General features: G+C 35.4%; 8 protein-coding genes, 1 non-coding gene and 8 pseudogenes across 10 annotated transcripts in view; 14 read left to right on the top strand and 3 right to left on the bottom strand.

Moving 5' to 3' along the window:
* The window catches only part of LOC104741754 (pentatricopeptide repeat-containing protein At1g31430-like), a 2,124-nt gene extending 1,343 nt beyond the window's left edge, over positions 1 to 781 (top strand). The window contains exon 1 of the mRNA XM_010462670.2: positions 1 to 781. This exon is cut by the window's left edge and continues 1,343 nt beyond it. Coding sequence (XP_010460972.1) covers positions 1 to 508 — 508 coding nt within the window. The 3' untranslated portion in view covers positions 509 to 781.
* LOC104741753 (LRR receptor-like serine/threonine-protein kinase FEI 1) lies at positions 656 to 4,971 on the bottom strand. Of its 2 annotated transcripts, none has more exons than XM_010462667.2 (14): positions 4,799 to 4,971; positions 4,116 to 4,339; positions 3,879 to 4,014; positions 3,726 to 3,797; positions 3,572 to 3,643; positions 3,399 to 3,470; positions 3,009 to 3,080; positions 2,853 to 2,924; positions 2,568 to 2,656; positions 2,312 to 2,470; positions 1,885 to 2,217; positions 1,559 to 1,807; positions 1,335 to 1,468; positions 656 to 1,245 (listed from the first exon to the last, which is right to left on the bottom strand). In XM_010462667.2, exons 2-14 carry the CDS (start codon positions 4,213 to 4,215, stop codon positions 1,027 to 1,029), a joined length of 1,779 nt encoding a protein of 592 aa, XP_010460969.1. In that variant the 5' UTR covers positions 4,216 to 4,339; positions 4,799 to 4,971; the 3' UTR covers positions 656 to 1,026. The 2 variants fall into 2 exon arrangements, with proteins under 2 accessions (XP_010460969.1, XP_010460971.1); XM_010462669.2 differs by having other exon boundaries at positions 658 to 1,245; positions 1,559 to 1,804.
* Positions 5,245 to 7,820, top strand: LOC104741752. The gene is made up of 7 exons (XM_010462666.1): positions 5,245 to 5,714; positions 5,792 to 5,925; positions 6,019 to 6,267; positions 6,481 to 6,615; positions 6,712 to 6,894; positions 7,030 to 7,191; positions 7,285 to 7,820. Exons 1-7 carry the CDS (start codon positions 5,453 to 5,455, stop codon positions 7,726 to 7,728), a joined length of 1,569 nt encoding a protein of 522 aa, XP_010460968.1. The 5' UTR covers positions 5,245 to 5,452; the 3' UTR covers positions 7,729 to 7,820.
* LOC104743693 lies at positions 13,246 to 14,040 on the top strand. Its single transcript, XM_010464744.1, has one exon. It carries the CDS (start codon positions 13,246 to 13,248, stop codon positions 14,038 to 14,040), a length of 795 nt encoding a protein of 264 aa, XP_010463046.1.
* On the top strand, positions 19,209 to 20,388 carry LOC104743692 (MATH domain and coiled-coil domain-containing protein At1g31390-like). The gene is made up of 4 exons (XM_010464743.1): positions 19,209 to 19,315; positions 19,408 to 19,577; positions 19,724 to 19,950; positions 20,071 to 20,388. The coding sequence occupies exons 1-4, from the start codon at positions 19,209 to 19,211 to the stop codon at positions 20,386 to 20,388; spliced, it is 822 nt and encodes a 273-aa protein (XP_010463045.1).
* LOC104743691 lies at positions 21,844 to 23,101 on the top strand (annotated as a pseudogene).
* LOC104743690 lies at positions 24,272 to 26,990 on the top strand (annotated as a pseudogene).
* On the top strand, positions 29,165 to 30,320 carry LOC104743689 (MATH domain and coiled-coil domain-containing protein At1g31400-like). The gene is made up of 4 exons (XM_019235969.1): positions 29,165 to 29,259; positions 29,303 to 29,469; positions 29,626 to 29,843; positions 30,003 to 30,320. Exons 1-4 carry the CDS (start codon positions 29,165 to 29,167, stop codon positions 30,318 to 30,320), a joined length of 798 nt encoding a protein of 265 aa, XP_019091514.1.
* Positions 31,252 to 31,889, top strand: LOC104743688 (annotated as a pseudogene).
* On the top strand, positions 32,401 to 33,709 carry LOC109128687 (annotated as a pseudogene).
* LOC109128686 lies at positions 34,428 to 36,422 on the bottom strand (annotated as a pseudogene).
* Positions 39,739 to 42,389, top strand: LOC104743687 (annotated as a pseudogene).
* LOC109128685 lies at positions 44,955 to 46,129 on the top strand (annotated as a pseudogene).
* Positions 46,685 to 47,937, top strand: LOC109128684 (annotated as a pseudogene).
* On the bottom strand, positions 48,170 to 53,111 carry LOC104741750 (mediator of RNA polymerase II transcription subunit 34-like). The gene is made up of 20 exons (XM_010462663.2): positions 52,963 to 53,111; positions 52,483 to 52,706; positions 52,253 to 52,399; positions 51,953 to 52,168; positions 51,716 to 51,820; positions 51,479 to 51,583; positions 51,267 to 51,389; positions 51,040 to 51,128; positions 50,844 to 50,880; positions 50,723 to 50,756; positions 50,470 to 50,522; positions 50,317 to 50,394; positions 50,154 to 50,219; positions 49,828 to 49,894; positions 49,675 to 49,728; positions 49,411 to 49,518; positions 49,259 to 49,323; positions 49,059 to 49,137; positions 48,599 to 48,801; positions 48,170 to 48,509 (listed from the first exon to the last, which is right to left on the bottom strand). Exons 1-20 carry the CDS (start codon positions 53,024 to 53,026, stop codon positions 48,306 to 48,308), a joined length of 2,121 nt encoding a protein of 706 aa, XP_010460965.1. The 5' UTR covers positions 53,027 to 53,111; the 3' UTR covers positions 48,170 to 48,305.
* Positions 58,360 to 58,431, top strand: TRNAQ-UUG. The gene has a single exon. It is a non-coding gene; the product is annotated as a tRNA-Gln (tRNA).
* LOC104741749 (F-box/kelch-repeat protein SKIP25) overlaps positions 69,294 to 70,277 on the top strand; it is a 1,557-nt gene continuing 573 nt past the window's right edge. The window contains exon 1 of the mRNA XM_010462662.2: positions 69,294 to 70,277. This exon is cut by the window's right edge and continues 573 nt beyond it. Within this exon, the coding sequence (XP_010460964.1) occupies positions 69,436 to 70,277 (842 nt within the window). The 5' untranslated portion in view covers positions 69,294 to 69,435.

The raw sequence follows: 70,277 nt of genomic DNA, 5'->3' as shown, positions 1-70,277 counted from the left end.
TTTCTATTCCATGAACAAAGTACATAAGATCCAGCCTAAGTCAGAGCACTGCAGCTGTCTAATTGACCTACTCTGCAGAGCTGGATTATTAGATGAAGCAGAGGATTTGATAAGTGAAATGCGAAGTGAAAACGATGAAACTCTAGTTCCTGTGTACTGTTCTTTGCTTAGCGCTGCTCGAAACTATGGGAACGTAGAAATAGCTGAACGGGTAGCGGAAAAGCTAGAGAAAGTTGAAGTAAGTGATTCCAGTGCTCATACTCTGCTGGCAAGTGTATACGCATCTGCTAATAGATGGGAAGATGTGACGAATGTGAGAAGGAAAATGAAAGATATGGGAATCAGAAAGTTTCCTGGTTGCAGCTCCATCAAGATTGAAGGGGTTTCTCATGAATTTATTCTTGGTGATGATCCATCATCTCACCCAAAAATGGATGAGATCAACTCAATGCTGCATCAAACGACTAATCTGATGGTGGGTTTGGGACATGAAGAAATTGAAATTTGAAACTTTCTTGTACATTCTTTAACGAGTGCCCTTAAATCATTATCAATCGTTTCCCTGCTTTTAAGTAATCATGAATATAAGCTAATGAATCGATATGAGTTTGAAATCAGGTTCTTTAACTGAACCAAGATTTTGACTGAGACTGAGGAAGAAGAAACATGGATTATTTCAAAAGAAGAATTTAGAGTTTTTCTACAAAGGTCGCAACTATACAATTCAATTTCATGTTCAAATAAAAGTTTCTTTTTACCAAAAATCTGAACAAAAAAAAAATAAAAAAAAAAAAGGAAGGGGCTGAAAATGAATGGCTCAAATCTTGTAAAACTGGAGGGCAAAAGTAAATGGCAACACAAACACAAAGACTCTGTTCCATTACTGGAGGTTGATGGATCTTCATTGGCATTTGCAGGTTTTCTTGGGGGAGCAAAACTGTAATGGAATAGACACCAGGCATCTGGATATTCCCAACCAGATTCTGTTTACTTTTTCTCAGGTTTTAGTCTGGTGGGTTCATGCAATCAATCGGAGCTGGAATCATAAAATTCGCTGGGGCAAGGAGTCATGACTTCTGATTCAAGTAACTGGACAACCCGATGCATCGTGGGACGCTCTTCTGGACTCGAAGACACACACTGTGTTGCTATTGATAGAAGAGCATCCAGGCTCTCTATCTGCATTCCTTCACAGTTAGGATCAACGATCTCCCTTGGCCGTTTCTCGCTGATTAAGAACTTTAGCTGCAAAAGATCATTAACCAAAAGTTCTTTTACTCAAATTTGTCGGAATCAAAACATCAATATCAAAAAATAGAATTTCATTTGCGTACCCAACCAACAACGTTAAGGCCTTTCTCAATGAAGGAAGCATCGGTGGGTCTCTTCCCACTCAAGATTTCAAGAACCAAAACCCCAAAACTGTATACATCTGTTTTCTCGGTTGCTCTACCGCTTTGCATATATTCTGTTAAGTCAAAGTCAAATGGGAAACTCTCAGCATTTCGAAGATCAAATCTTTATTATGTAAGTGAAGACTCTCAAAAGGCCTCTTTACCTGGAGCTAAGTACCCAAATGTGCCTGCAACAATGGTTGTAATATGGGATTCTTCGTCTTCCAACAACTTGGCTAGACCAAAATCTGATACCCGTGCCTCGAGATTGCCATCAAGCAAAATGTTGCTCGACTTTATATCACGATGTATAATCCTAGGAGAACAATCATGATGCAAATATGATAACCCTTTCGCAGCTCCTATGATGATATTTACACGCGAATCCCAGTCCAGTTGCTCGCCTCTCTCTACTAATTCAAGAACCAAACATTCCCAGTGAAATATTCACAATATTGGAAGAGAGTTGTAAAGAGAAGATTGGTCATACCATGAAGTGCTTCATCGAGGCTACCACCGGGCAAGTAATCATATAACAGTAGCTTTGATGTTGGCGAATTGCAATATCCACGTAGATTCACTAGGTATCGGTGTTTGATGCTGCCAAGAATCTCAAGCTCCCGCTCAAAAAAACGATCAAACCCTTCGTTTAATTTAAGAATTCTCTTCAATGCAAAAACGTTGCCATCATCCATGGCCAGCTTATACACTGTTCCAAAGCCTCCACATCCGATAATGTGCTCTTCATTCAATATTTCCAGCTTCTTAATAATATCTTTGGACGAGTAAGGCAAATCTCCGTGGAACATCACAATAGACGCACCTGAATTGACAAAGTCATAATGAAGCTTTTGGAGATGGAGGGAAATTTGAAATTTTCCAAGATAATTTCTTCTAAAAAATTCAACACGGCTCACCTCCACCAACATCCTTTGCAAGGCTTTTAATCTCGACTTTACCGAGCTTTTTATATAAAAAGCATCCCCAGAAACACATCAGTGCCACTAGAAGCAGCGCACCTACGGTTGCTGATGCACTAATAAGCAGCTTACCCGAGTTTTTCTTTGGATTTTGACCTATAATGTAGAAGACACCAAATATAACTTTAGTGATAGAGCCACAACAAAACCTGTATGTTGACCAGAAAATTGCTAGGATACGTAGTTGCTTTACCTGATTGAGAATTTGAAGAAGGGTTTCGACTATCATCTTGGCACACGACATCAATTTGCTTTCCACACAAGTTAAGGTTTCCAATGAAGCTGTAGGGGTAATGTATCAGTTTGAAAACCATTTTTAAACTTCAGCTACACTGATACAAGCTAGCTAAATATTTACTGTGGTTAAGAAAAAATCATCCCAAATGTAGCCGAAGCTTTGAAAGATCAGCTGTTGAAATGAAGTTTAGAGGCTTTATTTTTCTAACCCTGAAAGAGGAAAGGGATTATGTTTTCTTACGAGTTCTTAGAAAATCCAGGGAGCACCCCGTCAGAAGGTATTTCCCCCACCAGGAAGTTGTTTGAGACATTGCTTCAGAAGACAAAATGAAACAGAAAGATTCACAAAACTGGAATATGTACAATTACAACGGAAGATAGAGATTAAGGTGCTCACAAGTTAGCAAGCTTTTTCAACTGCCCAAGCGAAGCAGGGATAGCTCCACTGAGAGTGTTACTTGACATGTCCCTTGAAGATATGAAAAAAAAAAAAAAAAAAAAAGTTAGTTTTAGTTCGGAGAATATAGCAATCACTATTTGAACTAAGTTGAACGGAAGTAAACAGTATCGTGCTTTTCAAATTACAGTACTTTTACAGGCTCACTAAGAGTAGAGGCATAACCAGTTCTGAATATAATGTAGCATGAAAAGACATTATGCAGTCAACCATAGGTTACCATGATCCTAGATAGTGACAGAAGTAAATAAAACAAACACTAACAGTAATTCCAGAGACCAAAAGACCGACGCATCTGCAAATATATGGAAGAGGAAAAAAAACCCATACAGCTTTTGAAGGCCAGGCAAGTCTCCTATTTCAGCTGGGATTGGTCCAGTGAAGTAGTTACTCTGCAAGTAACTGCAAAAACCAGTTGGAAAATTTTGATGACCATGAACAACTGGAACTGGTCTCTTAGAAAACATGTGGAATCAGCATAAATATCCAGGAAGAGCACTTACATTTCCTCCAATGCGGTGCAATTTCCCAATGCTGTAGGTATTGATCCATATAGGGCATTGTTGTGAAGCATTCTGCAACGACACACAGGTGATCAGCATCAGATTAATTATACTCTTAATTAATAAAATGAATTTAAGGTTAGAGAGTACATACAAAAGCCTTAAATGGTCCAGCTTTCCAATCTCAGGAGGTAAAGGTCCCATTATTTTGTGATAAGTAAGATTCCTGCGAAAGAAGAAACATTAGGGAACAAAAATACTGAAGATAAAACGCTTAAACTAAATCCCAACAAGATTCAAGACTTACAAGGTAATAACTCTCTTCGTTTTTGCATCACATGTCACTCCATTCCATTTACATGGATCTGGATCTTCTGGTCTCCACTGATGGATGAAACTATCTGATCTACTAACTGCATTTCTGAAGCTCAGAAGCGCCTCGCCTGAATGGTGTAACAAGCAAAAAAAGGATTAAAGCTCTATAGAAAGGTCCAGGACGCTATGAATGGTAATGAGTGAACGATTCATATGGCAGTAAGTGTACCGTCAGGACTAATGGCTAGATTTTCGTTTGATAGTGCACAAATCAATGAGATCAAAAGAAGCCATGCCCAGCAGCTTTTCATCTCACAGATGCCCATCATGGCACTGTCCAAGCATAATATAACTACTACCAATCATTTGAGAGAAGAGCCTCGTCCTTGTAACAGATAGTCAGCTATTTGATGATCCCATGGGTCTACTATGTCCAAGTAAGAAACTAGACTCCTGAAAAACGAAGGAAATACTTATATTTTTCAGATTACTAAGGAGCCCTGAAGAGTTCAAGTACACTTAGCAACATAACATAAACATACGCAATTGTACATAATATCATACAGTAGCCCAAAAATCAAACAACAATAACACATCAACTTATGCATGCTCCCATCTACATTTTGAGTACCTAGAACAGTGAAACTGTCCCACAAGAATCCCACCCACTTCCACAATTCCTAAAATTAGAAAAGTGAGAGTGAAAAATTCTGCCAAACAAAATTCCCAAATTCAGCATCATTAACCAAAAGAGCTCAAGCTTCAATAAGATTCAAACAGTTAAAACAATCAAAAACTCAAAATCAGAAAAACAAAAAAAAAACGATTCAGCAAAAGACCCAAAAACCAAACTCTTTCCCCCCCCCCACACAATACCAAAAGGTCAAAACTTTGAAGCAAAAGAATTAGTACCAAGACTACAAAATGGATCGGAGAGGAAGATGAAGAAGAGGAATTGAGAAATTGAGAGACAGAGGAAGAAGACGACTAATTGAGCTGTAAAGCACGAAAATTTATATATTAACTAAACGAGACCCAAAAATAAAAATCACTTTTTTTTTTTTTTGGGGTTGTGTGTGTGATTTATTTTTATGGTAAGAGTGAAGAGAGAGAAAGCTAGAGAGTGTTGTGTTGTGTGTGAGAGAAGAGAAAGAAGAGAGAGAAGAGAAGTGTTTGTGTTTACAAATTTAATTAAGTTTTTGTAAGAGAGTTTGAGAGAAGAGAGAAGATGCTTTCTTCTCCAAAGCATACGACCAATGAGAAGAAACGAAGTGGGTCTCGCACGTGCCGATCTCGACCTCCCGCACGTGCCAACCGACGCTTTCCTATACTGATAGACAAACCCAATTATTATGCCAGCTACACCTTAGCTAGCCTCCTCCTATCTCTCTCTCCCTCGGTCGATACCTTCATTGGGCCCTTTTTAAGGCCCATTATACTAATTGACGAGCCGTTTTGTATATAAGCCCACCCGTTTTAACAAACCGGAATAAACCGGTAGAGATTAGATTTGATCCGCCACTGTTGCTTTGCTGGTTGGTTGTGTCGCATTTTGCGTTTTTTTCGATGGCTACGGCGGCGACTCTTTCCCTGAAACCGCCGGCGAGCTTGTTCTACGGCGGGAACCAACGCGACGGAGGACGGAGAGTCATCGTCGCACGAGTTTCTCGAGGCGAAAGGTTTCATGAGAGTATCGTTCGTCTCTCTGCTTCGACTGTGCTGTTTCTCGGTTTAAGCAGCCTTCGCGTCTGTTCTCCAGCCTCAGCTCGGTTGCTACCTCAGCCGATTGTGGCTAAGGAGAATGAAATCAACACAGAAACTGTATCTGGTGCGTGAAATTTGAACATTTTCGTTACTCTCTTTGGGTTTCAATGGATTTGAATTTTAATGGAATGAGTTTTGCAGGTGAAGAGAATCATGAAGTTGAAGAAGCAAAATTGGAAGCAGACTTCGAAGCTTACAAGTCTAAAGTGTATTCTCTGACTGTGCCGTTAAAACTCGTTGCATTGCGTGGTTCAGTGCCACCATCATGGATCAAGGTTGTCTTAGTTTTTCACTTCTCTGTGTTCCATTTTCTTATTTTGAATCTTAGCTTATTAGCTGAAATTGTATGTTTTTTGGATTGAGTTTAGGAATTTATGAGCTCACAAGGGAAGAGAGTGAGGTTAAAGACTCGGTTCTTAGCAAATCTTGAAGAGATTTTCTTTGATCTATGTAAGCCTAGTAAAAAGGGGAATAAAGGTTCTGCTTCAACTTCTGCAGCTGATATGATCAGTATTGGTGATTCTTGGATTAGTTATGCTATTAAGGAAAAGCTGATTGAGCCAATGAAAGGGATTGAAGATCAGGATTGGTATAAAGGCTTGAGTGAGAAATGGAAGGTGAGAATTTAAATCAGTGGTTTTAGCAATATGAATATATCAGTCGTTATGCAAGGGATGGATTTCTACATTGATCAAATAGATTGAGTTTGTTAGGTTGGTCTGGATTATGTATTGTGATACAAAACACTAACTTGAGAGATTTAGAGGCATAGTCTTACTCTGTAGACTTGGAAATTCTGAGGGTTCATTCCATGACTTAGAAAGTCTCAGATTTATCTCCGCAGGAACTATGCGGGAGAAAAATCTCCTGACGGTGAAACGTGGGCTGTGCCATATCGCTGGGGCACCATGGTAATAGCATACAAAAAGAGCAAATTTCAGAATTACAAATTGGCTCCGATAGAGGTTTGTATAGTTTATATTGAAACGCTATCTTACTGTTTATAGCTTTGTGCCTATTTAAAAGAAGTGAATGTCACTGAACATTTTTTCTGGTTGTAGGACTGGGATGATCTGTGGCGACCCGAGCTTGCAGGGAGGATCGCAATGGTAAATTGTCCTAGAGAGGTTATTGGTGCTGTTCTCAAATACATGGGAGCATCATACAACACGACAGACCTGGATTCACAAGTTGCTGGAGGAAGAATCGCCGTGGAAAAAAATCTAGCATCACTTATGAAACAGGTTTTTGCCTTTTTACTATCTCTCCATACCCTAAAGACTAAAAGAGAGCACATGAGTTTAACATGTTTCAAACATCTATAGTTATTTAGCAAAAATGATAATGGTGGCTGATCTTGTTTCCCATTTTTCTTATAGATTAGACTGTTTGACAGTAACAACTATTTAAAAGCTTTCAATGTCGGAGATGTCTGGGTCACTGTTGGGTGGAGCAGCGATATTATCCCTGTCGCAAAACGTATGTCTAATGTTACAGTGATTGTTCCCAAGTCCGGGGCCACCTTATGGGCTGATCTATGGGTAAGTGACAGTCTTAAAACTTTCTTAATATTCTGAATGCTACCATGTAATATATCTAGTCACTAACCCCTGAAGCATCATCGTTATTCAAAGGCAATCCCGGCTGTTAGTGAGTCTGGTAAAGAAGCAGAAAATATAGGAGGACGAGTCCGAGGCCCATCTCCAATAATCCACCAGTGGATAGAATTCTGCTTGCAACCCGCAAGATCATTACCCTTCACACGGGAAGTGATTCCTGGTGCATCTCCTTCAGCTCTTGAGGGTACTCTGGTTAAACAACCAAAAGAAGCAAAGAAAGACAGATCAAAACTCGACACAAACCTCATCTCAGGTGTTCCTCCTCCAGAGATTTTGTCTAAGTGTGAGTTCTTGGAACCTTTACCAGAGGCTACGCTATTGGAATACCATCTTCTGATTGATACTGTAAAGAAGCAAAACCAAAGACCTGGCCTTATGGAGAAACTACAGGACATTGCTTCGATTCGGGTTCCAGGTTTTAGGACAAAGCTTGACTCCGAGATGAAGAAAAATATTTGAGAGACTGACAAAAAGTGGAAATAGAATTTTTGTATTATTAAATAGAGCAACTTTTTACATTGAAAACAAAAAAAAAAACCCTAAAAAACTTCTCTCGTGCTCTCGTTCTCTCCTAACAAAGTAATGAAGTATCATGTCATGAGGAGCGGAGAGAGATTGCATTTGCTGACGTTATTAGCCATTTGTATCAAAGAGCAAAGATGCCAAAGTAGAAGATAGATTGAGCAAGCAAAAGCAATAACAAAGCAGAAACATTTGTTTAATTTAAACTAAACAAATAGCCAAATACAATAACCAAACATCATTATTCAATTTATGTGATTTAACAGGTAAATTAGTCATTATTCAATTGAATAATGATGTTTGGTAAATTAGTCATTTTCAAAGTAATTAGGCATAGGTCATTTTATTAGACTTGCAGAAAAAAAGGAACAAAATTTGAGGAAAAAGGAAACTCCTCAAATTTGACATTCTCATCATTTAGCCATATAAGCGGTGTTATTTACAAAAACAAAAAATTGATGAAAAATACTTTTGTTCACCTCATCTTTTTTCAGCCAATCAGAATATTCCATCTAATATTTCATTTAAAAAATAAATCAAAATTAAATTAAAAAGCAAAACAAATTAAGAAAACAAATTTTGTATACTTTTGATTAAGGAAAGTTAAATATTGGCTTGATTTATATTTTTAAAATTAGAACAAAATTATATACCGGTTTGGGTTTACAAATGAAGTGGTTAGAGTTTAGATTTTACAATTAAAACAAAATTATATGTCGGTTTGGGTTCACAAATGAGATGGTTAGGGTTTAGATTTTACAATTAGAACGAAATTATATGTCGGTTTGGGTTCACAAATGAGATGGTTAGGGTTTAGATTTTACAAGTAGAACAAAATTATATGTCGGTCTGGGTTTACAAATGAGATATTAGAGTTTAGATTTTACAATTAGAACGAAATTATATGTCAGTTTGGGTTCACAAATGAGATTGTTAGGGTTTAGATTTTACAAGTAGAACAAAATTATATGTCGGTTTGGGTTCACAAATGAGATGGTTAGGGTTTAGATTTTACAAGTAGAACAAAATTATATGTCGGTTTGGTTTATTAAAGAGCAGTTTAAGTTTATAATTTTATAATAATGTATACAGATTTTATTTCTTTATTTTACAATGGGTGAATGAAGAGGTTCACCCCTAGTATTGTTCAAAATTGATCTAGGGAAAGGTTATGTTTTCCTTTGGACCTAAAGCCAAAAAATAATTTTACTCGGTGTTGGTTTAAGTTTGAAGTTAGCTTGAGGGTAAGCTATACTAATCCTATTAGAGTTATGATTTTTAGTGATAATGATCAAATAAGTTTAGGAGTTATCTAAACTTAGGTGTTTCCTACTAGGATTAGGATTGGGGTTTTACTATATATATATAGGTGTCGAGGCATGACATAATTGTGCAGTGGTTTTGAGAGAAAGAGAGATTGAGAGTTTAAGTTTTGAGCAATTCCTTTTCTTAAACTAATTAAAGTGAGTTTATACTTTTAACAATCTTGAGTTCTTTAAAACCATAATCAAATTCTAGACTTGGGACTAGTTCTTAAAACCAAACCAAAATGCATCATAACTAATATACCGTGGTTATTTGTGGCCGCATTAAATATTAGCTATGAGTAGCCGAAGCGTTTCATATTCCTCTACTCAGTTAGTTGCTTTATAAGTCCAGTGACTCTGCGTATTCTCGAATTTGGTTACTTATTAAAAAAAAATATTGGCTGTGTGTGTTGTTTGAACTTTTAAAAGCTTCGAATTCATAGTGTAATCTTACTCTCGTCTCTCTCTCTATCTCTCATTTTGATTCTGTAGTTTAAATTGTTGGTTTTGTTTAGTTAACAAATTTGGTTGTGTGCCACTTGGATTGTATGATTCATTTAACCTATCGATTAATGTTCTGGTAGTTTGATTGCAAGGAGTCTTCTTCATCAAGATCAATGGAGAAGCAATATGAAAAGAAGATCACATGGACGATTAAGAATTTCTCCTCTTTGCAATCTGAGAAAGTTTATTCTGATAATTTCGTAGTTGGTGACTCCAAATGGTATGGAAAGTTGGTTGGTTTTTCTAATGTGTTCGTTCATTTTAGGTTTACGTGATATTGTCCATTCCTTTATTGGTTTTGGTTTTTACTTGCAGGCGTCTACTGGGCTATCCCAAGGGATGTGGTGAAGATAAAAATAAAAGTTTGACTCTGTTTCTTTCTGTTGCTGATTCTGAATCTTTGCCTGATGGTTGGAAAAGACACACAAAATATAGCCTAGCTGTTTTCAATCAAATTTCAGAGGAACTCTGCCAACATAAAGGTTATTGTTTTACAATTATTTTTCTAAGGCTGACAAAGGAAAATTCATATTTTATGGCTTTGCACTTTACGCGTCATGTACTCATGGGACTTGTGTTGCTGCGGGATTCAAATGTATATATGCGCTGTGCAATTCTATCCGTTGACTAAAAAGTTATATGTTTCTTGACTTCACAGCACTAGTAAACTGGTTTGATCAGAAGTCTCCCACCTGGGGTTACAAAGCAGTGCTTCCCCTTACGGAACTTCTTGACATAAATGGTGGGTTTCTGGTGAATGGAGAAGTCAAGATTGTTGCCAAAGTTGGTGTTCTTAAAGTTGTTGGCAAATCAGATGTCGTAGAGGAAACTTTATTAGTAAATGAAAGCGTCGAATGCAATGGGTTTCAAGTTCTTCCTTCACAGGTACGAAAACTACTTGTAAACTATATAATTCACTTTCTTGTACAAGTTGCATATTTGGTTTGTTGGTATGTTTTGAGATCTCGAAAAAAAATGGCATCTGAGATGGTTTTATCACGTACGTGCAGGTAGAAACTGTTAACAATCTGTTCGAAGAGCACCCAGACATTGCATCAAAAATCCGTGTGGAGAACCCACGTCTGAGAACAACATACTTGAACAGCCTGCTAACCTTGTCTGAGATTCAGTGCCAATCCCCTGAGAAACTCTCCAATAATGATCTGGCCAACGCATATTCAACACTATCTTATTTGGGATTGGCTGGAGAAGAAACTGAGAGAGGTTGGTGAGACTCGGGTGAAAGAAATTGAGGAAGAGTTGGAGGCTCTGCTGGAGTTCTTACGTTGATGTTGTTTTATGACTTGAATGTTGTAGGCAGTAGAGAGTTTGGCTCTAATTGGTGTTTTGGAACTTTTCTTGTCAGTAAGGTTTCCTTAAGTTTCTTTTATTGCGGTTTTGTTTCTTGTTGGAAAAGAAATTCAAAAAAGTCTTAGTGTCTCAATTCATGTTGAGGATACATATTATCTAATAACATATGAAGATGACTAGAGTGATGATGCTTGTGCTGATATTAAATCAGTTAATTTCTCATATAAGAATAGTGTAAATTTGGAACCTATCTAACAGAGAAAGAACTAAAAGAACAGCTGCGATGATTGGATAAGAAGATATTTGGTTCATCAAGCTTCTTCTTATATATGTGTCTTTAGCTCTCTTTCTTGATCTGCTTTTACATGTCCCCTTCCTTTGCTGGATCTTCCACAAGTTGCTCAGAGACTGCATTTGTGTCTTTTCACTTCCTCAAGAATCTTGTCTGTCTCCATACTTCTCTGTTTTCAATTTCCCGATAATATTCTCCAACTATAAATCAAAAACCAATAAAGCTTTAAAGCGAGTATTTTATCAGACTTGATGGAAGAAATAAGAGAACAAAATTAGAACATCACTTTGATAATCAACACTTTCTCATTATTGGTCAAAGAAACGGTGTTTAAGAATGTTTTCATTTTTTTTTTTTTTTGGAAGGTCTGTTATTGTTTAAAATTGATTTAGGGAAAGTTAAGTTTTCATGAATATTTTCTTGAGACAGTTTAGGCCGTGGCCCCATTGGCATGTCAATTAAGGTTAACACATGCAGGTTAACTCGATCCCATCATGAAAAACTTTGGGCTCACGCTTAATTATATATATGTTCGGAAGAAAATTGAGTTTTCTGGGGTAAGTCCGTTCGGACTAAATAGTTTTTTTGGATTAGCCCGACTGGACTCGGCCTGCCCAAAATTAAAAGAAAATACATTTTGATTTTCTTGTTAGCATTTTAGTTTGATTAGAAGATTTGATTAATGCTTAATTTTAAATAGATTTGAAAACTCTAACTTTAGTTTTCATATATTTACTTAACGGCTTTATTTGATTGGGTTCGGTTGTTCAACCTTCCACTGAACTTTTACCACCAGAGAATCCTCATGGCCACTGCTCGAGGTTTGGGGACACCTATTCGGGTTGATATGACTATGCTCAATTTTGATAGAGCTTGCTTCGCTCGAGTGTGTGTTGAGGTTGATTTGCGGAGGCCATTGAAGGGTACGGTGCAAGTGAATGGAGAACGATATTTCGTTTCTTACGAAGGTTTGACAAATATTTGCTCTGGTTGTGGTATTTATGGAAATTTGGTGCACGTCTGCCCCCGCCGTGCGATTGTCACAGAGACCGTTACCCCGCCTTTGCGGGAGGAAGGTACCACGTCGGGACGGTGGATAAGGCAGATGATGGGTTTATTGCAGTTCGTAAAGGTGGTCGGAAAGCCAGTTCATCAAAGCGGGTGGTTGCTTTTGCGGCAGGGGGTTCGACGGGGGGAGTTGGGCGTAATTTCCGGGAGATCTTACCAAAAGATATTGTGAATATTACTGTTTCCAATAAATTTGGAGATTTGGAGCAATCATTGATTTTGGTAGATCCTACGCAAGAAAATATTCAGACTGGGTCGAATAAGGAAAATGTGAGGATGGTCCCGATATTGCATGGTGGGAAGCGTGATCCGCAAGATCAAATAAGTAAAGGGAAAAGTTTGGGCCGGAGTGGGCCAACGGATAATAAGTCTCACAAGAATAAGGGGGTTGTAAATGGGCTGAAGGTGAAACCGAGTAGACCAAATAAGCCCGGTAAGGGTTTGATTTTTGGTAATCCGATTGAGCCTTTGTCGTTAACGTCGAATGGGAAACGTCTCCGTGTTGAGCTGGAAAATATGGGGAGATCGGGTGGAGCGTTCAGTTCCGGTGGCTCTGTCACGGCGGTTGAGGTAGTTGGGAGAGAGAGTTCTGAGGAGATCTTGACGGAGAAGTCGGTTCCTCCTGGTAATGGGGGGATTTGTCCAGATGATTTGCGAGATTACTCGTCGGGTATACCGATGGAGTCCTCGGCTACGTAACAGGTTTCCCCGGTGGTTCTGGTGTTTTGCTGTAAATTCGTTATGAATTGTTTATTTTGGAATTGTCGGGGGGTAAATTAACCTCAATTCCGCCGCTCAATTCGTTATTTATTGAAGAAGTTTGCTACAGATCTACTCGTTGTCTTTGAGACTCATGCGGGTGGGGAGAATGCGAGTCGCATATGTCGGGGACTGGGTTGTGATCATTCGTTCCGGGTAGATGCGAATGGGCAGAGCTGTGGCTTATGGTTGTTGTGGAGAAGGGAGATCGGTATGGTGGATATTGTTGAGTCCTCTGACCAATTCATTCATGCCCGTGTAGTGAATGGTGCGGAGGTAGTCCATGTTATTGCAGTATATGCAGCTCCTACTGTGAGTCGAAGGAGCGGGTTATGGACCAAGCTGCATGATACGATGGTTGGAGTTGCAGATCCTTTGATTGTGGGAGGTGATTTTAATACTATCATTCGACTGGATGAGAGATCGGGAGGAAATGGGCTGTTGTCGGCTGATTCTCTTTCGTTTGGTGACTGGATTATTTCTGAGTCATTGATCGACATGGGCTTTCGCGGGAACAAGTTCACCTGGAGAAGAGGGAAGATAGCTCAGCATTTTGTAGCTAAGCGCCTAGATAGGGTTTTGTGCTGTGCACAAGCTAGAATAAAGTGGCAGGAGGCGATTGTTTCTCATTTGCCTTTTCTGGCTTCAGATCATGCCCCGGTTTATGTTCAACTGAGTCCAATGGTGGATAGGGATCCTAGACGACGACCATTTCGCTTCGAAGCAGCTTGGTTAAGTCATGGCAGTTTCAAAGAATTGTTGGAGGCATCTTGGCGACGTGATCTATCTACCATAGAGGCGCTGGATGCCTTGAAGATGGTTTTGAAGAAATGGCACAAAGAGGTCTTCGGGGATGTTCATCAATGTAAAGAGAAGTTGCTGAGGGAGATCAAGGAAGTGCAAGACTCACTGGATGTTATGCAGACGGATGATTTGCTGCATAAGGAGGAGAGGCTTGGTGGTTCCAAGCCTACCGTGGGAGGGTTTTCAGAGACTTACTTGGGATGAGAAGCTCAGTCTGAGTAAACCGATTCTGTCGACTGAGGTGGAAGCGGCTATCGGTAGCATGGGTGCTTACAAAGCTCCGGGACCAGATGGGTTCCAGCCTATCTTTTATCAAAGTTGTTGGACAGTGGTGGGAGAGTCAGTTGTGCGCCTTGTGTTGCAGTTTTTTTCAAACAGGCGAGTTTCCACCAGGACTGAACGATGCGTTAGTATGTTTGATACCAAAGGTTGCTAAGTCGGAACGGGTAACATAGTTCCGCCCTATTAGTTTTTGTAATGTTATTTTCAAAGTCATAACGAAGGTGATGGTGTCGAGGTTGAAGTTGGTGATCTCAAAACTGATAGGGCCTGCTCAGTCGAGTTTTATACCTGGGCGTCTAAGCATCGATAATATTGTTATCGTTCAGGAGGCAGTTCATTCTATGCGGAGGAAGAAGGGTCGCAAAGGTTGGATGTTGCTTAAGCTTGATTTGGAGAAGGCCTATAATCGCGTGAGATGGGACTTTTTAGAGGATACTCTCATTTCTGCAGGTTTGTCAGACTTATGGATTCGCTGGATCATGAAGTGTGTTCAAGATCCTTCAATGAATGTTTTGTGGAATGGTGAAATGACTGAGTCCTTCAAACCTTCATGCGGGGTGCGTCAAGGGGATCCTCTATCCCCTTATTTATTTATGTTGTGTTTGGAAAGACTCTGTCAAATGATCGATAGAGCAATCAGTGGGAAGCAGTGGAAGCCGATACGCCTCTACCAAGGAGGTCATCCCCTTTTGCATATTTGCTTCGCTGATGATTTGATATTGTTTGTAGAAGCTTCGATGGCACAAATTTGGGTTATTCGAGGGATCCTAGAACATTTTTGTTATGCTTCAGGTCAGAAGCTGAGTCTTGAGAAATCCAAGATATATTTCTCTAAGAATGTCTCGAGGGACCTGCAGATGCGCATCTCAGAGGAGAGTGGAATCAAGTCTACAATGGATTTAGGCAAGTACTTGGGAATGCCTGTTCTTCAGAAGATGTTGAATAAAGCAACGTTCGGGAGGTGTTGGAGAGAGTTTCCACTAAGCTTGTTGGTTGGAAAGAACGCTGCTTGAGTCTCGCGGGGCGCCTTACTCTAACGAAAGCAGTCTTAGGAGCCATTCCAATTCATACAATGAGTGTTATTTCGTTGCCAAAATCACTATTGAATGAGCTGGAGAAGGTGTCGAGATCTTTTCTTTGGGGTAGTTCGTTGGTGATCAGGAAACAACATCTGATATCCTGGGATCGGGTGTGTGCTCCTAAGAGGGAAGGGGGTCTCAGTATTAAAAGACTACAGGATATGAATAAGGCCTTACTTGCGAAAGTGAGATGGCGCTTGTTAAATGACCAAGGGAGTTTATGGTCTCGTGTTTTGAGGAGTAAGTATCGGGTGGGGGATGTCCATACAATCACCTGGCTGACTCCTAAGAACACCTGGTCCTCTACATGGCGTAGTGTGGCGACTGGGATCAGGGAAGTGGTGTTACCAGGATATGGATGGATCCCGGGAGATGTTCGACAAATTCGGTTCTGGAAAGATAAATGGTTGATGGATCGTTCACTGTTGGAGTTAAGTCCTGTGGGGGTTCCTGTGAACCGAGTGGATGAGCTAGCTAGTGATTTATGGGAACATGGGAGAGGGTGGTCGCTGAGTAGTATAACGCCATGGATCTCAAAAAATACCAGGCTGCGGTTGGGGTTTGTCGTGTTAGACTCTTTGACTGGAACTAAAGATGTTTTATCTTGGGCAGGGGATGCACAGGGAAAATTCACAGTGCGCTCTACGTATGCCTTGCTTACCGGTGTGAAGGTGGAGGGACCACAACTTGATAAGTTTTGGGATCGAGTTTGGGGGGCCGTGTCACTAGTACGGGTGAAAGTGTTCTTGTGGTTAGTTGGTCATCAAGCTCTCATGACGAATGCAGAACGCTTTCAACGTCATCTTACTGACTCGGCGATTTGTACAGTCTACAAAGGGGAGGGGGAGGGGAAGAGACTATCTTGCATATTCTACGTGATTGTCCTGCAATGTCTGGAGTTTGGAGGTGTTTAGTGCCAACAAGGAAACTAAATAGGTTTTTCTCATTAACTCAGTTGGAATGGTTTTATACTAATCTGTTTATGGAATCAAGTTTAGGGGTAATGGCTTGGCCAACCTTGTTTAGTCTTGCTACTTGGTGGGGTTGGAAATGGAGGTGTGGGAATGTGTTTGGAGTTCAAGGTAAATGTCGGGATCGTGTGAGGTTTTTAAAAGACTTAGCGGTTGAGGTTGGAGCTGCGCATCGAGCACAGAGGCAACGTTTGAAGGTCCCTTTGAGGGAGGAACGTTTGATAAGTTGGTCCTATCCGCCAGTCGGATGGTGGAAGGTGAATACGGATGGGGCATCGAAGGGAAACCCGGGATTGGCCGCTGCAGGGGGTGTATTGCGTAATGCGATGGGGGAGTGACAAGCTGGTTTTTCTTTACACATCGGTATTTGCTCAGCTCTGATGGCTGAACTTTGGGGAGTTTACTATGGCCTGGTTATTGCTTGGGAGAACCGGATGGAACGGCTTGAGTTAGAGGTGGATTCAGAGATTGTGGTGGGTTTTCTCCGGACAGGGATTAGCAAGGCTCATCCGCTGTCTTTCCTGGTACGCTTGTGCCATGGTTTTATTTCTAGGGACTGGGTAGTCCGTATTGTACATGTGCATAGGGAGGCTAATCGTCTTGTTGACGGATTAGCGAACTATGTGTTCTCTTTACAACTAGGTTTGCATTTGTTTGATTCTAGTCCTTTGAGTGTTGCGGCAATTGTGTTGCATGATTCTGTTGGGCATGCGATTTCGAGACATGTTTGTATTTAAGTCTTAATTCATTAATAAAATTGGGAGTCTAACTCCCTCTGTTTTACCCAAAAAAAAAAACTTAACGGCTTTATTTAATACATTTAAAATCTTTATCTATGATATTTTATATGATTTATATATGTCAAAATTCAACAAATTAATGTTTCTTTTTATATGTAGATTGATCTTGATTTTTGGAAAATATCGAAGTCAATTAAAATCTTAATTGTACTACCTACTTTGAAGTATTTTGATTTCATGTTTTATTTGGTATTAGTTCAAACAATTAATATGGTTTAAACTTTTTCTTTTAAATTTAGTTAGTTTTAATAAATTAGGTCTAAGACCCCCACGATGTCGCGGAAAAGCATTTTAAGAAAAATTAAATTAAATTTTAAATTGAGAATTAGACATCATAAAATTATTTGAAAGTAATAATATAGTTTAAAAATATATGCTAAGAATAAAATTAAACATTATCCCAAAAGAAAAAAAATAATAAGTAAGGCTAATAATAATAAAATATTATGATAAAAAAAAAATCAACTCTAAATTAAGAATTATTGAATGAAAAGTCATAATGAATTGAGCGAACCTTGTAAAAAATTTTGTATGTATTATAAGTATAAGATATTTTATGAAAATTATAGTAAAGATTAACAAACATCATAACATTTATTGATATTTATATTAATAATAAACAAATGTAATGACTAAATTATCTTAAGTGAGAATATATCAAACGAAATATTATAAATTTATAATAAGTAAATGCAAGTTTCCGATAAAATAATTTTAAAAATAAAATAAATTTAATGTTGAGTGAAAATTTATCAACCAATAATTATAATAAAAAATCAAAATTTCAAAAATTGTAAGATTAGATAGGTATATCTTAAAAACACATATTTTACGAAGAGTTATGATTAATAAACACAAATATAAGTTACATAATTAAAGTTGATTATTTTTTTATATTACTATATTGATTTCTAAAATCTTTAGTTAGATTATAAATAATGTTGGATATTAGGTTAAAATTCATATTTTTTAGATTCATCATGAAATGAGAAATTTGTGTCAGCGAACAATGATTTGTTGGTTATCGAAGAAGAGACATATATATATATATATACATATATAGTTTCAAAGACATAAAAATTTAGATAAACATAGCTATTGAAAGAAAAGATTGTGAATAAAATATAGTGAAAAGACATAACTCTACAATGAACAGACGCAACTGCATGATTTTTATAACGTAAAAGACAAAACTCTACAATGAAAAGGTTCAACTGTATAATTTTTAAAAAACAAAAAAAATATATAAAATGAAAAGGTACGTTGAAATATCGCAACTGTTGTTGGTATTTATTCATATTGTTATTATTATATATATATATATATTATATATATATATAGTTCAAAAGACAAACATGTAGATAAACATAACTATTGGAACAAAAAGTTGTCTTTTTCACAAGTTGTCTTGTTATATAGTTGCGTCTGTTCATGCAACTGTTCATTGTAGAGTTGTGTCTTTTCAACTGTTGTTGCGTCTGTTATAACTACAATGAATCCCTCTGCTTCATAATATATGATGTTTCAGAAAAGTATTTTTGTTTAATAATATAGAATATTTTCAAGTTTCTATGCAACTTTTAGATTAATTTTATATTTTCTATTATAGAGTCTTTTGTATGATTGGTTGAACTTTTTTAAAGTGGACATTTCTTAATTTGCATGATTTTACTTAAACATTTTAAATATTTTGAAACGGAGAGAGTATAACGAAAATGTACGACGAAAAATCGCAACTGTTATTATTATAGAGATTAATGGTTATTTAACTTTCATTGAATCATTTTATAGAATACTTTTAAATATTGTTTCATGTTTCTAAATTTAATTTTTATTCGTAAAAAAGTTTGGAAAAGCCCAACTTAACCTCGGCCGGACTCTAACATATGTGGGTTTAGGGTCGGGCGAGCGTGATTGCCATATATTAGGCATTAATAAATAGTCCTATCAGACCAACTATGAATGAGGAGCCGGAGCCTTTCTTGCATTCATCTAGTTTCTGTATCCAACACGATTCACATTCAGAGCGAGGTGACCCTGCGTTTTCTCGAACGTTACTTGTAAAAATTGTTTATTTCCAACCTTAACAACACGAGTGTTGTAATCTGCCTCTAGGTTTTGTATTTTGTTGTTTAATTGATTAGAAAAAGTTTGGTTGTGTGCCACTCGGGTTGATCTAGGGTTTTAACTTATCTTCATGTTCTGCTGGTAGTTTTGGTTGTGCCTCATCATCAAGATCAATGGAAAAGCAATATGAAAAGAAGATCACATGGACGATTAAGAATTTCTCCTCTTTGCAGTCTGACAACATTTCTTCCGATAATTTCGTAGTTGGTGACTCCAAATGGTGAGAAAACATGTTCTCTATTGTGTTTCGTTCATTTTAGGTTTATGTGATATTGTATACTTTGCTTTATTGGTTTTCGTTTCTGCTCGCAGGCGTCTTCTGGCTTATCCCAAGGGAGATAGGTCTAGTAATAAGAATTCATATTTGGCTGTCTATCTCATTGTTGCTGATTCAGAAACTTTGCCTTATGGTTGGAAAAGACACATCAAATTTCGCTTAACTGTTGTTAATCAAACGTCAGAGAAACTTTCCCAACAAAATGGTAGGTAGATTGTGTTCCTTAAGGCTGACAAAAGGTCATGTTTTATCTTCTATTTGTCATGGACTTTCTCAGACTTTATGCTGCTGCTAGATTCCTTTTTATGTGTTGTACAGTTCTTCTTTTGACTATGTTTCGTGACTTTATAGTATCACAGCACTGGTTTGAAGAGAAGTCCAAAAGCTGGGGTTTCTTTGAAATGCTTCCCCTTGCCAAACTTGTTAACCAAAATGATGGGTTTTTGATGAATGGAGAAGTCAAGATTGTAGCCGAGGTTGGTGTTCTTGAAGTTTTTGGCAAATCAGATGTGTTAGAGGAAACTTTATTAGTTAATGAAAGCATCAATGTCAATGGGTTTCAAGTTCTTCCTTCACAGGTAAGTTTAAGACTTAAGAGTCATTCACTCACTCCCTAAAGTTCAGTTTCTTGTATATATATCCAAAATTATCTATCTGATCTATGGTTTTACTTTATTACGTCCATGCTTCACTTGCAGGTAGAATCTGTGAACAATCTCTTTAAAACGCACCCAGACATTGCAACAAAACTCCGTCTGGAGAACCCACGCCTCAGAACCGCATACTTGAATAGCCTACTAACCTTGAATCAGATCCTGTGCCAATCCCCTGAGAAACTCTCCAATGCTGATCTCGCCAATGCATATTGTAACATATCTTGTATGACAAAAGCAGGTTTTAAGTTGGATTGGTTGGAGAAGAAACTGAAAGAAGTTGGCAAGGCTCAGCTGCAACAACATGAGCAAGATTTGAAGGAATTAAAGGACTTGAAGCAAGAGTTTATGATGCAGTTCTGACCATGAGGATGTCTTTAGTCGAGTTTAGTCCGTTTAGAGTTTAGTTTGGATCCAAAATTGATGTTCTGGACTGTTATGTTTTTCGGTTTTGTTTTGAGAACAAGGGGCTTAGGTTGTCATTGAGGTTTCCCAATGTTTCTTTTATTGCACTTCGATTCTTGCTGGAAAAAAAAAGAAAGCAAAAAAAAATTGTATTAGTGTCCTTAAAGCCTGAACTGTGACAGTTGGCACACGAAGATAGTCAATTTAAACATGATCAATTCATGTTGATGATGGATTTGTATAGATGATTAGAGATAGTGATGACGGTTCTGCACAGAGATAGTTAGTCATTCTTCTTATCATGAAAACTACAGGACATGTTCGATTTGGGTTGGAGGCTTCACTCAATATGAAGAAAAATAATTGGGAGACTCACAAAAAGTGAAAATTGTGTTATGTTCTGCTTGCAACTTTTCCTTTAGACTGTTTAAAATCTTTCAATGTCGGAGATGTCTGGGTCACTGTTTGGGTGGAGCAGCGATGTTACCCCTGTCGCAAAACGTATGTCTAATGTTACAGTGATTGATTGTTCCCAAGTCTGCTTGGTGCCACCTTATGGGCTGATCTATGATTTACTTACATAGAGCAATTTCACGTGGAAAACAAAGGTGCAAGTTTAACATGAGTTTTATCTCTGTCACTCCTTACAATAAAGTATCAAGTCATGAAGAGCCGAGGCTCATCACATTTGCTCACGTTATTATAGTGGTGCATCAATGTCAAATGTGAAGATAGATTTAGCAAGAAAAGGAGTAATGAAGAAAAAGAATAAAGAAGTTGAAACATTTGTTTTATCAAAACTACACAAATCGCCTACGCACGCAATAACTCTAACAATATCCAAATTTATTGGCCATTAAGTTATTTATGCGATCTACGAGGTAAATTTATCAGGCTTGGTGGAAAAAAATAAAGGAATGAAAATTAGAACATCACTTGATAATCAACACTTTCTCTTATTAGTCAAATAAACGGTGCTAATGAATGTTCTTTTTGTCTTAGGGAAAGGCAAGTCAAGTGTTCTTGAAACTCTTCTTCCTTTCGAAATAAAAGCAACAACATTTTTCTTGGGACTAGTTCCTAAAAAACGAAAAAGGATTATACACATGCCGAAGCGTTTTGCAGTTCTCACGTTTTCGTATTTAACACGAGTCACATTCAAAGCGAGGTGACCTTGCGTTTTCTCGAACTTACTTATAAAATTTGGTGTGTGTGTGTGTGTTTTCCAACCTTTTTAAAGGCTTCGGATCCATAGTGTAATCTGCCTCTCTTTATTTTATAGGTTTGGTCTTAAAATTGTTGATTTCCTTAAAAGAACAAGTTTGGTTGTATGCCACTCGGGTTCTAGGTAGGTTCTAACTAATCTTCATGTTCTGCTGGTAGTTTGGTTGCAAGGAGTCGTCATCAGGATCAATGGAGAAGCAATATGAAAAGAAATTCACATGGACGATAAAAATTTCTCCTATTTGCCACATCAATCTCATATTTCTAATGATTTCCTAGTTGGTGACTCCAAATGGTAAGCAAAATTTTTTTCATTCACTTTAGTTTTTAATGATATTTTGCATTGCTTTATTGGTTTTGCATTTTTCTTGCAAGGCGCCTTAGGATATATCCCAAGGGAAATGGAGTTAATAAATGTTTTTCTCCCTCTCTGGAGGTTGCTGATTCTGATTCTTTGCCTAATGGTTGGAAAAGACACATCAAATTTCGCATAACTGTTGTTAATCAAATGTCGGATAAACTTTCTGAACAGAAAGGTAGAATATATTGTGTTTCTTAATTATGACAGACAAAAGGTCCTGTTTAATGTTCTATTTGTCATAGACTTATCTGATCGGACTTGTGTTGCTGCAAGATTATAGTTATGAGTTGTGCAATTCTTGTTTTGACTTAAGTTCTATGTTTCGTGACTTGACAGTATCGCAAAACTGGTTTCATCGGATGTCTCCTACCTGCTGTTTCGTTGACATGTCTCCCGTTACGATACTAAATGAGAAAATTCATGGGTTTTTGGTGAATGGAGAAGTCAAGATTGTTGCCGAGGTTGGTGTTCTTGAAGTTATTGGCAAATCTGATGTGCTAGAGGAAACTTTATTAGTTCATGAAAGCATCAATGTCAATGGGTTTCAAGTACTTCCTTCGCAGGTAAGCTTTGTACTTTCTTTTTAATATGGTTTTCAGGATTCCAAACACTGCTGTCTGATATGGTTTTACTCTATACACGTCCATGTTTCACTTGCAGGTAGAAGCTGTGAACAGTCTATTTGAAGAGCACCCAAACATTGCATCAAAATTCCGTTCCAAGAACCCACTTCTGAGAACAACATACATGAATGTCCTACTAAACTTGACTGAGATTCTGTGTCAATCCACTGAGGAACTTTCTATTCATGATCTGGCCAAATCATATGCTACACTATCTTATGTGAAAGAATCAGGGTTTGAGGTTGATTGGTTGGAGAAGAAACTTAATGAGGCTGGTAAGACTAGTCTGCAAGAACTTAAGGAAGAGTTGAAAGTCATGAAAAACTTGAAGGAAAAGTTCTGCTGGAGTTCTGACGATAAGGTTGAACATCTCTTTATTCGAGATCCTTACGTCCTCACTGAAATTTCCCTATGTTTCTTTGATTGCACTTTGTTTCTTGATGGAAAAAGAAGGGGAAAATAAAATGAGTGTTATCTTTCTCTCTCATTATAACAAAGAATCAAATCATGAAGAGCTGAGGCTGGTCGCAATTGTTCACGTTATTGCTCGTGCATCCAACTTGTCAAAGTTGAAGAGAGATTAAGCGCGCAAGCAAAAGAGAACTGAACAAAAGATATAAAGAAGTTGAAACTACACAAATCGCCTAATACAATAACTTAACATTATTGATGTGACCTAGTAAGAGATAAATCATTATTTTATCAGATTTAGTAAAAAAAAAATAACAAATCTGAGGAAAAAATAACGAAATAAACTTGATGTTCGAGTACTTTAGTCCGTTTATAGTTTAGTTTGGATCTAAATTGATGTCCTGGACTGTTATGTTTTTCGGTTTTGTTTTGAGAACAAGAGGCTTAAGTTGTCATTGAGGTTTCCCAATGTTTCTTTTATTGCACTTTGATTCTTGCAGGAAAAAAGAAAGCAAAAAAAAAAATTGTATTAGTGTCCTGAACTGTGACAGTTGGTACACAAAGGTAGTCAGTTTAAACATCAATTCATGTTGATGATGATGGATATGATATGATTAGAGATAGTGATGACGGTTATTTAGAGATAATTAGTAATTCTTCTTTTCATGGAAACTTCACTCCAAGATGAAGAAAAACAATTGAAAGACTCACAAAATTATGGAAATTGTAAACCTTGTTATGTTCTTGCAACTTCTCATATAAAAAAATATTGCTTGGGGACTAGTAGTTCTTTAAAGAAAAAAAAGGATTCTTACTTTATTAATTATATGCTATTAAAAAAAAGGATTAGTATATATTGTAGCATATATGTAGCCGCATGAATAACCAACCTAATAAGAGCTGAGAGGAGCCGCAGCGTTTTCACATTCCTCAAGTTCCGTAATCAACACGATTCCCATTCAAAACCTACTAGGTGCGTTTAAAAACGAAGCGTCTTCTCTCGTATGTGGCTACTTAATTTATATAATTGCTGTCTCTGTGTGTGTGTGTTTTGTTCTCACTTCTCATTTTTTTAAAAACTTCGAATTCACATTGAAATCTTTTTTTTTTTGGTTCTGTGTTTAAATTGTTTTTTGATTGTTCGTTCTTAAATAAAAATTTGGTTGTGTATTAGTATCACCACTCAGAGTTCTAGGATTTAACCTAATTTTCATCAAGATCAATGGAGAAGCAATATGAAAAGAAGATCACGTGGACGATTAAGAATTTCTCCTCTTTGCAATCTAAGAAAGTTTGTTCTGATCCATTCGTAGTTGGTGACTCCAAATGGTAAGAAATCTTGGTTCTCTAATGTGTTCGTTCATTTATATTATTGGTTTTGGTTTATAGGTTATGGTTTTTGCATGCAGGCGTCTTACTGCCTATCCCAAGGGATATGGTGATAGTATTAACAAATGTTTCTCTCTGTTTCTGAGTATTGCTGATTCTGAATCTTTGCCTTCTGGTTGGAAAAGACACGCAAAATTTCGCCTAACTGTTGTTAACCAAATTTCTGAGAAACTCTCCCAACAGAGAGGTCAATCTTTCTAAGCCTTACAAATTAAATGTTCCTGCGAGATTCTAGTTAATGTGTTGGGCAATGCTTTGTTTTGTTTAATCACAAGTCTCCCAGCTGGGGTTACGGAGCAATCCTTCCCCTTACCAAACTTGTTTACAACAGTGATGGGTTTTTGGTGAATGGAGAAGTCAAGATTGTAACCGAGGTTTGTGTTCTTGAAGTTGTTGGCAAATCCGATGTGTTAGATGAAACTTTATTAGTTAATGAAAGCGTCGAATGCAATGGGTTTCAAGTTCTTCCTTCACAGGTAAGTAAACTACTTGTAAATACATATGGTAAGAGTCGCCGCTCACTATACTAGCTCCATATATGGTTTGTGGAACTGTTTTTAGATCACCAGAAAAACTCCTATGCTGTTTCACTTGCAGGTAGAATATGTGAACAGTCTGTTTGAAGAGCACCCAGACATTGCATCAAAAATCCGTGTGGAGAACCCACGTCTGAGAACAACATACTTGAATAGCCTGCTAACCTTGTCTGAGATTCTATGCCAATCCCCTGAGAAACTCTCCAATAATGATCTGGCCAACGCATATTCAACACTATCTTATTTGACAAAAACGGGGTTTAAGTTGGATTGGTTGGAGAAGAAACTAAAAGAGGCAGGTGAGACTCGGCTGCAACAACTTGAGGAAGAATTGAAGGACTTTAAGAAAAAGCTTTGCTGGAGTTCTTAGGATGATATCGTTTGATGAGTTGTTGTTATTGGCAGTTAAGAGTTTGGGTCTAGTTGGTGTTCTGGTCTCTTTGTTTTGGTCTTAATTTTGTTGTCATTGAGGTTTCCCTATGATTCTTTTATTGCCCTTTGTTTCTTCATGGAAAAAAAATTTAAAAATGTCTCAGTGAACATGCTGAGAATACATATTAACTAGTAGACCATGCGAAGATGACTAGAGAGACAGTGAGTATGTTACTAATTATATTTTATGATATAAAATCAGTTAATTTCTCACATCATAATAAAGTGTAGATTTGGAACCTTTACAAGAGAAGAACTATTTGGTTCATCAAGCTTCTTATTCATTTACCAAAACAACATTCTTATGTGTCTTTAGCTCTCTTTCTTGATCTGCTTTTACATGTCCCTTTCCTTTACTTTACTGGATCTTCCACGAGTTGCTCAGATACTGCATCTTGTCTTTTCACTTCCTCAAGAATCTTGTCTGTCTCCATACTTCTCTGTTGTTAATTTTCCTATAATATTCTCCAACTGTAAATCAAAACCAATAAAGCTTTAAATGAAGTATTTTTATCAAAAGTGGTGGAAGAAAAAAGAGAACGAAAATTAGAACATCACTTGATAATCAAACACTTTCTCATTTTTGGTCAAATAAACGGTGTTAAATGATAGTAATGATGATTTAGACTTAAAGCAAAAACATACCGCATTAATAAATAGTCCTATCAGCCCACCTATATGAACTATGAGGAGCCGAAGCCTTTCGCATTCCTCAAGTTTTTGTTTCATCTAGTTTTCGTTTGCAACACGATTCACATTCAAAGAGAGGTGATCGTGTGTTTTCTCGACCGTTACTTATAAAAATTGTTGTGTGTGTGTTTCCAACCTTAAAACTCATAGTGTAATCTGCTGGTTTTAGGATTTAACTATTCATATTCTGCTGGTAGTTTGGGTTGTGAAGAGTCTTCAACAAGATTAATGGAAAAGCAATATGAAAAAAAGATTACATGGACGATTAAGAATGTCTTCTCTTTACAATATCGTGAAATTTTTTCTGATAATTTCGTAGTTGGTGACTCCAAATGGTAAGAAATATTGTTCTCTAATAATTCGTTCATTTTAGGTTTTTTTATTTATTGGTTTTGGTTTGTGCATGCAGGCGTCTTCAGGCCTATAATGTGCAAAGAATTAATAGACCTTTCTCTGTGTTTCTCCATGTTGCTGATTCTGAATCTTTGCCGTATGTTTGGTTTGTGGGTATATATGTTTTCATTTCCCTAAAATCTGGATATCTGATAAGGTTTCCCTTGCATGTAGAACTTGTGAAAAAACTCTTTAGAGAGCACCCAGACATTGCATCAAAAATCCGTCTGGAGAACCAGCATCTGGGAACAACATACTTTAATTGCCTACTAAGCGTGACTGAGATTTTATGCCAGTCCCCAGAGAAAGTCTCCAATGATGATCTGACCAAGGCATATTTAACACTATCTTATGTGACAAAGTCAGGTTTTAAATTAGATTGGCTGGAGAAGAAACTGAGAGAAGTTGGTGAGACTCGTGTGCAAGAGATTGAGGAAAGCATTGAAGAACATGAAGCAAAAGTGTTAAGACATGGAGGCTCTGCTGGAGTTCTTACGATGATCTAGTTGTAGGTATATAGTTAAGAGCTTGGATCTAATTTGGTGATTTCGTCTATTTCTTTATGTCTTTACTTTGGAACTGAGTCCTTAATCTTAGGGAAGATCAAGAGACTTGTTTTCATTGAAGTTTCCCTATGTTTATTTATTGCACTTTGTTTCCCTATCATAAATATGAAGATGATTAGAGATAGTAATGACGCTTATGCAGTAGTAATTCTTTGTTTCATGGAAACTACAGTGCATGTAAGATTTGGTTTGGAGGTTTATAAGGGCATTCCCATCAGTCATACTGAGTGAGTGTCTCTTTATTTAAGAAAAAATGAAAAATCAAGAAAAATAGGAGAGACGGTGTGATAGTGTCTCTGCACAAACAAATTAAGACACTCTAAGATCTTTATTTGCCAGATGTCTTATCTTTAGTGGTTGACATTTTTAAAGAAATCAATTGTATTAAAATGTGAATATTATTAAACTTTGACCCCCCATTTAAAGATATTACCAATGGAAAAATGCTCTAAAGCTTCACTTCCAAGATGAAGAAAATCAATTGAGAGACTCACAAACATACTGAAATTGTAAACGATATGATGTTGTTCTTGCATCTTTTTTCTTTGGACTTAAAAAGTAAAAAAAAAAAAAAATACTAGGGAGTAGTTCTTAAAAAAAAGGATTATTATAGATACTATCAGGTCCGGCTCTTAGAGCATTCTCATCGCATATACTATGGGTGTCTTTAGTACTTTTTAAAATATAAATGTAAAACATATGTGAGGAGAGAGAAGAAGAGAATGTCTGCTGCAAGATATCCCGAATATATTAATAGAGAAGTACTCTCACAAAAAAGTTGAAGTGTCGCGCTCACAGAACTCCTGTGCCTTTCTAATAAATGCTCTTAATTCTCATTGTTATTTACATATAAATATGCCACTGAAATAATTATGAGCCAATGTTTTTCATTAATTTTTAAAAATAAAAAAGTTAATCAACTATTAAATCCAAAAATGTATTTAATTATCATTTTTATAACCTATTTACTTATTAAAAATAAATTAAATTTTACAAACAAGAAAAAAAAATATTCATTTATTTATCACTTTTATCATTTTTCTCATTGCATTTTTAAACTTAGGATTAGTTTAAATTAAATCTATTAGTTTAAAAATATTGCTTTATCTATTTAATGGTATTGATATTGATAATAATGTGAAACATAAAATATGTGAATTTAATTTTTAGAAACACAAAAAGACATCAAAACTTTCTACACCACTTTAAAATTCTTTTCCAAGTTCAAATATTTTACGGGTGAAACGTATTTTATAGAAAATAAACGCAAATTTGAATAAACGAAAAAAACGTTACCTACAGATTTTTTTTTATACAAACAAATCTTAAATCTCAAATAATAATTTTACTCATAATATTTTATTTAAATTGATTTATCCCGCACATAGTGTGGGTTGGTATCTAGTTAAAGACATCATTATAGACCCTTCTAACTTATGTGTCACTTTTCTACTGTTTTTCAATTCTATTATAATTTTGTATTTATTTTTTTAAATATGAGTTAAATACTTCCATCAATATCACTGATAAATATGCCCTTAGGGTGTGAGGGGTGTGCAACCCGCACCGGATCCCAACTTTTTAACAATTTTTTCTTTGCATTTGAAGGTCCTAAAGTATCCAATAATTATCAAAAGGGTCCAAATCTTTAAAATGTTACATATTTAGCCTACAATTTTTTTATAAAAAAACTATTTTAGCACCCGGCCCAATAAATTTTTGAGCCGGACCTCGATACTATATAACACATATTGTAATCTTGATCAATATATGTTGCCGCATGAATTAGCCAACCTAAGAGTTGACTTTTAGGAGCCGAAGCGTTTTCACATTCCTCAAGTTTCAGTAATCAACACGGTTCCCATTCAAAACCTACTAGGTGCTTTTAATACGAAGTTTCCCTTCGTTTTCTCGTATATGTGGCTACGTTATATAATTGTTGTATGTGTGTATGTTGTTTTAAGTTCTTTAAAAAAAAATCGAATTCATAGTGTAATCTTCTTTTTTCTGGTTGTGTTTAAATTGCTGTTTGATATTTTTTTTTGATTAACAAATTTGGTTGTGAACCACTCAGGGTTCTAGGAAAAAACCTAATTGTCATCAAGAACAATGGAAAAACAATATGAAAAGAAGATCACATGGACGATTAAGAATTTCTCTTCTTTACAATCTGAGAAAATTTATTCTGATCATGGGTTTACATGGTATTGTCTTTTTTGCTTTATTTGTTTTTGTTTTTGCATGCAGGCGTCTTCTGGCCTATCCCAAGGGTAATTGGCATAGTATTAATAAATGTTTGTCTCTATTTCTGGATGTTGCTGATTCTGAATCTTTGCCTTGTGGATGGCAAAGACACACAAGATATCGCCTAACTGTTGTTAATCAAATTTCAGAGAAACTCTCCCAGCATAGAGGTGATGAATCTCTAGCCTCTCGCTAGATTGCTTTTATAAGGCTGACAAAGGAAAGTTCATATTTTGTGTCATGGTACTTTATGTAGCTGCGAGATTTTGGTTATGAGTTGTGCGGTTCTTGTTTAGACTAAAGCTTTATGCTTCTTGACTTTACAGTATCACAAAAGTGGTTTGATGAGAAATCTACCAGCATAGGTTACCCATCAATGCTTCCCCTTACAAAACTTGCAAATGGGTTTTTAATGAACGGAGAAGTCAAGATTGTAGCCGAGGTTGGTGTTCTTGAAGTTCATGGCAAATCAGATGTGTTGGAGGAAACTTCATTAGTTAATGAAAGCATCAATGTCAATGGGTTTCAAGTTCTTCCTTCACAGGTACATAGAAAATGTTTTTCAAACAAAAAAGAAATCGTAAGAATCAAACTCTATAGTTCAGTTTCTTGTACATATCCAAGATTGTGGGTCTGTTTTCAGGTCTGCAAAAATTCCTATATGATATGGTTTTCTTTATTACGTCTAATTTTTCACTTCTAGGTGGAAACTGTGAACACTCTCTTTAAAAAGCACCCAGACATTGCATCAAAATTCCGTCTAGAGAACCCACATCTAAGGACCACATACTTGAATGTCCTGATAACCCTGACTGAGATTCTATACCAGTCCCCTCAGAAACTCTCCAATCTTGATCTCGCCAATGCATTTTGTACACTATCTTGTATGAAAAAGGCGGGCTTTAAGTTGGATTGGTTGGAGAACAAACTGAAAGAGGTTGGTAAGACTCTGCTGCAACAACATGAGAAAGAGTTGAAGGAATTAAAGGACTTGAAGGAAGAGTTTATGCTAGAGTTATGACGATGAGGATGACTTGAGTCGAGTTTAGCCCATTAAGAGTTTGGACCTAATTGGTGTGTTTTAGTTTAAAAAACCAATGTCCTCTTAATCTTGGAGAAAAGAGGCTTCAGTTGACATTGAGGTTTCCCTATGTTTCATAAATTAATGCACTTTGTTTTGTTGATGAAAAAAAAAGAAGTGTGTTTGTGTCCTTTCCTAACTGTGACAGTTGTAGTCAAATTAATATCAATTCATGTTGATGATGCATATGAAGATGATTAGAGACAATGTCCAAGATGAAGAAAAAATAACTGAGAGGCTGCACTAAAAGTGGAAATAGTGTTATGTTCGTGGTGCAACTTCTCTGAACTTAAAAACAGATACTTCCTCTGTTCCTAATAGATTGATGTTATAAAAATTATTTTTGTCCCTCAAAGATTGATTTTGTAGATTAAAAAACTAAAACAATCATATTATTTTATGCTTTTTGACACATGTCATTTATCAATTAGTTATGAGATCAAAGAGGAAAACAATGAGGATCAAATGTTTGTCTGTCTTTCCCAAGGTAATGCTGTTTCTTGGGAAAGGCTGTTACTAATCTACAAATGGTGTTGGTATTAATAAATATTTGTCAGTCTATCTCAATGTTGTTGATTCTGAATCATTGACTTCTTATTGGTTCAGACGCATCAAAATTCGCATAACTGTTGTTAATTAAACGTCGGAGAAACTTTCCGAACATGCAGGTAGATTATATATGTTTCTTAAGGCTGACAAAAGGTCATTTTTGATGTTCTATTTGACATGGGCTTGTCGGACATTGTGTTGCTGCTAGATTCATTTTTACGTTTGGTACAGTTCTTGTTTTGACTTAAGTTCTATGTTTCGTGACTTTATAGTATCTTACAAAAGGTTTGATGAGAAGTGCAAAAACTGGGGTTTCCCAGAAATGCTTCCCCTTACCAAACTTGTTGACCAAAATGATGGGTTTTTGGTGAATGGAGAAGTCAAGATTGTAGCCGAAGTTGGTATTCGTGAAGTTGTTGGCAAATCTGATTTGGAGGAAACTTTATTAGTTAATGAAAGCATCAATGTCAATGGGTTTCAAGTTCTTCCTTCACATGTAAATTAAGTACTTCTAACCATATAATTCACTTTCTTGTATAAACTGCGTATTAGGGTTGTGGATCAGTTTTTCAGGTCTCTAAAAATGTTATCTGAGAAGGTTTTACTTGATTCGTCTATGTTTCCCTTGCAGGTAGAAGTTGTGAAAAATCTCTTTAGAGAGCACCCAGATATTGCATCACAATTCTGTCTGGATAACCCACATCTGAGAACTTCATACTTGAATTGCCTACTAAGTTTGACTGAGAATTTATGCCAGTCCCCAGAGAACTCTCCAGTGATGATCTGGCCAAGGCATATTCTACACTATCTTATGTGACAAAAGCAGGGTTTAAATTAGATTGGCTGGAGAAGAAACTAAAAGACGTTGGTGAGACTCGGGTGCAAGAGATTGAGGAAGAATTAAAGAACATGAAACATAAGTGTGAAGACATGGAGGCTCTGCTGAAGTTCTTACGTTGATGTTGTTTGATGACTTGAATTGTTGTAGACAGTTAAGTGTTTGGATCTGATTGGTGTTTTTCGTCTCTTTGTTGTTGTCTAACTTTAGAACAGAGTCCTCTTAATCTTTGAGAAGATCAAGATACTTGTTTTATTTTATTGCATTTTGTTTCTTGATGGAAAATAAGTTTTTAAAAATGTCGTAGTCTCTCCATTAATCATGATGATCATAGATATTGGCATTCGTTAACATGTCGATTTGCCTAGGCGTTTTCTAATGCATTTCGCAAGTATTATACAAATCGTAACTTTTTCCTAGTGCATATTAACAACAATAACTATATTTTATTTATTTCATTAATTACAAAATTTATTTGACACAACTTCATCAGAAAAAAGAAATAAATTAAGTATAATTATTTTGGAATTACAAAGTATTTATTCAAAATTTCATTTAAAGCATTTGACACAACTTCATCAGTTTAAAGAAAAATTACAAAGCATTTATTCAAGAAAAAAAACAAATTATGTTATGGATTTCCACCTATTAATCCCATCTCCTTTTAAACACTTCCAAATCGACAGAGGTATGTACTTTTCTTATGAGATCAAAGAGGAAAACAATGAGGATCAAAGAACTATGCAAGTAGAGGTGGTCCAGGTCCAGGTCCAAGTTGAACAATAACACAATTACACGAGCAGAGACGGAAATGCAGGTCAATACATTATACATGAATATCTTTTTTTTGTGAAACTACATGAAATTATTAAAAATGAAATTGCATGTACTATTTGGGCTTCACAACATTATTAAACTATTTTTTTAATGTATTAAGAATGTACTGAAAGATTAGTTAAAATTATTGCTTACTATCTAAAATGTGTCATCTCTCTATATGTGATAAGTATTTCAAAGTGCGTAAAAAAAGTATCTAAAATACATTAAAAATATTTAAGAAACTACTAATTATGAGAAACAAATTTTTTCTTCCAAAGTTAGCACACACACTCAACTTTTCCAAATGTAGCATTTGTGATATCGAATATTAACTTATTAACTTAAATACTAAAATTTCTTATTTAAAAATTAAATTCACAATTTAAAATTTCTCCGGTGAACCTTGTGCTGAGTTCTCCGATCTGAGATCTTAATTTCTAAGTTCATCCTCATCAATTTCTGAGAGAAACGCCAGAACAATTTGTTTTTCGATTCACCTCTCAAGTCAACCCACTGGAAATAGACCATTGTCGCCGTCTTAGCTTGTTCCGGCGTTGACAAGTCATCTACTCAGTGTAGGCATACGATCGAAAAGATGCCTAAACAATTCTGATCTGAGAGAGAGTATGAGATCTATCTCGTTTTGCCGTTTCTAAAATCAAATGGAAGAGTTGGATTTGAATCTTTCTCCTATCTCAGCTCGTCCTCTCTCACAATTACCTCTGAATCTGAATAATCACTACCAAGACAACGAAGATGAAGAAGATGAAGAAGATGATGAAGAAGAGGATAATTACGAAGAAGAAGATGAGCTAAGCTTCAAGCCGTAGCAGCGGAGAACAAAGTGTATGACTCATGGGAACAAAGTGGGAGATCAATGAAAAGGAAGAGGAAAAACGATGGAAATGGTGGTGAGAGGCGGAGGAAAGGAGCGAGAGCCGTAGCAGCAAAGATTAGAGCTTTTGTTGAGAGAGTAATGTTAATGGAGAAGAAGAAGATGAAATATGTGAAGGAGACAATGAGGTTTTGTAAATAGATGGAGATTAGAAGGATTGATATGATTAAGACTTCTCAAGCTCAACTTCTTCAGTTTCCCAACTCTTCCTTTCATTATTCTTTCTAACTAGATAATATCATTAATCAAGCCAATAAAACAGAAGATGATGTTATGATTGTTGTTGTTGCAGACAAAAAAAGTGTTATGGGATGCAATGTGAACTTTTCTTAACTATAAGAGATGGAGATTAGAAGGACTGATTTGATTTATAAGACTACTCAAGCTTAGCTTCTTTAGTTTCTCAACTCTTTATGCATCTAATGCTTACAATTTTTCACAGACATACAACTTGCAAATCCAAAGTTGCCTATGTAGATGTTGGTTTCATATATTTAGGAAGACCTTCATAAAATTCAAGATTGTCTTCCTAAACATTATGAAATCTTTCCTAAACTTAGAAAAACATGTTTTAAAATCTATTTATTTGTTTGACCAAAATAAAATAAAAAATCTCTTTATTTATCTTTTGTCTTAATGTATTACATATTATTCCATTAGTAAGGGCAGGAATTTTGGTCTTCATGAATATAATTTTGGCGGACCCAGGAATTTTTTTAACCTAGGTCAAAATATAAACAAAAAAAATCGTCTTTAATATAAATATAAAAATCCTACAATGTTAAAAAAAATTATAAAAGCATCCTACGATCTTTCATGTTCTGAAATCTTGTCATCACAGTTTTGTTTGTAATAGCTTTGAATACATCTTTCTCGATAAAACAAACTAACCAATCATTCAAAAATTGATCTCCAATCCAATTACGTCGATATGTCTTTACGATCTTCATGGCTGAAAAACCAACTTCAAAAGCCTATAAACCAAAGGATATGACATATGTTTTCGTGTTTCCACCAACATTCTAGCAAGGTCTCCAAGATTCTCCAAATTAGAAAATCTTTCATCATGTCGAACATTATCAATGTAGATACATAATTCTTGCTCAAGAGAAATGAGCTCCCCTGAACTAAAGTCATCTGGGCAGAACTTAGATAACCTCAACAATTTTGAGAGATCAAAATCAGTAAATGCATCGATGGGAGATAGAGAAGCAGCATAAATAAGCAACTCAGTGTTCACCTCTTTAAAGCGGTCGTTAAATTCTTGAAGCTGCAAATCCAAGATAGAATATAAGCAATTGACCTTGTAATGATGCATATTTGATACTCCTGTCTTTTTTCTTCGTCTTTTTGAGTCTACAAAATCTGCCTCCATCTCCACCTTTTCAAGCGCATGTTTTTCACAAAACAAATAAACTTTCGTCATGAGAGAATTCCACCCACCATCCATAAATAACTGGAGTTGTCTCTTAGTTGATTTCACTAATGACATAGCATTTAAAATATCTTGATCTCTTCTTTGCAGTGCCACTGACAAGGTATCCGTGAGTCCTAAAAGGTGTATCATCATATGCAAATAAAACACAAAATCAAAGCTATGAAGTAATCAAGGAGACCATGAGCTTGACGTCTTTTCAAGTCATATGCGCCTTCATTCTCAATGTACTCAAGCACCTTTATGATAGAAGAAAACAACTGAATCATCCGCAATAGAGTTCTGTAGTGAGAATTCCAACGAGTATACCCTGGTCTTTGAAGAGAGATATCTTGATTCAATCTTGTTCCTGTACTGATTTCACCATTATTAATTTCTTCCATAATTTCTTTTCTGTAACTCTCTCGATCATATCTTTCCTTTTGCATGAGGCTCCCACTACATTCAGTAACAGAGAAATTATATCAAAAAAGTCGCCAACATTAAAATGTTTTTTGCAACTGCCACAACAACTAATTGAAGTTGATGAGCAAAGTAATGAACATAATATGCTGATGTGCTTTCCCACTGAATTATTGATCTTAATCCATTGAACCCGCCCTTCATGTTACTTGCTCCGTCATACCCTTGTCCTCTCACCCTTTTTATGCTCAATCCATATTTAGCAAACAAATCATCAATAGCAAATCTCAAAGATGTTGCAGAAGTCTCACTCACATGTGTGATACTCATAAATCTCTCTTTGACTATCCCACCTTTATCAACAAATCAAAACACTACCGCCATTTGCTCTTTGTCGGAAACATCAGCAGATTCATCCACCAGCAAACTGAAAACATCATGATTAATTTTTTCAATAACATATTTGACTACCTCTTCTGCAAAACAATGCACAATATCTTTCTGAATCTTAGGAGATTTCATCTGATTATTTCCAGGAGCATTATCTAAAATAACCTTACTCACAACTTCATTCTGCTCAGCAGTGTACTTCAAGAGTTCCACAAAGTTTCCTCTATTGACAGAATTTTCTGATTCATCATGGCCACGAAAAGCTAATCCTTGTTGCAATAAGTATCTTGAAGCATCAACAAAAGCATTCAACCGAATTCGATACTCATTTTTTGTAATATCGTTTTGTTTATGCAAAGCATGCTCAATAGACTGACCTTGTTTCATCAAGTTTTCACACTTTATAACTGCATTGTTGTGAAAACTATCAACACCTCCCACATGTCCTGAAAAACTCTTGAAATGATTCCACCTACAGAATACATCTGTGATAAATGCATCACTTTTTACGCATTTACCAGCATTATCTCTGAACAAGTAACAACACAGACAAAAAGCTTTTTCTTTTTTTCACATTGTACTCTAACCAATTCCTATACTGATCAAACCAAGCTGGATTAAATCGCCTCAATGTGTTTCCTATCAATATTTGTTTAAAAGTATGCCCACGAGGTTGACAAGGACCTCGAATCAAGTATTTTCGAATTACCTCATCTCTTTGATTCGGATGATAAATTGTTATTCTTTTTCGATCAGCATGATCCCAAGGTAAATAAATATCATCTGATTCACTGCGAAGTGGAGATGGTGGTTCATTGCGAGGTGTAGATGGTGGTTCACTGCGAGGTGTAGATGGTGGTTCATTGCAAGGTGTAGATAGTAGTTTTTCAAAGTATTCATTGTTTCGTCTGAAAAAATTAGAAAAAAAAATTGTCAACATAAAATAAAACCATGTATTGGAATCTTTATTTCTAAATATAATTTTTTTAAAAAAAATTGATTATAAAAGAAAATCGAGTTTTGTATCTAATAAACTTACTTGGTTTGAAGAATCTGATGTACTGAAGGCGTGAAGCATAAAAATTGAAAACACACACACGGAGTCACGGACACACACCAACACGACGATCGTTGCTTCTTTCTCTTTTTTGGTCGACTTAAAAAAGATGCTTGCTTCTTTGTTTAATATATAAGCACAGAATAAATTATTAGGGTAGATAAATTGGGCCAGATTTGTTTTTAATTATAACAAATAAAAGGCTTTGATTTTCTCTTTGTTATGGGCTAGTGGACTTTCGTTTTATAAATTAAGGGAGGTCAGATTTTTAAAATTTGTTTGGTTTGACTCAAATAACACTAAAATATACTCTAAAACTAGGAAATAATTTTTTTTTTCAAAATTTGGGCAGGTCAGCTGACCTCCCATTAATACACGTGGGTCCGCTCCTGTAAGGGGTAATGTATCAAAGACCTACCAATGTCCTAATTTTATGAAACATTCCAAAATTTCAATGAGTTCTTCCTAAATTATTAGTAAAGGGGTAATCTTTTTTTTATGAAGGTTTTCCTGAAACTCGAGAAATCTTTCCTAAATATATAGGAATCTTTCCTAATTTTCAAAGAATCCTTCATGAATTTAAATAAATGTTCTTACAATTTTTTTGTTTTTATGTTTTGCCTCAAATCTATCACAAGTTACTCCATCAATGAGGGTAATGATCCATCAAAAGCTTACCTTGGTCTAATACAATACTCAATTGTCATGCTTTTGAAGCTTTGTGGGGTTATATGCTCTGTTTTTTTTTTTTTGATAAAGGTCTTCTTGAAATTCAAGAAATCTTTCTTAAATTTTTTGGCATCCTTCCTGAATGTTTGATACAAACCCTTTTTATATGTTTATCAACGAAAATGTAGCTACCTACCAAAATATCCAAATCTTAATACAAAACCTTCATGAATATGTTTAAACAAGTTTTGTGGTGAAACCATCCAAAATATCAGAAATCCTAATGATGAAACAAAGACCATGTGAAAACTAAGAATCAAACTGTAAATACTCCAGTCTTTTTAAGCACAATTTCTTTGTAGTTGTCAACTGAAACCTTCAATCTTATACTCCCTCCGTTTCAAAATATAGGATGTTTTAACTAAAACACGCAGATTAAGAACTTTTTACTTTTAACAAGTTCAACCAATCAGAAACAATACTGCATAATATAAAATATTAAACTAATCTAAAAGTTGCATAGAAACTTGAAAACATTCTATATTATGAAACAAAAAACTTCTCTAAAACATCTTATATTTTGAAACAGAGGGAGTATCTTTTAAGCACCTTTCGCCCCTACTTCGAGTCTTGTTGTAACTCCAATTCGTCTGACCAAATCCGCGTCTCTACAACAGATGAAGTAAAACTTGATGAAGCAACACAGTCCTATGAAATGACAGCACATGTTTTAAAGATATCCAAAGCAAACTTGCATCGAACTAGTTTCTAATGAAATGCTATTAGATATTTGTGCATGAGTAAGTTAGTAACAATCACAAGGTGAGAAATTGACGATTTAGGGTCCATAATATTATGAAGTTCTTCCTAAATTTTCTAAGCAAGCATTTAACTTCACCAATTAAGCCAATAAAACGACACAACGATTCATCATTCTAAGATTACAACTTATTTGACTATAACTCTATTACTCTATTACTGGATGGTGGCCATCAGTGCTGAAGTTTTCCGGATCTTTGTGCCATTCCCTAAAAGCTTCATTGAACTTTTATTTTCCTTCTTTTTTTAGTAGACCCTAGTATATATAATAATCAACTAGAACAAGAGTTAAGAAGAAGTACATCACATCTAAACTTACTTGAAAAGAGTAAAGATCAATTTGTCTGAGACCATAGTCAAAAATCATCTCACTTTCTCGATTTCAGCTTCTTTCTTGGATCTCTTCAATGGACTAAACACATAAATGCAACCAATCTACAAAGAACCAAGAAATATGAAATCTAACTATCCACAAACACATAAATCTCTCAATTATCCAACATCAACAACACTATTTCATCTACCTATTTGATTCCATAGCCCTAAGAAAACGCATGACCAGGTGAGGCAGACATCGAATGAGTCATCGATGATAATTTAGCGAGAAGTTTCAGCTCAAGACACACCTTTCTTCGTCAAAACAAAGAAATCATATTCAAGCTTTAATCCTCCCTTCTTCATTCCATGTGCTATGTCCATGTGTCACAAGAACCACTCGCTTCATCGTCTTGACAATGCCTAGGTCTTGTAAGCTCGATGATGCTGGGATTAAGAGGCGACGACAAATCGTATTTTCCCGGAAAAGTTTGGCTCAATTTGCTTGTGAAACCGCTTCACCATTTTCCGATTAAGCTAGTCACCAGTAAAAATGAGATCTCAAAGTTTCAGATTGGAAAATGAGATCCAATTTATGTAGAGATAACGAAAAGTTATCGAGAAAGATAATGGAGACTTTTATTATTTATTTTAATTAATAATTTTTTTTAATTTTGAATTAGAAGATGTGTGCTAAATGTGGAAAATATGAAATTGTGTGATAGATTTGGAAGAAAAACCTAATTTGGTGCTATTTTTGAGAATCTCCCGTTAATTATTACGGAATTTACTTTCCCCCAGCAAAATTTATCCAATCACAAAATGATATTCATTATCCAATTACAAAATGATTTTCATTTTGCCCACCCGAAACCGATACAGGGAACACATGGATCCAACTCATCCACTTAAACCCTACTTAACTCTTCTCCTTCCTCCATTATCGCCGCTTCCTTCTTTCCTATTTTTTTTTCTTCTAGATCTGGTCTCGCTCGTCGTTGTCTCAAATCTTTTCGTCGCTGCAACTTCCAAACGAAACGAACAGGACCAAGGTTCTATTGTCTGCCATTCCGGTTCTAGGATTTAACTTTTCTTATGTTCTGCTGTTGGTAGTTTGGTTTTTGTGAAAAAAAATGAAGAGTTTCTCTCCTTCATCATTCATCAAGAACAATGGAAAAGCAATATGCAAAGAAGATAACATGGACGATCAAGAATTTCACCTCTTTGCAATCTGAGAAACTTTGTTCTGACAATTTCGTAGTTGGTGACTCCAAATGGTAATTAAAAGGAAACTTGGTTCTTCTAATGTGTTCGTTCCTTTTAGGGTTTACGGTGACATATTGTAATTGGTTTTGGTTTTCTTGCGTGCAGGCGTCTTCTTGCCTATCCCAAGGGAAATGGGGATAGTATTAACAAATGTTTCTCTCTATTTCTGGAGGTTGCTGATTCTGAATCTTTGCCTTGTGGATGGGAAAGAAATGCAGAGTTTCGCCTTACTGTTGTTAATCAAAAATCAGATAAACTCTCTCAACAGAGAGGTAAGTCTTTTGATTGTTTTTCTTAGACTGAGAAACGAAAGTTCATATTTTTTCTATGTTCTTACTACTACTTGTAATGGTCTCATGGTACTTGTGTTGTTGCGAGAACATTTATTTTCTTAGACTAATGTTCTGTTTCGTGACTTTTACAGTATCACGAAACTGGTTTTATGATACGTCCACCAGCATGAGTTTTCCAGCAATGCTTCCCCTTACCAAACTTGTTGACAAAAATGATGGGTTTTTGGTGAATGGAGAAGTCAAGATTGTTGCTGAGGTTGGTGTTGTTGAAGTTTATGGCAAATCAGATGTGTTTGAGGAAACTTTGTTAGTTAATGAAAGCATCCATGTCAATGGGTTTCAAGTTCTTCCTTCACAGGTACATTGTTTTTCCCAAACAATTCGTAAGAGTCACTCTCTATAGTTCAGTTTCTTGTATATATATAACCAACTTCATAGAGGTTTTATCTTCAGGTCTCCAAAAATTCTTATCTGATATGGTTTTCCTTTTTGCGTTTCACTTGCAGGTAGAATGTGTTAACAAGCTCTTTAGAGAGCACCCAGGCATTGTAACAAAACTCCGTCTGGAGAACCCACGTCTGAGAACTGCATACTTGAATAGCCTACTAACCTTGACTGAGATTCTCTGCCACTCCCCTGAACGACTCTCCAATGTTGATCTGGCCAATGCATCTTGTACACTATCTTGCCTGACAAAAGCGGGGTTTACGTTGGATTGGCTGGAGAAGAAAGTGAATGAGCTAGGTAAGACTCGGCTGCAACAACATGAGAAAAATTTGAAGGAATTGAAGGACGAGTTTATGCTGCAGTTCTGACGATGAGATTGACTTTAGTCTAGTAAATTGGGATTTTGGCCAGAAATGCCATTTTTCTCAAAAAACTTATCAAAAATGCCACTTTTCTTATTCCTTATGAGAAATGACATTTATTCACAAGAGGAGGAGATGTAAGAAGAATAAATTAACATTGACCTATTAACTGAGAAATGTGCACTAATCTACACTATTAATCTTAAACAAATAACATCAAAAATAAAACATATTTGAGAGAAAACAAAGAATTTATTGGTTTTTTGGTTGGGTTTCGTTGAGAACAATGTTGACGACGAACAAAAATGTCTAGTCCAAGGATCTGCTCCACTGGATCTTGTCCATCGAATCTGGTCCACATGATCTGTTCCACTGAATCTTGTCCATCGGATCTAGTCCATCTACATAAATTGTGTGGTCGATAGTGTAACCTGGCTAGATCGTGAATGACGTCTTCTATAGGTGCATCACTTGTTTCATCTTCTGGTCGAACAGTTCTGGTTTCAAAAAATCTGCAGAATGGACAAAATTAATTAGTAAAATGGACAAGTTTGGTTTATTGGTTATGGTCCATCGAGAGAGAAAAGAAAAAACCTGGCTGAAAAGTAAATTTGGTCCATCGGTGATGCAGCATACATCCTTGAATGAAATATAAGATATGAAACATATAGGATGGACAACATATTAGGAAACAGAAGAATGGAAATGACATCATAATTAGTCCACCGGATGAGTTATTCAAGTGATGGACAAAATAACGGTAGACGAGTTGGTACGTAGTAGATCTGGTCCATCAAAAACTTACATGGTGGGTTCCAAGAAGAGAGCCCTTGTTTGCGTTCCGATCCTAGGTCTTTTGTCCTATGTTGCAGGCACAATAGATTTTTTTGAGACTGTTGAAGGACAAAATTGAAGAATTGGACAAGAACCTAATAATGGGAATTGGAAGTACAAAACAATTCATGGTGTATCATACCTTGACTTGACACATGAATTTCGATTCACACATGGATCATCTCCAATCTGGACAGAGGCATCTTCAGCCTCGATGGAAGCATCTTCGGCTTCGAGAGAACTATCTTTGGCTTTTTTGAACATTTTGTGAAAAGATGAGAGGTTGGAAAAAGAGAAAGAGATAAAAAATCGTGAAAATAGATATTGGAAAGAAAAATATGATAATTAAGAAACAATAAATTTAATAGGGTAAATTTGTCTTTTTAATTTGGTCTTGTGGCAGGCGGGAGAAGGAATAAACGAAAGTGGCATCTTCCAAAAGAATTGCTACTGTTCATGGCATAAGTAACAAATTTCTCTAGTAAATTAGTCCAAAGTTTAGATCTAACTGGTGTTTTGGTCTGTTTGTTGTTCGGTGTAGTTTTTAATATCAGAGAAGAAGATCGAGTGGCTTAAAGTTGTCATTAAGTTTCCCTATGCTTCTTTTGTTGCACTTTGATAGTCAATTTAACATGAGAAATTTGCTAGATCTGCCATGAACAGTGCGTAAACTTGTGAGAGATGCCATTTTTGCATAAACCTTTTCCCGGGTGCCACAGCTTCAGTTTAAAATGACCAAACTGTCCCCTCTTTCTTTCACAGTCGCAAAAACCTAACTTTTTTTTTCTTTTCACTTTATTTCCTTCAATTTTCTTCTCATCTCGTTAGTTCTTCTCTTTTCTCTCTTTCTTATCTCTCTCTCTTTCATAAAATTCCATCGAACATACCAAAAAGAGATGCTCAAGCTAAAATCTTATAAAGAGGGAGTTGAAGATTTAGAAAAATCAAGAGAAACCTCCGATGATTAGTTTCTGCAGCGACAAGACCATCAAAGGAGATGTTGACAAACTCCTAGAACTCAGATTAAGATTACACAAGATCTAACACGGCGTTGAATTCATGCTGCTAGGTTTGATCTCTGAAGGACCAGATCTAGCCAGGTTTGTCCACCACAAACTTGTCTTTCAACCATTTAGTGGATCAGCTACGTTTTTGTTGATGGACAAAACTTGGGTTTTGATATTAAACCAGATCCGCTCGCTGACGGATGAACTTTATTGTAATTGACAGTTTGACATTGCAGAACTCTCAGAGGATAACAATATGATTGACCAAAGAAGGTATCTCTATGGACCAGTTTTTATCTTTTTGTTTCAGAGTATGCTTACTTTTTTCTATCCAACGATGTTGTCTACTAAGTTCCTGATAGACCAATTTTGTTTATATATATTATTAAGTCCTTCACGCTAACATGTTTGTTGTCTATCTCACAATTCTAAAAACATTTAGGCTGACATTGGTGAACTCCTGGAGGACAACAATGTTACTGCACAAAGAAGGTATGTCTTTGTGGACCAGTCATATATTTGGTTTAGTCCATTGCATTTTCATTCTGGACCAAAATATGATTGTTTTTTGTCTATCCAACCATGTTGTCTGTTAAGTTCCTGGTGGACCACTTTTTAGTTTAGAACATTAAGTCCATCACAATAACATGTTTGTTGTCTATCTCACAGGTCTGAAGACGTTCATATTGACATTGGTGAACTTCCGGAGGACAACAATGTTACTGCACATTGAAGGTATGCCTCTATGGACCAGTTTTATCTTTGTTTAGTCCACTCCATTTTCATTTTTTGACCACTTATTTTGTCTATCCAACCATGTTGTCTATTAAGTATCTAATGGACCAATTTTCTATTTTAAAACCTTAAGTCCATCGAACTCACATGTGTGTTGTCCATCACACAAGTTCGAAGACGTTTAGCCTAACAATGGTGAACTCTGGGAGGACAACAATGATACACAAAAAAGGTATGTCTCTGTTGGTGGACCAGAGTAGGCTTACTTTTGTCTTTCCAACCCATATTGTCTATTAACTTTTTGATGGACAATTTTTTTTATAAAAAAACATTAAGTCCATCAAACTAACATGTTTGTTGTCTATCGGGCAGGCCTGAAACTGATGAATTCCCCGAAGAGAACCATGTTACTGACCTGGAGTACTCCACCAACTTCATTCTCTTTTATTTTCATATGTGTTTAGGTTTTAATTAAAGAAGAAACAGTCATATCATTACTTTTTCGTGGTTTCAAAATGGTTGAATTGAAGGGTATTATGATCTTTTGATCCTATGGTACAAAAACAACAAATGGCATTATTGAAAAGGAAAAAATTAAAATGGCATTTTACACAACTTTAATTAATAAAGTGGCATTTCTGACCAAATTCTCATTTAACATAGTGATGACGCCTATGCAGAGATAATTAATTAGTAATTTTTTCTTTTCATGGAAACTAGAGGACGTGTACTATTTGGGCTGGAGGTTTTACAAAGCTTCACTCTAAGATGAAGAAAAACAATTGAGAGACTCACAAAAATATGGAAATTGTAAACCTTATTATGTTTCTTCTTAGAAGCAAATTTTCCTTATATATAGATTAGGGACTAGGGATTATTTTATGGAGTATTAACATACTCCCTCCATTTCAAAATATATGATGTTTTAACTAAAGCACGCAAATTAAAAATTTTTTACTTTTAACAAGTTGAACCAATCATAAACAAGACTGCATAATATAAAATACTAAATTAATCTAAAAGTTACTTAGAAACTTGAAAACATCTTATATAACGAAACAAAAAACTTCTCTAAAACAGGAAGTATATTGTAATCGTGATCAATATATGTAGCCGCATCAATTAATCAGTCATATTAGCCAACCTAAATTAGCTGTGAGGAGCCGTAGCGTTTTCACTTTCTTCAAGTTTCCGCAATCAACATGATTCCCATTCAAAACCTACTAGGAGTTCTTTTAAAAACCCTGAGTTTTCTACTAGGTTAAATCCTATACATAATTGTTGTCTGTTGTTCTCAATTTTTCAAGAACTTCAAATCACAGTGTAATCTTCTTCTTTTTTGGTTTTGTGTTTAAATTGTTGTTTAATTTTTTTTTTTTTAACATTGATTGTGTGTACCACTCTGCAGGTTCTAGGATTTATCCTAATCTTCATCAAGATCAATGGAGAAGCAGTATCAAAAGAAGATAACATGGACGATTAAGAATTTCCCCTCTTTGCAATGTGAAAGAGTTTATTCTGATCATTTCGTTGTTGGTGATTCCAAATGGTAAAAGAAAACTTACTCTCTACTTTGTAACGTTTCCGTTCATTTTAGGGTTTCAAGATATTGTACTTTGCTTCAATGGTTTTGGTTTTTTTTTGCTCGCAGGCGTCTTGTGGGGTTTCCCAAGGGGAATGGTACTGGTATTAATAAATGTTTGTCTCTGTTTCTGGATGTTGCTGATTCTGAATCTTTGCCACGTGGATGGAAAAGACACACAATATATCGCCTAACTGTTGTTAACCAAATAACCGAGAAACTCTCCAAACTAAAAGGTGATTCTTTCTACATTAGTTAGATTGTTTTCCTAAGGCGGACAATGGAAGGTTTATATATTATGTTTCTACTAAATTTTATGGACTCATTAGTCATAAGACTTGTGTTATGCTATTCTAATTTTGACTTAAGTTCTATGTTTCGTGACATTACAGTGGGACAACCCTGGTTTGATATAAACACTCCTAGCTAGTTATGGTTCCCAAGAAATGCTTCCCCTTACCAAACTTCTTGACGTAAATGGTGGATTTTCGGTTAAGGGAGAAGTCAAGATTGTAGCTGAGGTTGGCGTTCTTGAAGTTGTTGGCAAATCAGATGTGTTAGAGGAAACTTCGTTACTAAATGAAAGCATCGATGTCAATGGGTTTCAAGTTCTTCCTTTACAGGTAAGTTAAGTACTTTACACATGTCATAAGAGTTGCTCACTATTCAAGCTGCATGTATATATGGTTTTACTTTGTACATCAATTTTTTTCAGGTAGAATCTGTGAACAGTCTTTTTGAAAACCACCCTGACATTTCATCAAAATTCCGTCTTAAGTGCACGCATCTGAGAACAGCATACTTGAATAGCGTACTAAGCTTGACCGAGAGCTTGTGCCAGGAGGAACTCTCCAATGCTGATCTGACCAATGCATACTCTACACTAACTTGTGTAAAGCGGGGTTTAAGTTGGACTGGTTGGAGAAGAAACTGAAAGAGATTGTTGAGGCTCGGCTGCAAGAGATTGAGGAAGAATTGGTGGACATGAAGCAAAAGTGCGTAGACATGGAGGCTCTGTTGGATTTCATAAGATGATGTTGTTTGATGATATGAGTTGTCATAGACAGTGAAAAGTTTGGACCTAATTGGTGTTTTGATTACTTTGTTTTTTGTCTGACAGTACTCTTTAATTTTGGTGAATTTCAAGAGACTTGCTGAATTGAGGTGTCCCTATGTTTATTAATTTCACTTTGTTTCTTGATGGAAAAGGAATTTAAAAAATGTCTTAGTGTGTGTCACAATAATTGGTCTTATCAGCCCACCAATGAGCTATGAGGAGCCAAAGCGATTCACATTTCCCTAGTTTTTGTAATCGACGCCAAGACTCCCATTCAAACCCTATTAAACGTTTTTAAAGCAAAGTGACCATGCGTTTTCTGAACGTTATGTGGCCTACTTATAAAGATTGTTGTGCGTGTGTATTGTGCCGAGTCTTGTAAAAGCTTCGAGTTTGTAGTATAATCTTACTCTCTCTTATATTGGTTTTGTCTTTAAATTTTCTTTAAAATTGTTGTTTAAGACAATTAAGTGTGTGAGCCTCTCTTCATGTTCTGCTGGTAGTTTGGTAATGAAGAGTCATCATCAAGATCAATGGAGAAGCAATATGAAAAGAAGATAACATGGACAATTAAGAATTTCTCCTCTTTGCAATCTGAGAAACTCTATTCTCTTCCATTCGTAGTTGGTGGCTCCAAATGGTTAGAAAACTTGTTCTCTAATGTTTCGTACACTCATTTTCGGTTTTTACTTGATATTGTCCTTTGCTTTACTGGTTTTGTTTTTCTTGCAGGCGTTTTCTCATCTATCCCAAGGGAAAAGGGGTCATTATTGATGATTATTTGTCTCTGTATCTGGATGTCCCTGATTCTGATAGTTTGCCTAATGGATGGAAAAGGCACACAAAATTTCGCTTAACTGTTGTAAACCAATTTTGCGAAAGACTCTCCCAACATAAAGGTGATTCTTTCTACATTTGCTAAACTATTTTCCTAAAGGCTGACAGAGTAAAGTTCTTGGTATATGGTTCTACTTGTGGATTCATGGGACTTGTGTTGCTGTGAGGTTCTACGTATGTGTTGTGCGATTATTCTTGTCGTTGACTAAAGTAGTATGTTTCGTGATTTTACAGAAGGAGAATATTGGTTTGATCAGAAGATGCCTACTAGTGGTTTTTCAGCAATGCTTCCCCTTTACAAACTTATTGACATAAATTATGGGTTTCTTGTGAATGGAGAAGTCAAGGTTGTTGCTGAGGTTGGTGTTCTTGAAGTTATTGGCGGATCAGATGTGTTAGAGGAAACTTTATTAGTTCAGAAAACTTTACAGATGGGTTTCAAGTTCTTCCTTCACAGGTACTTTTTAAATACGTTATTGTAAGAGTTGCTGACTAAGTAACTATAGTTCAGTTTCTTGTATATAATATATATATAGAAGCTGCCGGTATGGTTTGTCAGGTATCGAAAAACTTATATCTGATTTGGGTTTTACTCTTTTCGTCCATATTTCACTTGCAGGTAGAATCTGTGAACAGTCTGTTTGAAGAGCACCCAGACATTGCATCAAAATTCGATCTGGAGAACCCACATCTGAGAACAACATACTTGAATAGCCTACTAAGCTTGACTGAGATTATGTGCCAGTCCCCCAAGAAACTCTCCAATGTTGATCTGGCCAACGCATATTCTACACTATCTTATGTGGCAAAAGCGGGGTTTAAGCTGGATTGGTTGGAGAAGATGCTGAAAGAGGTTGGCCAGACTCGGGTGCGAGACATTGAGGAAGAGTTGAAGGACATGAAGCATAAGTGCGCAGACATGGAGGCTCTGCTGGAATTCTTAAGATGATGTTATTTGATGACTTGAACTGTCGTATGCTGGTAAGAGTTTGGATCTAATTGGTGTTTTGGTTTTTGTCGTTTGGAACTCTCATTGGTAGTTTCACTATTTTTCTTTTATTGCACTTTGTTTCTTGATGGAAAAGAAATTAAGAATGATCTTAGTGTCTCAGTTGATGTTTATGTTGCATATTACTAAATTATAAAAGATTACTAAAGATAGTGAAATTGCTTATGCAAAGTATGTTAGTAATTATTTATTATGATATATTATAGAATCATTTAGTTTCTTACATAAGATTAGTGAAATTTGGAACCTTTAACAGAGAAGAACTAAAAGAAGAGCAGCGATGATTGGATAAGAAGATACTTGATTCATCAAGCTTCTTCATATTCATCGCTGCTGTCTACCAAAACAACATCCTTCTGTGTCTTAGCTCTCTTTCTTGATCTGCTTTCACATGTCCCTTCCTTTTTTGGATCTTCAACAATGTGTTCAGAGACTGCATCGTGTCTCATCACTTCCTCTAGAATCCTGTCTCCGTACTTTTCTGTTTTTAATTTTCCTATAATTTTCTCCAACTGCATATCGAACCAATAAAGCTTTAAAGGCAAGCTATCAAACGTGAATTAAAAAGAATAAAACTCAAATTTTATCAGCGCAAACTCGCCTCTTGTAATGAATCTGGTTTTTGGGAACTTATCGAGCCAATCTGCTGGGTTGAGAGGACCGTGTGAGGGAGTATGTTTCCATCAGCTGCGGATATCTCCTTCCGTAGCTCGTCAAGCTTAAGTTCTAACCCGGAAAATGAGATACTTCTTTTCGATTTCTTGATTTGTTTGCTTGATGTTTCCATTTTGATCGTCTTTCTTCCTGTTCCACAATATAAGAACATGTTTTTTGTTATGAAAGTTCCAACTCTTAGACAGTATCCCGAGCTAGCCTAACAGTTTCAAAATGAAATGGCATGTGGCGAATATCGAGTTCTATCTATACTCGCTAAAACTACATGATGCTTCTAACATTTTCTACTTCTATGACTTCTATTGGTTCAACTACCTTAGAGGCTACCTGAGTGGATAACTTGTGTTCATGTGAGCGTGAAAAGAAGGTAATTCCTTATTCCTTACCTTGCAACAGTTGGTTGGCCAACGGTCCCATTGTTACATAAGCGTTTGTCGAATATGGTGTGTGCTGGAATTCTTCTTTCTGCACAGAAAAAAAAAACCAATACTCAATTACAGCCTGAAAAAACTAATGTCACAAGTTATCACATCACGTGTCGATATTGCAATCTGACCGAAACTATAAACATAGACAATGAACTTACCAATACCGAGTCAACAATCAGTTTTACCACAAGATGTTCTATCTCGTCTCTCTTTAACTCAGCACCTAGGTTTAACCACAGAGTTTAAAATCAACAACAACAACAATAACTTAATGCAGCTCAAACTAATAAATGAAGAAAACGTGACTCACTTAGATCCTTGTGCTTATTTCTTAGTTTGTCACCCAGCTGTAACATCGTCACTCTTTGATCCTTGGCTTGCGTTTCTTGCACCATAGAAACCACGAGCTTAGCTAGGTCTGCAAAAATTCATGACACCGAAAAAAACATTATGACATTATTGACCATCATAAGCTGTAAATATTTTGGCAGAAAAAAACAAAATTATAAGCTGATTTCAAACAGTTGCAGAAGAATGTATTTCAGAGAAACAACAAGCGAAAGTAGGGACATACCCGATACATCAACTTCTTTGAACTCACTTGACAAGGCACAGTTGTCACACATTCCTAACCAAATGTAGAATAAGGATCAGCACATCAGATAATCTAGAATCAGCGGACCTAGTCGAAAATCTATCAGTAGTAGAAAACTGTAGATAAGAATACCATCGCAATCTTGTGATGGCTCCCCAAAATGACGGAAAAAAGCACTTCGACGACATTTGGATTTAGACTGCAAAAAGGAATCTCAGAAATTATGGTTCATAAGATAGCGTACAAATTAGAACATTTCATGATCATGATCTTTAATGCTAGACAAAATAAAAGAGTAAACAAAAAAAGTTATTTGGACGCTGAGCAAAGTACACAACTATCTTGGAAGTTGGTGCTTTTAGCCAATACAAAGTGCTGATTGATACAGTTTGCTCTAGATATATAAAGGTGTATAACAATAATGCGCTCTTCAGGAAATAGCAAATGAAACAGCGTACCTGACAATATTTAACTATATCATAGAGATTCTTCAGACCAGAATACTCGTAGAAGACCATGGAACTCTGTTTGGGAGGAGGAAGAAAAGCATCAATGAAATTTCAGAAATATATAGATATACACAGCAAATATCAGCAGGGTTGAGTAAAATTTGGAGCTCACCTGCCTGGGAACATCAGCCGAGCGAAAAAAGAGGATGCACTCAGATGGAAGGCCATCACGACCGGCACGGCCACTCTCCTACATTATGATGGTTAGGTGATAAGAGGCAAACCTTATAACGACATCGAGTTTTAGTGGACAAGAGACTGGAACCTGGTAGTAAGTCTCCATCGATTTGCTCAAACTGTGGTGGATGACAAACCTGACTACAACAATGTCTCATGTATCAGTTGGAGAAGATAGTAAGAACGGTGATAAATAAAATGCAAGGGATGGTAGTTTTTTAGAAAATATATGAGTTTAAGAAAGCAGCAGCTACTGGGAATTTATAGCAGAAGGGATAATAACTTGCAAAAGGAAGAAATCTGCACTACGGAAAACTGAAACAAAAGTTAGCATTACTAACCATCAGGCTTGTTGATTCCCATACCAAAAGCAACCTGCAAAACAGTAAATACTAATTAGAGTTGATTAATGCAGATCACTGTACCACTAAATAATATAATGATAACGGTGAATATACGTACTGTTCCAACAATGACCTGCAACTTGTTCTTGCTCCATCTGTGAACATGACACAACAAAATAGTCAGTCAATGCTGCAAATTTCACATCAATAACTTGATAATCAAGAGCACAGTCGAGCTGCATCAGAGCTGGACTTTCAATCTCAGGTTCAAGGTAAGTACCAGGCACCACACGTTTTAAGAAATACTAGCTTACCGCATATGAACTTTTTCGCGCATATTTACATCCATATCAGCGTGGTAATAATCAGCAGAAATCCCTCTCTCTCGTAAATCACCTGCAATCTATCACCATTGCGGAAGACAAAATATGTAAGCTTTTCTTCCCCGATAGGTTCAATATAGAACAAATGGAGGGGTGCAAAAGAAGAATATAATGGTAAGTTCAGTACATATGATGATGTGTGAATTTTTGTTACAAACCTGTTCACATTCCTTCCGTGAGAAGCAATAGACTATTCCAGATTCATTCTTAGAGTATGATTCCCGTATGAACTCTGCAATTTCATCAACCACCACTTTACCAACTGCCGATTTTTCTCGAACCTGCAAGATAGTTCACTGCTCATATCCAGGCCAACATATTGTCTACAGAATGAGAAATATAAATTAATAAAACTCATTACTATGAGTACCGAGTAAAAGAGATTTGGCCTGTTAACACTACTAACAAATTTGACGCATTTAGGAATATGCAGCATTTCTATCAGATCATTTTGGATCTTCTGTGTAGCAGTTGCCTGCAATAGAGACATAAATATAATTATTGGTCATTTTCTGATTAGCACAGGAGCAAGCTCCCTAGTGGTGACTGATTTAAGCCCAAAAAAGTGGGCGAATAAAGCTTGAAATAGATGAAAACAAAAACATACAGTTAAAGCAACCATGGGAACTTTAGGAAACTGGGTTTTTAGAATGCTTAAGTTCTTGTAATCAGGGCGAAAATCATGACCCCACTGACTACAACAATGAGCCTCCTGCAAACGAACCAACAATAGGAAATTGAACATTCAGATTTCAGAGAGTAGTTTTATTTGCTAACAGTGTGGTATGTCCAAATAAACGAAAGCTAGAATCTGAGTAAGAAGCTAAAACCAGGAGACACTTACATCAATTGATATAAGAGAGAGGCGCCCAGCATTGTGACACTTTTCAAGCTTTGACATGAACCTTTTGCTCTTTGATACCTTTTCCGGTGTTACATAAAGTATCTTGAGGTCATCTTCACCCTTTTCAAGTGCCTTGTACACAAATTTCTCATTTTCCTTGCCAGAAGTAGAAGTCAGCATGTAGGCTGAAATTCCTAGAGCAGCCAAACCCATAACCTGAACAATCGTAAACGATAATTGATCTCAAGACACGTAATAAAAGAATATCTAAAGATGAGAGCTGTTTCGTTAGGTACTAACCTGATCCTGAATGAGTGAAAGTAAAGGACTGACAACAAGAGTTGTACCGCCACGAAGTATAGCAGGAAGTTGATAGCAAAGACTCTTCCCGCCACCTGCTGCCATGATCACCAGGACATCTCTTCCCAACATTATAGCGTTAATAATCTAATCATAACGCGGACTGTCATTAGAATCAACATAAGAAAACAGATAACATCTCAGATCAGAAAATGCAGAACGTCACTTACTTCCTTCTGGTTAGCCCTATACTTGGATATACCAAAAATATTAAACCTAACATCATCAGCACGAGAATCCCACTCGAACGCCTCAGACCAGTTCTCTATAGCAGTAGAGCCACCAGATGATGCAACAGGGCTTTCTGGTGCTGCTAGTGCTTTTAACAGTGTCTTTAACTCAGACTTCCTCTCGTATAACCTATCTTGATGGTCAATCAAAGCACTTATCTGACCTGTTAAGCCATTTCAATCAACACGAAACTCAAAAACTGAAACTTTCACTAAAATCATAATCCAAGTTCTTATGGCTATGAACTCGTAAATTAACCTAAACCCTCAATGTATATTCATATAAAAGAGACAAAAATAGAGAATTTGAATGCTTTTCTTGGTTACGTATATACCAGAAGCAATCTGAGAAACTCGAAACGCGAATTCGAAGATGAAAAGTAAAAACAGGAACGAGTGAAAACGAAGAAAAAGGTAAACCTTGAACATCTTTTAACTCGACGTCTAAATTCTGAAGCTCTTCCTGAATCGCTTCGCTTTCCATTGAAAAACACCGGCGGGATCAACGGCGGTGTGTGTTTAACCTTTCCGTCGTCGGCGTCGCTCTCGTAACTCGGAAACGATGGAAAGTGAAGCTAATATATTGGGCCTATATTGGGCTACAATCATCTAAATGGGCTTATTTTAGGCTTATCTGAAATAATGCTCGGCGTTGGCTTAATTTATCATACGACTTTTTTTTTTTTTAATATCATAAGTTTTTGACTTTGAACCCATAATGATCCACTTCCCATGGATTCACGCATACATATTAATGAAGATATTGATTTTCTATATTACTATTTTTTTATGATTTTTTAAGGAAGAAGAGAAGTGAGTGAGATGAGTGATCAACTAGATCATGAAGTGAAGGGATCATGGATTCGTTCGATATGTCCAAAGAAGACCTAAGATACTTTCGGTTAAGCGTACACTACCGTTCAAAACTGTTATTAGATATGATTTACAATAAACAATAAAAAAAACAATGGAAATTACTCGTGCTATATGTATTTTATTACTTGTCTTGATCATGTACTGTATATATGCGATATGTAGTTGATCTAACATTTTTACGTATATATACCAACTTAAATTATACATAATGCGATTTGTAGTTGAACTTTAGTTTCAGAATTATCTTTTGTAAACTCTTATCCTCCGATTTGGCAACCAATCTTGGAGTTATTTTCTAATTTAATGTTTGATTGAAAAAATAATATATATATATACTAGATGAGGACCCGTCCGATGTGCGGGTTTAAAGTTTTATAAATTAAATTAAATTTAACAAAAATATATTAAAATTTGTTGTATGTTATTTATAAATTTATTTTTGTTATAATACACTGATTTATATCTATTTACAAATCTTTTATGTATGTTACTATCAAAAGTGTATTTTTACACCTAAATATATTCTATGTTATAAATATATTCATTATCACCATCTAGAAAATGTCTATATGAACACATTAAGCCAACTATTTTACTTTCACTTCTCCATAGTTTTTTTATTACTAAAATTGTTGGCTCAAAAAACATTTTGAATAAACAATATATTACATAATATACTAATCAATGATGTATCATCACAATAATGTATGACCACCATAGAGAAAACCTCGGCTCCGTTCTCATCCCTTATGGAAAGAACCTTGCGTCCAACCTCCTCTACCATGGAGAGAACCTTGGCTACGCCTTCCTCCCGTGGGGAGATAACCTTGCGTCCAACCTCCTCCACCTTCCTCTCTTGGGGAGATAACCTTGTGTCCAACCTCCTCCACCATAGAAAGAATCTTGGCTCCGCTTTCCACCTGTGTGGAGAGAACATGTTCACTTCTTTTTGCTATCTCAAAATGGCTTGCTCCGACAACCAATGAAAATAAAAACCTTTTTCTAACGTCACAAAATCTTTTGATAGTAACAAATGTTAAATTTTCCAATGTATTCATGGATGGAAGTGTCTTTGACACACCATGATGTAGCTTCTGTTTATATAATTCCTCAACCGCCACCTTGCTTAGTGAACCCATGTCCACTCTCAATCCATGGGCCTACCTTCCTAAGTGGGCCCTACATCTATTCTTTGCCCGTGGACCCACCATTTTCGATGGCCAGTTTGTTATGTATGAGAGGCTTTAAAAACTTGTTTTGTCCTCACTCGCACAGTTCCGACAATCACTTCCAAGAAGGTCACCTATCATGAAGCTCTCTCAGAACCATTGACCGGAAAAATAAGTGCATTTTGGTGACATATGTGACAAAATCAATTCTTATAAACCTTTCCGCAAACCAAGGTGTCACAGTCTTTGAGCTCATATGGATTTATCAACAACGATTTACGTTTTCTAATCTATCTATCTATGTTTGTTGTAAGCTTGTGTTTGATTATCATATTTTATCTATCCATTAGGTTGATGAGCTTCTACTCGTTATCTCCCTTTATGATTGAATGAATAATGGTAACAATTATGTTTGCAAAAAAAAAGAATGATTAATGATCAACCAATCAAGGTTAAGAAATTAGAAGAAAATTAATTTGACTTAATTAAAGAAACAATAGAAAATTATAAGCCCTGTAATATACGAATCCCAAATAATTCAAAGTTGAAAATATAAATTAAATAAAACAATAAAAAATACTACAATAAAAATTAAAATAGAGTATTAGGAAAAGAAGACGCATATATTAATATTTTTTTTGGTCAACATATCAATTTTACATATTCCCAACTGAAAAAGGAGAAAGTAGGAGAAAATTTTGGTTTAAAAAAATAAGAAAAATTTACCTTACCATTAAATAAAATTTCCCAATTAAACAAAGTTGAAAGTGTTTTTGAATAAATTATTTAAATATAAGATGNGTTTATATAATTCCTCAACCGCCACCTTGCTTAGTGAACCCATGTCCACTCTCAATCCATGGGCCTACCTTCCTAAGTGGGCCCTACATCTATTCTTTGCCCGTGGACCCACCATTTTCGATGGCCAGTTTGTTATGTATGAGAGGCTTTAAAAACTTGTTTTGTCCTCACTCGCACAGTTCCGACAATCACTTCCAAGAAGGTCACCTATCATGAAGCTCTCTCAGAACCATTGACCGGAAAAATAAGTGCATTTTGGTGACATATGTGACAAAATCAATTCTTATAAACCTTTCCGCAAACCAAGGTGTCACAGTCTTTGAGCTCATATGGATTTATCAACAACGATTTACGTTTTCTAATCTATCTATCTATGTTTGTTGTAAGCTTGTGTTTGATTATCATATTTTATCTATCCATTAGGTTGATGAGCTTCTACTCGTTATCTCCCTTTATGATTGAATGAATAATGGTAACAATTATGTTTGCAAAAAAAAAGAATGATTAATGATCAACCAATCAAGGTTAAGAAATTAGAAGAAAATTAATTTGACTTAATTAAAGAAACAATAGAAAATTATAAGCCCTGTAATATACGAATCCCAAATAATTCAAAGTTGAAAATATAAATTAAATAAAACAATAAAAAATACTACAATAAAAATTAAAATAGAGTATTAGGAAAAGAAGACGCATATATTAATATTTTTTTTGGTCAACATATCAATTTTACATATTCCCAACTGAAAAAGGAGAAAGTAGGAGAAAATTTTGGTTTAAAAAAATAAGAAAAATTTACCTTACCATTAAATAAAATTTCCCAATTAAACAAAGTTGAAAGTGTTTTTGAATAAATTATTTAAATATAAGATGATCTATGTTTATATAGAAGTGAGTATTTACAAAATTTAGAATTAATAATTAACTGTATATTTTACTTAATCCATTTTCCTATTTTTTTGTAGAATTAATAACTTAAAAATAAAAATAAGTAAATAATATTATAATTTTGAATTTTATGAAATATATATTTATATATATAATCTCCTTATAATTATTTTAAAAAAATTTGTATTTTTAAATAAATTCAGTAATTTTTGATAGTTATCTTTTTATATTATTAAAATATTTTAAAACAAAATACTTTATTTTTGTTGTAGTCAAATTCTTCCTATTAAATATTAACTTTAACACATGTCAAAATCTGTGATTGAGATCTTGACATTTGTCAAAATTTTGTTAATGGCTAATTTTCAAAACCCAACTTTATATAATAAGATATATATATATATCTATATATATATAAACACTTCAATTTATTACTCTTTAAGATCTATAGCTGAAGTTTGCACAATTACACCAGGTTCAAGTTAGCATTTAATAAACACCAATGTATAAGATGCATTAAAAAACAATAGTAATAGCTAACACACAATAATCCAATGTCAATTATTATAATTTACATAAGAATAGAACCTATAAAGAACTATTTAGTTCTGCAAAAATAGATAATGTTGCTGTTAATGATCCGAATATTTAAGACTTACAAAGAACAAGATTCATTTTGTTTTTGACAAGTTTATCACTGCCAAATAAGTATTAAATTATTTTTCTTAAGTTTATCAATACCAAATTAAATTTGTTTTAACCTTAAAAATGAATTCTCCCTCCACACAAACAAACTCTCGAAAACAAGAGAAAACAAGAGAAAAATATATGTACTAGTATATAATAAAATAGAGGCGAGACAATAGACTTATTGTACTTATAATATATAATTTTCTGAAAAAAATATATATTAGTATTGTTTTGTAATTAAAACATGTCGGGACCAAACAAAATCTGCGACCCATACCGGATCCCACTAATCAATCCCCTACCTCTCGATTAAAAGCTCACCACACGACAAAACTACCTTTTTGCTAATTTCGTCAGCGCTTGTGTCATCACTCTTTAAATCCCAAAATCGAAACATATCCTTTAGACCAGTTGAAAGTTGAAACTAACAGCGAAGCGTTGCTCACAGATTCTCATATTAGTAGATTTGACCAAACACGTGCTAGCATAATTTTAATACTATAACATATCCATTCAAAGGCAAGTACTATCCCAAGAACACGATCTCTACTAAATAGATATGGAGATTGAACTCTTAACAAGCGATGTAGAGCGAATAAAAGGGATCAGACAAATCTGCATGTGTAGAGTATGCATAAGAAACAATGAAACTATGAAAGTAATACAAACTTACTAACAAACTGAGCAAGATAAATGGTGTAAAAATGTAAAATGGATATAACAAAGACTGCAAACTCAATAAAATAAAATTGAGTGTTGACTTGTATATTATGATACTAATTCGTGAACTGAAAACATAATTTAACACTACTACACAATTGTTTTTCAAGAAATTAATTATCTACTCGAGTTATGCACTACTTATATATACCACTAGAGGTTCAGGTGCTACAAATGAGTAAGTAGTTTAGGAGTTGACTAGTTCAAACTCCAGTTATCATGAAATGAAGTTATGTTTCAACAATCAAGTTATTATTTATATTTAGTAATAAATAGTTTAAATGATCTAGTTAATTAATTAGTTGGTAAATCATATGAGTAAACAGTTATAAGTTCGAATGTTTTCCCCGAGGATGAAAAGAATATATATTTATCTTGTACATATATATACTGATCAAATATACTAATCAAAGCATACGCTCATTATCTAGTTAATTTAAATAAATATATACAAATGTCTGACGTATCCTGACTTTTGGAAAAATGATTTTTACAACTTAGAGAGGAAGAGAAAAAGAACATCAGATTTCTATGCCAAGACTAAATATTGTTATACACACTGAACGTTGGTGAGCGTTAGACAGAAAACCTTATTTGTTCTTGCATGTATTAATATTGTATATACAATATATCAAAGCCTGATATTTACTCTTTTCATACAGTCAAATGTCGAGGTTCTATGGTGTAGTGGTTAGCACTCTGGACTTTGAATCCAGCGACCTGGGTTCGACTCCCGGTAGGACCTCTCTTGTTCTTCCATTTTTGAACAAAAAAGAAAAGAAATATATAATTCATACTATATTTTCTTTTTTACACTCTAACTACTAGTCTACAGTACTACACTAGTCAGCCTAAGATTTTCTTCGCTTTCACGATTCGATTTGGACGTCATATCACTATACATGGCGTACATGCATGTAGGTAGGTATTCATCTCTATCTCTCCTCCACTCACTCCCTTTGAATACAAACACGAGTACACGACTTACACAGCGCAGTACGTAACAATTGATTTTATATAATGGAGTAAAACATAGTTTCAATACGTACAGTTGTTAAGAATTATTGATACAAAACCAATAGCTGTGATGATTTATTTAAGATTAGCTTTTGTTTGTTGTTCATGCCATGCGTGTTTAATTGTTTTTATACAGGCTAAATTCCAACAAAAATGGACTTATAATTCCAGCATCAAAACTCGATTGTAATTTGTAAACATAAAAGAATATAAACTTATCTCATGTATACACTCGTATTATACTTTTGATCAAAGAAAGAAATGTATATGCTTTCTTTAACTAACAAAAAAAACTCTATACTCGAATACTTTCGACACGGTTTTAGACCTTTCTTTTCTAGTCAACACGTACGTTGTACGTAGACCTTGTTTTTAAATTATATTTTTGGTTTTATGTACGTAGATTTTGAGTTCTATTAAAGATGATATGCATAAGTCATATGTAAATCCAATCATTTCATTATATATATATGATCAATTACATCTCTGAAACATTTAGCTTTCTTTTATTTTATATCTAGAGTTTTGAAATGTGTTTTAGTTGACCCATTAATAACAAGCCTGATTATTATGTACATGTGTAGTAGTATTTTTGGATTCCTTTCTGATTGAAAAAGTTTGTCTTGTTAAAATATCTACCTAAAAAACAAAAATAAAATACAAATTATTGCTCTTTTCTGAAAAGAAGAGAAATTTGTTAAGGGCAAGAAGCGAAGAGGCGACGACAGAGAAGCATTTTAATTTAGAGCCACTAGATTGGATGATCATAAATAAGAAGAGACGACGACACTCTTTTGTCTTTGTCACTGACACCAAACTTTTTTTAATCAATTTAGAAGGAGTATGAGTATTTTTCAACTAGTAATAATAATAATCTTATTTTAATAAATGCGTGCTGTCCCATGCAAGGAGCAGCTTTCTACATTAAATGCTTTACAGACTTCACCAGAAAACTTGTTTGTTCATAAATATAAATAAAAAATATATAATCGAAAGGATGCATCCGATCCAAATACATGCATGTATTGCTGTATTTATACACATCGTAGTTCCACAATCGTCTGTTCTCTCAAAACCCTATCGAAATGTATAATTATTAACCAAATTATATTACACGATTTTCTATTAATAATTTATCAAAACAAATTTTCAGCGGATTTGGGCAGCGTGACATTTTAATGTCAATGGGGAGGACCACAAAATCTATCTAATTACGCGTATATTATTCCATCGTCCAAGATTCTAGGTAATACAGTATGGAGAATTTTTGGTCATATAAGTATTCTTTTGACGAACTACATATGACATAACTTGAACATGATAACGATATGATCTTTGATAACAAAAGTGGTAACCACACTATATGTTTCCCAGTAAAATTGTTATAATTAAATACATTATCAGTCTCAAGACTCTTAACTCTCCATCTCGAAAAGAACAAATCGCAAAATGAGAGGCCAACTGTTTGGGATATATAATAATCATTTATTAGGCTGCGGCAGATGTGATTTAGTTCCCACTTCCCAGTATAAGTTAGGACGTGACACACAACTTTTAGGGCCATAGTACAGTTAATTGCCAACAAAGTAGTACAAACCCAACTACTCGAAGTCTGGATGTTTGCCTCCCATAATAATCCTTTCTTTTTTCGGCTAGCAATATTGTAAGGATCCTAGAAATCCAAAAAACCCGTAATGAACAAAGTGGAGTCAAAGAGAGTAATGTGTTAGGTTAGGTCATAGGAATAAATGCTTTTTAAACCCTTTTTCAAAAAAAAAAAAAAATACAAGAGGAGACAGATTCGTACGGCGAACACAAAATGCGAAATCCTGGCTGATCTAAAAATAATTAGGGATGTGAAGGCAAGCTCATGAAAATCGAAAAACAAATCTGAAACGTTTTCCAAAGCTTAATGAACCCAAGTTTGTTCCTTTGCAATTGCTCTGCTCGGAGAAAAGAATGATTAGAGTTAGAGAGCCCTCCCTCATACATATAGTTATAGATAACTATAAATGTTTACATGCATGTGTAGTGTATGTATAATAAAATGGTCAAATCAATAGTTTTTGGACAAACTTAAAGGATTATTTACAAGTGTAGTTTATATCATTCGTCTAATTATGACACCTCCCACCTATATATATACTTTATACTGGAGTATAATACTCCAATATATTATGTTTTGACGAGTGATCAATATCACGTTTTGAAAAGTCATATAATCACATTCTTCATTTAAAAAGAGTATTTTGTTAGTAATTTTAAGTATTTGTTTTAGCATTTCAAAATTATATTGGAGTATTTTTCTTCTTCATCATTTATGATTGTTTAATCAGTTAACTCATTTGACATCTACAACTCACAGTTGAACAGAAATAATAAAACACCAATTCAACACACATTAAAATATTAATTTCAGTGTGAAAAGCTTTGGTGCACATACATTGTAATATTCTACAAGGAGATGAATTCCTTGTTCTCAATCTGAATTTAAGCTGGAAAAAAATATAAGCTGGAAAATGTGATGTCAAGTTTTACAAGTCTTACCAAAAAAGCTAGCCTTTAACTAGACACCGAAAAGATTTTTTTTTTTTATATAAGCTCAAAATTTAACTCTTCACCCAAAGAACAAGAAAAAAAAAACATCACACTTATTATTGAAAAGTTCTCTCGCCGGAATATTCACGCAAACCACGGGTATGTTCGTTCACGTGCCCGGTGGCTGCCACCACAAATCCCTTAATTTATTGCATATATTCACATTTATTTTTATAGTATTAAAGAAAAGAAAAGAATTGTATCCAGTTTTATTCTATAGACGACCATGCCTACATGACATCTAACGTAGATTTTTGTTTATTAATCAAATTTACCTTGTAGAATTACGAAAAACATGTGAAAACTAGCCGAAACTATTCACTTAGATCATCTGTTTTCTCAAACAAAACTGCTAAACTGATTGTGTTTATGTTTACAAGGGAAACAAGTTTTATGAACTATTTAAAGCATAACATTTATTTTGGTTTTGAGTGGAAAGTGGAACATTCAGCCGTCACATGAAACACGCTCCGTAATTAACAAGTCATTCACGTGTGTAACTAAAAAAAGTGGTTCTTCCATTTTTAAAAATATTTTGAACCACTACAGTATTATGCAGGAGACTTTTATGAAAAAACATACATGATCTGCCAACACAATAAAACCACTACTTTTTTGCTGTCTTCTGCTATGTTTCGCCTACTATTTCATTTTTTTCAATTTTATTAATAATTTTTTAACAATTTTAGTGGGATGTACGCAATTCAACACATACACTGTTGTGTTATGAAATTTGGAAAATGAGTAATTTGAAGAGTTAATAATTCAACCAACATTGAGTTACTACAATCGATATTTTCAAAGAGGACCAGTCCAAACAGACGGTGGTTTGGGGTGGATAAATATTTGGCATCGTCTACAAGAAGATGATGTTGCTTGACTACAATTACTATGAATGTCACTTAGTACTTTTAGAACATTGTGTGATAAGTTACAAACAAGTTATGGTTTAAGATCAACAATGAATGCAAACATTGAAGAGAGTGTGGCAATATTTTTACGGATATGTGGTCATAATGAAGTTCAAAGAGATGTTGGATTACGATTTGGACAAAATCAAGAGACAGTAAAGAGAAAGTTTTATGAGGTTCTTACAGCGACTCAGTTACTTGCTTGTGATTATATCAAGACTCCAACAAGACTATCAAGACTCCAACAAGACAAAAACTATTCTGAATTTCCGAACGAATGCAGATAGATTGAAGATATTGGCCATATTTTAGTGGATTTGTTGGAGCAATGGATGGGGTTCATGTATGTGTTCAGGTGAAGCATGAATTACAAGGAATGTATTGGAATTGACATGGTACAACATCATGGCAATATGTGATTTGAATATGTTGTTTACATATGTCTGTAATGGAGCACCAGGATCTTGTCACGATACAGCATTTCTCGCAATGGTACAAGACATTGATTCTAAATTTCTTTTGCCTCCACTAGAAAAATATTATGTTGTTGATTCTGGCTATCCAAATAAACAAGGGTTTCCTGCTCCATATAGATCTTCACGAAACTTGATTGTTCGATATCATATGTCACATTTCGAAAATGGTCCTCCTCCTAGGAATAAACAAGAACTATTTAATCGATGTCACGCATCTTAACGCTCTGTTATTTAGAGGACATTTGGAGTTTGGAAGAAGAAATGGAGGATTCTCTGTGAATTTTCTAGATATAATATTCATATGCAAAAAAGAGTGGTAACGGCTACGATGGGACTACATAATTTTATCAGAATTTCAAAATTTTCAGATGACGATTTTGCAGAAGTAATAAGAGAGACAGAGATTACTAACACAAATTCTGAGTTTGATATAGGGGAATTGGAATATGCAAATATAGTTGATGGCAATCTTATGGCAAATATCAGAGAAAATATTGCAGATATGTTATGGGAAAATCAAAATACTCGATATTAGTTTTTTTTATTGTGTTGTATTTTAAGTATTTTTCTGCTTAATGTTTTAGTATTTATGAAAATATATATATTTGTAGCATTTTTAATTGAATATGTATACATTAAATATTTTTTAATAATTTTAATTTGCATAAATATAAATAACATGTTATATGAATACAAGTTTTTTATTTTAATATGTATTATATTATGTAAAATATTTTATTTACAATTTTTATTTTTTACAATATAAATATTGATCCGCATTATTTGATCCGCTTTCACCATTCAAACATACATTTTGAACCGCTAGATCCGCACTTGTTCCGCTAGATCCGCTTGATCCGTTTCATTTGATCTGCTTTCTCCATTCGGAGTCTCTCTCTCTCTCTCTCTCAGTATTCATTATTCAAGCACAGACCCTGCAAAATCCCGACTACCGATCTGAACCGGACATTGGTAGAGAGATAACCAAAAAACAATTCTTTATCTTAACTACACATTTCTTATCCTCAAGTTTTTTTTTTAAGAAAAAAAATGAGAAAAAATATACTTATAATTTAAAGTGTGCATTACCGTGCTCATGGCAGAATCAAACCATAATAAAGAACCACTCTTTAAAAGAATTTTCAACAGTTCAACTGGTTTCCTTTCTCTAGTGAAACTACTGAACAATTTGAAATTGTCTCTTGGTTTTCCATCTTTCTTACCATGGCCGTAAAGTTGAGTAAGGGAGTAGTTTAAAAGATAATTGATGGAGAAGTGAAAAACGACACCGATATGATCCCTGTTTTGATAGTGATTTTTGTCGAGACCTCTGCTAATAATGTCAAAGCATTGAATCTATCTAACAGGAGGAGATTAATACATGCAATTCCCACCTATTCTCAGGGTGAAGAGGTACATATTGGCAGCATTGTCAGGCTCAACCGTTTCGTCTGTGTGGCCCACAAAAAGAATATGTAAATTGTTTTTATTGCTCTAGCACTTTTTTTTTGGTATGCACACGAAACAAATGTAGCATTTGTATTAAATTGATGAGTATTTTTTTCCTTTTCCAGCATAATTTTGGTCGAGGGCTTTGTCGTTTTACAAAACCAAAAGGATGAGCCAGGTTATTTGATTTGATTTTCTTTCTTTTCTTGTTTTGTTCCAGTTTGTATAAGGAATTCTTCTCCACTGTGTGGTTCTTACTCAGATTATCTATATTATAAAGTTCCTGCTAAGTCTCTGACATTAAAAAAATAAAAAAAATGAAGCCAGTTCATCCAATTGGATCAATGAAACAGAAGAATGTGACTCATCTCAAGAGACTTGTGTTGAGGGTACACCAGAGCGTGTTGAAAGTTTACAGTTATCTTGTTTGAAGCAGATGAGGCTCTTTGTTGATAAAAATTTTGAAGTTGAAGTGTTTGTCCATGACACTATAAGTTACCTGAAAAAAATTGGAGAAGAAATTGATGATCATTCAATGTAATTCTTTTAGGGTGTTGTCACTCTTCTAGAGTTAAAATTTCAATGTTGTCAACTTCTTTTTCTTATTTTGGAAGCAAGCAGAGGGTCGTAACGAACGTTTTGACAAAGATCCTCACAAGAGGAATGATTTTATTTATATTATCTGAATTACATAAAAATGGGTTAATCCGGTTTAATCGGTTCAACTTTTTCGGTTTCCTAAAAATGCCGCCTAATTAAACCGCAAAATAATCCGGTTTCGGTTTGTTCCGTAATCAGTTTTAAAACCTTTTGTTCAAAAATAATAGTAACTTTAAGATGTTCTATTTATTAAAATGGTAAGGGTTTATGATGTAAATCGTAGAAGTAGAAGGCTATATTAGCAAATTTACTTCCGTTTTAATAAGTAAAGGATTATCTCTCTCATCATATATTTAAAAGTCCCTATATTTAATAGGATTCACTATTTTGGGTTCGACCAATAATCTTTCTATCTGCAAATCATCCTCAACCATACGATTAAGTGAAGATCAACAGCTGATACGAACTCCCGCCACACTATAGTCGATAAACTTCCTATCTTGAGACTCAAAAACGTCACTTCAACTGACATTCCACATCAATACGTTTTAAATTTGTTTGATTCGATAAGTTTGTATACTACAGTATATAAAAACTTATATTAATTTTTATTTAAATCAATAAAAATATGAATATTTACTAAAAAGTACGTACATAACAGAGCTTATTTTGCGTACTGCTAGAGTATCTTTTATTCTTAACATATTAAGCAAACTTTAATCTCTCTTTCGAAATCTTTATGATTTAGGTACTGATTGGTGAACTTAAATAAAGTATTACAAGTTGTACAACTTTGACTTTTTACCAATCACAAAAACTTTACCAAAAACTTTATAAAAAGCTTTACTTTCAGCTTTTTGGTACAGCTTACACGATACAAATGTTTCTTACAGCTTTGCATTATTCCATAACAGCTTACAGCTTCAGCTTATAGCTTTTCTGTACAACTTTAGCTATGTTACCAATCAGACCCTTAATGTCAAAAAGACCTCCAAGACCGGCCTTGACCATCACATGTGATGCAAATTTATATATTCTTAAATAGTTGATCTTCGGAAATATCAAATCAAAAGTGTATACAATTGAAATTTTTTATGCATGAACATTAACTTGTTAATTACATGGTATCATTTTTCAATTCTTCAACTATATTCTACTTGTTTAAGTTATTTCCCCACTCCACACTAGAAATTGACTACTATCTTAATTAAAGTGTTTGAGGGTTTTGAGCTAAAACTACATACAATATTTGTAGACTGAAACACTTTCTTGCTTTAGAGATAGTTTTTCTTTTAAAAACTTGTATATTAATTTATGTTAAGTACAAAACTTATATGAAAAAAGACTTGAAAAATATATTTTAAACATATGGAATAATTAATAATTAGCATCACATATGAAAATACTCCAATTTTCTCGTTCAGGAGAAAGAAAGGATTGATGTACATTAAAACTCAAAGCATATTCATTATTGAGAAGATTGGGGAAAGATAGTCAAATTAAACAGTTAAAAATTAGTTCTCTCTCAGGCACTACTATTGAGGCCTCAAATCTGTCAACCTCCTCCGACGCTGGTGAAGCTCTTGCTCGCCGGCGTCGGGATCTAGCTCACTCTGCTCTCCGCTTTATTAAAACTTCTTCTGTTATTTCTCTACTCTTTTCCCTGTTTCTCTTTTGGTTACAATTCTCCCCACAAACCTCAGATCCTGGCGAGATAGCATTAGACAGAGCTAAAGGGTGTAGGTGGCCTCCGGTGAACCCCCTCCTCTTTCCTCTGAACGTTTCAGCCGATGTACCGGATTCACAAACAAACGACATGCGTATCATCAGATATGGATGTGTATCCTCCCCTGAGAAAGCTTTCTCCGAGGTCTCCGAGGCACCGTGTTTAGCAGGTGAGTCCTCCTTTGGACCAGCTGCTACTTCTCACCCGGTTGAGACGTCGACGACACACGACGCCTCCGTTTTCAGGTCAAGCTCTCATCCTTACAAACTTGAAATGTCTTTGTGGAATCCCATCCGAACCTCCCACCTTTCATCTGGCTTGGTTCTGCTGGAACTTTGCTTACCGGAGATGTATATTATCTTGCAAATCTTCACACCTTCTCCGACCAACCGCCGCCGCAGCGCTATCTGTACAACTAGGTCAACCACAAAGAACATTGGATTTCTTTTGGTGGGCCTTGACATTTTCTTCGGCCCGTTAACAGTCCAAGCAGTAGAGGCCTCAGGGAAAAAGCCCAGTTTTGACAAATCAGAGTTTTCACGAAGGCATATCATATCGCTCTCTCGTGTTGACTGTAAGGGTAGACGACACCTTTTACATCTCATCTCGTTAGTTCCGATCGATGTCCGTTAATGCCATCTCCAATCCCTGATCCAAAGCAATCCACTGACGAGTAATCTCCATCTAAGCTCTAGGCTCTTGGGAACTTTGTTTTTGGCCTCTATTTACTCCTGCAGAGTGATGAAGAACGGCATTATGGCTATGCCTCTACGGAGCGCTGGTTACCGAATCGTCCTCACTTCTCTGCCTCCATATCCCGTGACCACTGAATTCAATCATGTTCAACATTTATTTTTCCGGGAAAAAGTTCAGATAATGTTGGCTCCAACCCTAAAGCTATTTCAATCTAGGTACGATACTTACAGCTTATATTGATGTCGATACTTAGCCAATGGTGTGATCAAGATTACGCCCTCTATGGTTTCCATCTGAGAAGTAATTCATCATTGTTGCTTTGGCGTCACTCGCTCCTCCTGAGAATCCTTGTAATAGTAACCTGTTCGACCCTCCCCTTTGAACCCTATCGCTTGAGTGTCTATGGTGTTTGGGTCGAGAACTCAAATTGTTTGAAAGCTAGTTGTGGTTTTGATTTTTCCAAGACCACTCTAAACCCTACGGAAACTCCACTAGACCTCCTTAAGCGACATAGCATTCCAAACCTTGCTCGAAACTGTGTCAAGCTCCTACTCCGTGTAGACCTTCTCAAACCCGTGAGAAGCTTAGCCTTGATCCCTTCTCTAACGCCAGTACGTCTTATGACAGTGGCTATCTCTCATCCATCGAATTGGTCATGGAAGAGTTTGTCAACAATCTTGATCTCACATGTACCAAGATCCTTCCAAGATTCTGGCTCAAAGCTCTCAAGAACCTATTGCCAACTATCTTTACCTTCTGCTTTGTTTCTTTGTTGTTGTGGCATTGAGGAGTGCCCTTGTTTTTTCTTCTTGTTGTATAATTGTTGCTTGTATGAACCTTCTCATTTGAGTATTGAATGCAAGTGGTTTGACAAAAAAAAAAAATTGTTGTTGTGGCATTGGGGAGTGCCCTTGTTTTTTCTTCTTGTTGTATAATTGTTGCTTGTATGAACCTTCTCATTTGAGTATTGAATGTAAGTGGTTTGACAAAAAAAAAAAAAATTGTTGTTGTGGCATTGGGGAGTACCCTTATTTTTTCTTGTTGTTGTATAATTGTTGCTTGTATGAACCTTCTCATTTGAGTATTGAATGCAAGTGGTTTGAAAAAAAAATAATAATAATAAAAAAAAAAAGGAAGATTGAGGAAAGAATGCTGAATCTGGATCACACACATGACTACCCAAACGGAACCAAACGACACCATACGGATGTCTCTGTCGCTTTTTTTTTCCTTTTTTTCTTTTTTTTTTTATCTTCCATAGAAAAATGAATAATAGAAGTTTCTCTTAAAGGGAAGTTTTGGACCTTATCATAATTATCAGTAAATCGATTACAAAATTTTTCAATAATATACGTACACATATATAATACTAACATGGGTCTTTTATACACAAATATGATTATGGGGAATTTATTTAAATAATCGTAATTATATATATTTAAAAATATAGTAGATGAATTAATTCAATAATTCAGAAAATTCATATATTGTAATTTGTAAAGACTAAAGAGTTGAAAAAAAAAATTCAAAATTAACAACCATTTTCAAAACATGTTTATTCCAAATTACTCAATTTTTTAAAAAAAAAATTATTGACTAGTTAATTATGCCAAAATTTCGTGTTTAACATTCAAAATTTTGGATAGAACAAAAAATAAAATAAAAAAGAATTTGTTGTGAGAATGAACTCTAAAAAAAAATGTTTCATCCGAATATAGAAACGGGACAATGTTCTAAAACAAACAAAAAAAAATCACGTTTTAAGTGTAGACCTATTTGAAATTTGGAAATGAAAGAAGACAAAAATTGAATGAGATACACATTGAAATTAATAGTTAGAAAAGATAATTATATAAAAACATAGAACACGAGTATATAATATAGATTTGCATTGTCTGAAAATAAAGAAAATGTAAATAATGTACGATATTAGGTAGCCAAACTCCCTGAACAAATTAAATTAAATTAAATTAAATTAAATTAATACCCACTTGATTAATATAATCATATAATGATGCTATATATGTATAAATTTTATTACTATATGAGTTAGCTTTACGTATTAATGATAGAGATGTTAACACTTTCCAACTTTGGCCTTTTCGATTTTTTTGATATATGGCTCTCTATTACACATGACTTCTACTTTTCCCTCTCATTCATTACATCTTCACGCCTCCTTTATCTTCTTCCCCAATTAATAAACAAACCAAACCAAAAATATAAATAAAAAATAATAATTCAAAAAAAAGAAAAAACTGAAACCGCCGTGTTCAATGGCTACCGCCGCCGCAGAATCACTGCCGGCGAAACGAAGAAAAACACTCACAGGAAACGAAGACTCCGCTTTGATCGAAGGACTTCCCGATCACATCTCAGAGATCTGTCTTTCTCTCGTCCGCCGTCCGTCGCTTCTCTCCGCCGTATGTACACGGTGGCGCCGTCTTCTTTACTCGCCGGAATTTCCTCCGTTTCCGTCTCTCTACGCGCTGTTCGTCGATACGACCTCAGATCCGGGTCGGGTCAACCCGTCTGTTCGGTTTATGTGTTTCGACCCGGTTTCTTCCAAATGGGATCCGCTTCCTCCTCCTCCACCCTACCCGCCTCTTCACCGGATTCTTTACCGTCATCCGTCGTTTATCTCATTTAATCTACCGATTCAATGCGTCTCCGCCGCCGGTAAACTCATTCTCATCGCCGGAAGTAACCAACAGCTCTCTCCGGCGATCTCTCACCCGTTGATTTTCGATCCAGTTTCGTCATCCTGGAGCTCCGGCCCTCAAATCGGATCTCCGAGACGGTGGTGCGCCACCGGAGCTTGCGACGGAGCTATCTACATCGCGAGCGGGATAAGTTCACAGTTCTCATCGTGCGTTGCTAAATCTACCGAGAAATTAGATCTAACCGATCAAATTTCCAATAACCGGCGGTTTAATTGGGAGAAATTGAGAGATATGAGAGATTTACGGTTTAGTCGAGAAGCTATAGATGCCGTTGGATATAAAACTAAGCTTTTAATGGTGAACGTAAAAGGAGACGCGATTAAAGAAGGAGCTATATACGACGTCGTTAAAGATGAATGGGAAGCTATGCCGGAGGAGATGGTGGCTGGATGGAG

This window comes from Camelina sativa, chromosome 14, assembly GCF_000633955.1.
Source record: "Camelina sativa cultivar DH55 chromosome 14, Cs, whole genome shotgun sequence".
Taxonomy (NCBI): domain Eukaryota; kingdom Viridiplantae; phylum Streptophyta; class Magnoliopsida; order Brassicales; family Brassicaceae; genus Camelina; species Camelina sativa.
Note: the sequence above shows the minus strand (reverse complement) of the source record. Positions and strands in the feature narration are given on the sequence as shown.

Bases quoted from the DNA above. Each gene is read 5' to 3' on its own strand.
- LOC104741753 (XM_010462667.2), bottom strand. From the start codon at position 4,215: ATGATGGGCATCTGTGAGATGAAAAGCTGCTGGGCATGGCTTCTTTTG. The intron at 1,469-1,558 runs GTAAAGAGGCCT...TTGACTTAACAG, and splicing joins ATTTGGGTACTTAGCTCCAG to AATATATGCAAAGCGGTAGA. The intron at 1,246-1,334 runs GTACGCAAATGA...GATCTTTTGCAG, and splicing joins GCCTTAACGTTGTTGGTTGG to CTAAAGTTCTTAATCAGCGA.
- LOC104741752 (XM_010462666.1), top strand. From the start codon at position 5,453: ATGGCTACGGCGGCGACTCTTTCCCTGAAACCGCCGGCGAGCTTGTTC. The intron at 5,715-5,791 runs GTGCGTGAAATT...TGAGTTTTGCAG, and splicing joins CAACACAGAAACTGTATCTG to GTGAAGAGAATCATGAAGTT. The intron at 6,268-6,480 runs GTGAGAATTTAA...AGAAAGTCTCAG, and splicing joins GCTTGAGTGAGAAATGGAAG to ATTTATCTCCGCAGGAACTA.
- LOC104743693 (XM_010464744.1), top strand. From the start codon at position 13,246: ATGGTGGATATTGTTGAGTCCTCTGACCAATTCATTCATGCCCGTGTA.
- LOC104743692 (XM_010464743.1), top strand. From the start codon at position 19,209: ATGGAAAAGCAATATGAAAAGAAGATCACATGGACGATTAAGAATTTC. The intron at 19,578-19,723 runs GTAGGTAGATTG...GTGACTTTATAG, and splicing joins GAAACTTTCCCAACAAAATG to TATCACAGCACTGGTTTGAA. The intron at 19,951-20,070 runs GTAAGTTTAAGA...CTTCACTTGCAG, and splicing joins TTCAAGTTCTTCCTTCACAG to GTAGAATCTGTGAACAATCT.
- LOC104743689 (XM_019235969.1), top strand. From the start codon at position 29,165: ATGGAAAAACAATATGAAAAGAAGATCACATGGACGATTAAGAATTTC. The intron at 29,260-29,302 runs GTATTGTCTTTT...TTTTGCATGCAG, and splicing joins TCTGATCATGGGTTTACATG to GCGTCTTCTGGCCTATCCCA. The intron at 29,844-30,002 runs GTACATAGAAAA...TTTCACTTCTAG, and splicing joins TTCAAGTTCTTCCTTCACAG to GTGGAAACTGTGAACACTCT.
- LOC104741750 (XM_010462663.2), bottom strand. From the start codon at position 53,026: ATGGAAAGCGAAGCGATTCAGGAAGAGCTTCAGAATTTAGACGTCGAG. The intron at 50,523-50,722 runs GTTAGTAATGCT...ACATTGTTGTAG, and splicing joins GGGAATCAACAAGCCTGATG to TCAGGTTTGTCATCCACCAC. The intron at 49,895-50,153 runs GTACGCTGTTTC...TCCTTTTTGCAG, and splicing joins ATATAGTTAAATATTGTCAG to TCTAAATCCAAATGTCGTCG.